The sequence below is a fragment of the Adiantum capillus-veneris genome, chromosome 27, assembly GCF_014529385.1.
Source record: "Adiantum capillus-veneris isolate H3 chromosome 27, ASM1452938v2, whole genome shotgun sequence".
Taxonomy (NCBI): domain Eukaryota; kingdom Viridiplantae; phylum Streptophyta; class Polypodiopsida; order Polypodiales; family Pteridaceae; genus Adiantum; species Adiantum capillus-veneris.
In genome coordinates, this window is record NC_140957.1 from 7198869 (window position 1) to 7270957 (window position 72089).

General features: G+C 42.2%; 2 protein-coding genes and 1 long non-coding RNA gene across 3 annotated transcripts; 1 reads left to right on the forward strand and 2 right to left on the reverse strand.

The window, feature by feature from the left end:
* Positions 1 to 6893: 6893 nt before the first annotated feature.
* On the reverse strand, positions 6894 to 11568 carry LOC147421456 (aluminum-activated malate transporter 12-like). Its single transcript, XM_086503551.1, has 6 exons — positions 11015 to 11568; positions 10792 to 10932; positions 8477 to 8749; positions 8250 to 8395; positions 7985 to 8128; positions 6894 to 7897 (listed from the first exon to the last, which is right to left on the reverse strand). Exons 1-6 carry the CDS (start codon positions 11382 to 11384, stop codon positions 7184 to 7186), a joined length of 1788 nt encoding a protein of 595 aa, XP_086359677.1. The 5' UTR covers positions 11385 to 11568; the 3' UTR covers positions 6894 to 7183.
* On the forward strand, positions 8252 to 10775 carry LOC147421457 (uncharacterized). The gene is made up of 3 exons (XR_015186841.1): positions 8252 to 8388; positions 8529 to 8670; positions 8944 to 10775. It is a non-coding gene; the product is annotated as an uncharacterized LOC147421457 (long non-coding RNA).
* A 58044-nt stretch (positions 11569 to 69612) lies between the features above and the next one.
* On the reverse strand, positions 69613 to 70893 carry LOC147421458 (uncharacterized). Its single transcript, XM_086503368.1, has one exon. The coding sequence runs from the start codon at positions 70847 to 70849 to the stop codon at positions 69746 to 69748; it is 1104 nt and encodes a 367-aa protein (XP_086359494.1). The 5' UTR covers positions 70850 to 70893; the 3' UTR covers positions 69613 to 69745.
* Positions 70894 to 72089: the final 1196 nt, after the last annotated feature.

Here is a 72089-nt window from a genome sequence, read left to right on the forward strand (position 1 = left end):
TTGCTAGCATACTCAAGGGCCTAACTATAAGGATTCAGAAAAGCCGCAGCAAAAGGGGTGTCGGATGAAGGGGATATCGAAAAACTGCAGAATACAAGAGCTAGACTTCAGCAAGAGCTCATGCAAGTCAACAAAATGATTGAGACCGGCCCTAACAACAACAAAAGAACGTGCTCCCAAACAGACCACAGTGGGCTGGTTGAAGACGGTTTGGCAAATTGGGCCTAATCTGCTTTAAGAAAGTCCTTGCCACAGCAGGTGGAGGTTGTCGAGGCTATAACTGTAGCGATTCCACCAACGCTTATCAAAAAACAGTTAGCCAGGCAAGCTCAGCTAACGCTGGTTTTTGGGTTCAGTGGAAGAATCCCTAATAGGTTTGAGATGATTCAATGGATTCAAGGCCCTCAAATTCTTGGTCATGGAGGAGTAGTTGAAAGTACTTTTTACCTAGCTAAAGGGTTTTGTTCAGTGAGATTCAAAGAGGCCTCCGATGTGGAAAAGATCCTCGACAAAGGGCCCCTAGTATTTAATAGGACTACGGTCTGTGTGGTGCCTTGGGAGCCAGTGTTCGACTCAGTTGAATCTCTACAAGGGTTCCATCCGGTCTGGGTGGAGCTTGTGGGACTGCCTAGCTGGCTGTGGGATAATCTCAAGATGCTCGCTAGTCAACTGGGCACTCCCTTATTTATACCTAGCAAGAGAGGATTTGGCAGAACCTCAAACAGGGTTTGTATAGGATGGGATGTGTCTAAAACGCCACCTAAGAGCATGGTCATCAATGTCGGAGTTGGGCTTGTTACTATTCCGCTCAACTTTGGTACAAACTTTGGAGCATGTTTTGAGTGCAACAACTTTGGACACTTCGCCAAGGATTTCCCCTTGAAATCTAAGGGTACTGCAGCTCCGACAGCACAGGCCACCAGTGAAATGGAAACCCAGATGGAAGGGCTAGAGAAGCAAGGAGGGAGTAACGAAGGAGCAAATGCAGAGAAGGATAAAGAAGGTATGATGGATGTAAAAAAATGCAGGAAAAGACTGGAGGAATCGATTCCCATACAACGAATTTCCGAAGGTGCATGCAATAATAATAAGATCATTATTCCCGCGGCTACCCTAAAATGTATGACAGTGACAACGGGGACGGCTGTTCAATTCTCTGGTATGAAAAGAACCAAAAGGGTGAAGGCAGTGGCAAGAGACTCCAAAGTACTTCAAGTCATGAGAACACTTGAGGTAAAAGGTTCTAGTCCGTCTTCCACCCCATTATAAGGAGCGGGGTTCACTGTCCCACTGCACAATCCATTTGCAGCACTACAGGGAAAGAAATCCCTAGAATTCGAACCCTCGGATTCTCTTGATACCAAGGAGGGGGGGGGGGGGGGGGGGGGGGGGGGGGGGGTGATTCGGATGTTGAAGAATTCATTCCTCTTTCTCAATAAACCCCTCATTAATGATGGAGTCTCTCACTATCCTATCTTGGAACGTAAAGGGGTTGAAAACCCGTAAGAAGAATACCCTATTCTGGGAGGAAATAAAAAAGGAGAAGGCAGTCAACTGTTGGGCCATCCAGGAACACCACTTAGATGCCCATAGCAAGAGAAAGCAAGCGCTAGGAAAGAAACTAGTATTCTATGGAGAAGGAAGTAATGGTTTCAGTGGCGTCCTCAGCATTGTGGACAGAGAATTGGAGCCGAAGCTGGTTCTAAACCACCCATCTGGCAGAACCTGGGGATTAGAATCAGATGGGAAGGGCATCCCTTCACCATTGTGAATGTGTACGGCCCTTGCAATGCAAAAGACAGAGCTAAACTATGGATGCATCTTAGACATACTCCTATTGAAGGTGAGTGGATGTTGGTTGGCAACTTCAATATGGTAGAAAAGAGCAGGGATAGAACAGAATCCTCCAATATGCTGGCTGGCTTGGAAAGGTCTAAATGGAAAAGTCTATGTGAAAAATGGGCGATGATCGATTTATGGGAAATCGGCCCATGGAACAGCACGTCTGGGTTCACCTACACAAGCCTCCAATATGCCCGCATTGCCTCCAGGCTGGACATATGATATTGCTCACACCCAAGCTGACTGGATACCGTCGTTGATGGAGATGAAGGTAGCCCCAACAAAAAGCCTTTCGGATCACATACCTCTGCACATGCATTTTAAGAAGAATACAGGGGAGGAGCAAACCCCAAGAGGTGGGAAAAAATTGTTAGTAACAGGGATACACCTATTCAAAGACCCTCTTTTCAAGAATCTAACCAAGAAAGCACTAGGTAGGCTCAAAAAAGATGTCGACGTCAACAAACACAAGGTGTGGGACCTCTTGCTCGGAGCATTCAGAAAGCAATCAAAACCTCGCACCTCCAAATCAAGAAAGTTAGGGAGGCATACCTGCAGCATCTTACTGCGGAGGTACAGTTGCTTACCTCTAGAAAAGCCAAGGGGCTTGCTACTGAGGATGAGCACAAACGATGGATCGAAGCCAAATCTAACCTAGCTGATGAGTAGTTAGAAGATATTAGAAAGGCAAGGCTTCTCTCTAGGGAGACTGCTCTTCAACCTGAAGCCTCTAATCAAGCGCATTTCTTTAGGGCTTTAAAAATCAAGAGGAGCCGAGGCCATGTCCGCTCGCTTGATGATGAGAAAGGGACAGCATTTCATAACCAGGATGAGATGGTTGGACTGATGCTGAGCTATCTTAGTCAAATCATTGGACGGCCAGAGACCCAGTCCCAAGAAGTGGAAGAAGCCAGAGGGTCCTTACTTCAGAGTGTCAAGAAGAAGATTCCCCACTCGGAAGCTAATTTCTTGGAAAGGGCATTTTCCAAGGACGAATGTTCACTAGCATTGCAAGCCCTTGGCAAGGAAAAGTCCCCTGGTTGGGATGGGATGACGGTGGAATTCTATAGAGAATTTTGGGACGATCTCAAGGTCCCAATCACAAGGTTGGCCAATAAAGCCATTGTCGAAGGGTCATTGGAGATAAGTGTAAAGAGAGGGCTTATCAAACCCATCCCCAAATAGATTTGTTGTTCTCAACTGAAACACCGACGCCCTATAACGATGATGTCGGTGGCCTACAAAATTATTGCTAAAGTTGTAGCCCTCAGACTAGCCTCTTTACTAACCAAGATCATCTCTCCCCATCAGCATGGGTTCATCAAAGGAAGGTCCATTTACGATAACATCTTGGCAGCAATGGTGGGCATCGAGTACGCAACTGTCACAAAGCAAGAGTGTGTACTGCTACAATTGAACCTGGATAAGGCTTATGACAGAATAACATACACATATATAGAAGCTGTCATGGAAGCTTTGGGCTTTGGGCCGCACTTATGTCCGACTGGTAAGTGTACTGGGAGCTGGAAGCCAGTTAGAGCTCCTATTCAACGATAGAATTGTGGGCTCTTTTGAGGTCAAAAGGTCTCTTAAGTAGGGATGTCCTCTGGCCCCCCTGCTATTCACCATAGGATCACATCCTTTAATCACGAAGCTCGAAGCTAGTGCGGAACGAGGGGAGTTGCACGGCCTAGATTTGCCAGGAAACATCCAACTCCTAACAAAACGTTTTGCAGATGATTCTCTCCTCTTCTTGAAGGTGTGCCCCCAGGTCATCAAGAAAGCTCTAGAGATTGTACAAATATTCTCAGTAGCTTCGGGTTCCCAGTGTAATACAGAGAAGTCAAGGTTGATCTCCCTATCGAAAAATGACTCATTTGACCCTTCTGACTGGTCGGGGGAGATTGTCACAAAAGAGAATATCTTCAGACATATGGGAGCCCCCTTGGGGGTGGACGTAACTCACAAGCAAAGATTTCAGTGGGTGCTAGAAAAAATCAAAACAAAAATGAGTAGGTGGGAGTATGCTCTTCTCCCATTCCCAAGTCGGATAAAAGTGATAAATTCCTTTATGCTTCCTTATATTGCCTTCACTAGCCAGCTTCTCAAGATGGCTAAGTGTCACTGGAAAGAGTTCTTAAAACCAGTGAAAATGTTTTTATGGAAAAACAACACTAAATCCTCTAGGCCATGGCAATGGGCCCGTACCTTGGCCGGGGAATCAAGGAGGCCTGGGAATTCTGAACCCTGTGGCCCATGCAGAAGCTTGCTGCGCCAAATTTGTTGTTTCCTTAGCTAAACAGGATCAAGTTTAAGCTATCATGATCAAAGATATGATAGAAGCAGCTCAACTTGGTTCGAAAGGTGAAAAGTGGAGAGGGGTGGAGGTTCATGACAAGTTGTTAGCCCCGACGTGGACTACCCTAAGACTGGGGGGCAGCTCAAAAGAATTGGTAAGAAAATGCAACAGAGCAGCAGGAGTCTTAAAGTGGGGGGGGAAAACCAAATACTTCAAGAACTCCATTTTGCATTGGTCCCCTTGGCTTTCCAAAGTTGTAGATCCGCCACAAATTCCCTATTAGATAGAGACAGCCAGGAAGCTGAATAATAAGGGTCTGAATCGACTGGGGCACTTATGGGCCAGTGACAACAAGAGTTGGAAAACCATTGATCTCCTGGTTACCCAGTTCCAACTGAATAGCTTGGAGGTCTTGCTGGTCCACAAAGTGAGGAAAGAGCTTGACAATATAGTGATGTCTATCTATGATTCGGGGTTTGACTGGAACGCCTGGAAATGGCCCGGAAGCAGTCTCCTAGTGAAACCCCATCCGAAAAACATTTACCATACAATGATGCAAAAGAAGAATTGGTCTAGCCCCCTCAACAAGATATGGAAAAAAAATGGTCGGAGGAAAGGTGGGAGCAAGTAATGGAGAACATCTGGAAGCCAAAGGTTCCGCAACACATGAAGGTATTTTTATGGAAGGTACTTTAGGGTGCTCTACCGACAGGTGTGTAGATGCAGGAAAGAGGGATTGGGTTAGATCGATGCTTGGAGTGCAGGTTGGCTAGTGAAGATCTGGCCCACCTCTTCATGGATTGCCCAACCATCAAAGGCCTCGCAGGGAAAATATGTAAATAGGTCCAAAGAACATGGAAAATTGGTTTTTACAAGACTGATCTATTCCTTGGAGGGAAGAATTCAGGTGGTCCTGCCATCCTCATCAGCACTCAAATCGTCAGGTACTTCTTACATAATGTTTGGCAGACAAGGAACCGCCGTGTGTTTGAAGGAGGTCTTGAGGTGGCAAGCTTCGCATACAAGAAAGCGAAGTGCTAATATGGACGCTCGGGCGCAAGCAACACTCGGAGGATTGGACTAGGACTACTTGTGCCTTGTTGTCAGCAGAGGGTATGCCTAGGATGGGGGAAAATCTTGGCTATCAGTAATTAAAAGATCTCAGAAGAACATGATAATGGACCTTTTGTATCAAGGATAAGGAGGCGAGTTGGTTGGGATCGATGCCGATGTAATTATGGTCCCTGGATGATGTCATGGCTCAACACGAGCATGACAAGACATTGTAATTTTTTGGGTTGATTAATATAATTCACTCACAATTGTGAGTTTTTTTTTTTTTTTGATGGGGGGGGGGGGGGTTTGGGAACATACTCCTCAACCTAAGGCAACCCCTTTCGAAAGCAAGCCCGCTCGATTATGCCAACCCCAATTACAACTCCTCTTGTCTATGTAAGGGATGGCTCACCCACAACAACAATGTCAAATGTCAACACCTAGTACCAAATCCTTGTTATGGCATCCTTCCCAGACATGTAGTAAACGAGGAAGAGAATCACAATTGCTCTGATACCATCTAAAGCTCTACCTAACCCACTCTTACACAGCCAAGTCATGGCCCCTATACTAAGAATATTATGTAGCAGGCCCGTTTGCAGTAAGAAAAACTTCGGAGGGATCAAATTGACACAAGAATGGGAGTTTTGAACGATTCGTGTTACCAATGCGAATCAAGGGCCCACACACTAAGTCGTGGTTGTTCACTACATAATGTCGTCTACATTATTGATTCGGACCCGTTGTTGATTAATGAGGGAAGGTCCGTTTATACTTAGGTAAGTTGGCTAGAGATAGATGTATAGATCTATTATATTCATGTTGATGAATCTTCATCACCAAATGAGGCCATAAGAGCTTATTGTGCAGATTCATAAAGTAAACTAGATGTGTCTATCTATAATCTAGGGAGATCCCTCATCATCAAAATGCACGACGATTGGCACTTGAGTTTTGTAAACAAGTAGCTAGCTAGCAAGGAGGAGACTTCATACTAGTACATAAAGATGCCCGATCAACTTGAGCTACATGATTTGAACATGGATATTTTGCCACCCATTGTACCTCCCTTACTGCCACATCCCTTAGGTGAGAAACTTTGACAAAATCATCCAACAAGAGATCACCTAGATAGATGTACAAGGGACTTGGTATTTTACCATTTTATATAGGTAATTTGTAGTCCAGCCTTCAAAAGATACACTATAATACTAAAAAATCATAAAATCTTGAAATTTTGAAGGGCAAGGGTACCCATCAAAGATTAACCTTGGGTGTATAGTTGGTGTGCAAAGTTACTAACTCTTTCACTAGCACTACTAAGGATGTTTTGTGTGCAGCAACCCAAGCTATTGCAAAGCAAGGACAATCGATTGGCCTTTTAAGTTCTGTCAGACTCCAATCTAGATCTTTTTGGCCTACATAAGGCCTTCTAGTAAACCAAGGAATCCTTGAGTACCATTGGACAAAGCTCAACAATTAGTGCCACATAGCAAGCTAAGGACGGCAAACCTTTCTTTACAAAGTTGTAAGAGGGGCATCAATTAAGATACCAAGTTCCGCTATGTGGAAAATCATTTAGTATGTTTAAGGCCTCAATTTGTAAAATAGTAGCAAAGCTTTTTGGATAAGTAGTTGCTCAAAATAGGAAAAGGGAGAACGTGTGCTTCATCTAAAAGTAAGGAGGAAGAGAAGGAAGAATTATCATTGGTTTCATCTCTCCTAATACAAACAAATTCAAGTATATTACTTGTTCACTAGGATTTAATAAGATGTTCCCTTCACTTTGCTAAAATAAAACAATATTGAGAAAGCGGGACATCTACTTTAACTAATTTTATAAATACCACTAATCTTGTAAACCCATAGGCTCTAACTCAGCGAAATGCTCACGTTAGAAGCTGTTGAGGGCTCACGAAGAGTTTACTTTTTGTATAGTTATAGCCTACAAAGCAATGTCGTGGATGTTGAATCCTTCCTGCATGCCTACAAGGGATGAATCTGTGCTGTCGCATGCTGCACCAGGAGCTTTTCTGTCTTATAGCGCTTGAGATTAGGTCTCCTGGCCCACGAAGGCTTTGGCGCATCGGGATCCTTAAAGAGAGCCTGCTCTTCCAGCTCCTCCACAGCTCTCAGCAGGGGCTCTAGACGGGAAACGATCTCAATCAGTAAAGTCGACACTGTGGTCACCGACAAACATTCGGTGAACTCCCTGCATCGTTGCAAGCGCTCATCATCACCGATAACACTTACTGAAGTAGCTCGATTATAGTGTAAATCTGGTAGACAATACGGCGGCTGGAGGAGGGTCGCAGAGAAAAGCCGTTTAAATTGATGGGGCTGCTGCTGCTGCTGCACACTTGAATCAGTCGCATTGCCATTGATGACCTCACTACTGTCCTCTTCATTCTCTCCGCTTGTGCTTGGTGGACTATTGGGCACTTCCACCTCACTATCCCTATGATTTTCTACTGCGGAAGATGGTGTATTGTACGTTTGGGCAACCTGATGGTTGTAAGATTCCATGGAGGCTTGCAAGTGTAAAACCGCCATATGCAAGGCACGCAGCATGCTTTGCTTCGACCTCCGTGTCTTACGACACTCCCTGAGCCCCATTGCCAAGTCTCTCAACACTCTTACCACCTCCAAACTTATCTGCATGCATGGCTGTGAGAAAACCTGTCTCAGGGGCTCCGGAGCCTGCATGAGAAGCCCTTGCCTTAGCACAAATAGCAACATCTGAGCTTTTATAAGAGAAGAATCAAGTAGATTATTTCGAAGCTAAACCTGTATTTCTGAAAGTACGCAACCATGCAAGGCACAAACGCTGTACGCACAATGGCGTAAAATTGCACCCACTTGGATGCACTGCTGCCAAGGATACATGCAACCAAAACGACCGTGCCAAGGCTCCCAGCGTGCCTGGTTGGCCTGCCATCACATTGTTCTATCAGACTAATGCTCATTTTTTCACATAAGCCAAAAAAAGGCTTTAACCATTTTACTTTCTTGCTTTCTATATTGATGGAGACAAAGAGAAGATCACACATACAAGACCCTCCTCGGTTTGCTTTGACAGAAGCACTGCTCTATAGCCTTTGTAAATTGGGTCGCTGAAAGGTTCACCTTTGAAAATTTTAGATGGCGTGCGCATCGGTGCCTCTTTCTCCTTGCAAAGGAAGTATGCTTTGGTACATCCTGTCCCTCACTAAAGCAATTTCAATTGTTAGATATTAGCTTGGCTCTGAAGTGCTACAAAAGGCAGATTTGGATTCATACCTTCAATGGCTTCTGCTAAATCATCCAAATTGTTGACAATAAGATTGTGCAGGTCATCTCCAGCCCACACTGGACAAATAAACACACTCACCACCACGCAGACTAAGCATCCAAGAAACACAGTAAGCATGCGGTCCAGTGCAAGATCCAGATTGTCAGTCCCACGGTAGCCCGACACCACCACCAAGCAGAAGGTAAGCAAAAACATGACCATGCCATAGTCATATTTGGCTTTTATTGTTGGAAAAAAGCGAGCATACGTGGTAGCCATACCTGTCTATCATTCAAGATGAGAGTCAGAAACCTGTGTCTTAATTGTATGTTTAACTTTTACAGTAAGGCAGATGCTGGGGTTCAAATATAACTTAACTAATAATATACATCATACAACCATTTACATCACCCGGAAGAGGAACAATGCATGGTCGTGAACTACTAACAAAAGCTTGTAAATTCTATGCTACCAGGGTCACAACTTCTTGCAATAGTATCCTGGAGTTCTGTATTTCATCAGACAGCAGAAAGGTAAGAATTTTTTAGTTTTGAAGAACAAAAAATCTCATAATTCAGTGAGCCAAATTGTGCACAAACCATCCAAACTGTAGGGGAACCAACAGAATTGGGGATACGAGAGGCGGCACACACAGTTGTGCATCTCAAGGTGATCAAGCAATCCTAGCAACCAAGCAGGTGGGGATATGAACTATGGACCATAATCGAGACCTGATTCCTGCATCAGATGTCCGTAAATGACCTTATCCTCCAAAACTATGCGTGTGCACTCCTCTTAGCAAGTAAAGACCTCATTCATGCATATTTGCAAGTCAAGATCTCAATCCTGCACCAAATATGAAATGAAGGTCCCCATCCTCCACTTTGGCTCTATTATGACCCCCCATGGGCACATGTGGATGGTCTCTTCCTTTGGGTCAGCCAGCATCTGTGACCCCAAATACTCCTAAAGAGCCAAACCTCCAATCAATAAGACCGACGCTGTAAATCAAAGTCTAAGCTCAATCTCGTATCAGCTATTAAATTCCCAATGGCACTGTTCTTCACAGGGTGATCAAGACCTCATCTCTGCACCTGATGCACACGAACTGATTCCATCCTCCTCTGTGGCTGCAGAAGAGTCTCCTCATGTCCAGCATGCAATTGAAACTTTGTTTAGTGCTAACGAGGTTCGGATGAATCCAGGTTGAATTTTTCAACAGGAGGCTCACGAGCATGGCCAGAAGACAGCCTACTTGCCAAGCCCAGTTTGACATGAACTCCACCAGCCACAAAGCGCTGCTAGATTTGAGTACTTCAAACCTCTGTTTCAATTTTCAGACAGTGCTCTTAACAACAAAAGTATCTCATTTGTTTTCCATTCTTGTCTGGCCGAATGCAGCAGTCCATACATTGGAACTTTCTTTGGCTTATTGCAGCCCTTCCAGAGACAAAATCACCTTGTTAGCTGTTATCAATTGACATCTCTCTCAGTGAGAGTTTGATCCAGCTAGTCACAACATAAATTGCCCTACCGAGAAAATTTATCATGAGTTGCCCAATAACAGCTCCAATGACCTCCTGAGCTATGGGGCTACAATGATGGCCCCGCATGAAGATGTTCCCGGACCCATAAGGAAACACAAGGCATGAACGAAGGGAGTGAGCTAGTTAAAGGCAAGGGAGACTAAGGTTATGGCAATTAAAGCTGTGTGACCAAAGCAGCCACAAATCCGAGCTACCACATTTCATGGCCCGAAATTATGAAGTACAGGTCTTCTGCTGCACGTTCAACACCCTCGGGGAGAAAGAATGTTATGTTTCTGTCCTGAGCCATATTGAGACGGCCAAGAACATAGACAAAACTCCTCTTCCAAGAAAGCAAGCCTCTGAAGACAATCTTAGCACGAAGCCATGGGGCATAGCATCTTTAGCAAGTTGGGTTAGGCCTTGTACAGGCACCCTCATTCAAGTCCATGTTTTAGGAAGCAAGCTAGGTCAATAGACCAAGCTACAGGTCACAGATTATAAAAAAATGTTTGGGTGCAAAGACGAGCATCTCATCTTACAAATATTAGCTCGTTTGGAACTGAACTGATAGCACATTGATACTTCTGCAAGAAAAGCATTTGCACATTTTGCTTTTACAATCATCAGCTTAAGTTAGAAGGTCCAAGTTTAGAGCTCAGGTATGCATCAGTTTTGACATTCCTAAATGGCTGAAAAAAGATGTAGCAGAGTCTTTATTTTACAACGTATCCTTCAGTTCCATGTTTTTCAGGGTGTTTCATCTTAAACGGAGAGGAAAGTTCAAAGCTACTTACCAACCACAAAAATGGAACCTCCCACAATATATGGTTCAAGATGTGGTCCACTATTGTTCGCAATGTGATCGAAAAGGAGACCGACAGATGCAGCCAGAAACGTTCCAAGTCCCCTATTCAGACCTTTACTGAAAGTAGCCCCTGTTAACCCATCCATTGCGTTCAAAAACTTGGCAGTGCAAAAATTCATGGAAATTTGCAGTGATAGATGGTAGATATGTACCTACAGTACATTCAAACACGACCACCACCGTCAGAAGTGCCCACAGGACATTCTTGCCCAGCCTTTCATAAACTGGCTGCAGGAGAACGCCACAAGACACCAAGCCTAGCGCCAGCCCTGCTTTGAAGGAGTGAATCAAGCTTCTCCAATCGATTGCAGCAAACCATTTCCTCATCTCTGCACCAGTCTTTACTAGTGCGCTCCCCTCTTCTGCTTTATGCAATGCTGCTGCATTGCTCGGCTCACCCGTGGCCTCCAAATCATTGCTACTGGTGTATTCCACCAAATCACCCTGGGTGCCCGCAGAATTTGGGTGCTTAGAATGTTCATCAACGTTGCAAGCAGCCGTGAGATGAAGGAAAAGAGGCATCCGCTTCCTAAAACGGAAAACCGGCAGAGCTCTCCTTTTCCGGAATCCGCAGTCAAAACCTTCTTGGGACAGAAGAGCGCCGCAAACTTCATCAGCATCCAAAATTCTCGCTTTTTATTGGTGTTCCAAATACGGTTACGCTGCCATACTACCATAACAAGAGACTCCTTTGTTAGAACTTAGAGCTAGGTCGCACTCTAGGACTAAGTGGCACGCATGGGGGGATTGTGGGCCGTAGATTTGGGTGTAGATACTCTAGATTATTTTTTTGTAATCTACCCACGTTCAAAGTAATCTAGGGTACCCTATTTTGCGGGCGGGGAGTTTGAACCCGTGACCTCACCATGAGAGGCACATGCCCTAACCACTTCGCCTTGAGCGCATTTCTGAAGCATGGGGGCCCTAATTTACTTAAAACATGTGTGCAAGGCGGCAACCTCCAAAAGTAATCTAGGGTACCTTAGATTACTTTTGTAATTTAGAGTGCCCTAGATTACTTTCGACGCAGTCGCCCAAATCTACGGCCCACAATCCCCCCACCGTAGATCCCACCCTCCATGCCCGTGCCACTTAGTCTCGAGGGATGGCGGGGGGAGTGTTTTGCATAAAACCACGAAGGCAAAAATCTCAAGCGTGCAAATCGAATGAGTTTTCTACTCCTACTGCCCCTAAGAAAAACGTAGGTGATAAGGTATTTTTATGGTGAGCGGCACTTCTCCTTGTTCGTAGCGAAAGGTAGCCAATAAAATCACGAGCTCAAAAGACCTTTTCTGCCTGTATTTCGATGAGATTCCACCTTCCTCAAAGTGCGGCCTGGTGTTAAGGTAACCTGCAGATAATCCCAACGTCCCTGGGGGCAACTCAGTTCTTTGAGGGTGCGTTCAAACTCCGTGGTTTGAGTTCCTTTGGACAAGGAGACAGCAAGCAAGCAAGTCTATGTGGTTGGATCAAATGGCTATTAGTATCTGAGGTTGCGTGCTCAATGCCTCCCTACGTTGCACACTACAAAGTGCATGGAGTTCTGCAGTATTCGGGGTGGTGAGGCTTGAACGTATGGCGGGTCCAAAAATACATTGGGGTTTTGTGAGCCAATCTGCTTTTGCTACATCCTCTTCATGTTCTTTTTCTTCAGGCTTAGACGTGTAGTCTGAACCCAGTCTTAGTATTCAGCAAATCAATTGGAAATCTTTGGTGTTTCAAGAACGAGGTGTCTGCAGGCAAACAATGGCACTGCTTGAAAGAGAGAGAGAGAGAGAGAGAGAGAGAGAGAGAGAGAGAGAGAGAGAGTAATGGAATTTGCCTATTCAATTTGAGAGTAGCGGAATTTAATGAGAATACTTTCAAGAAATGATTTTGTGAGCATAGCGGGTAGACATAATTGAAGATAGCAACATAATCATAGCAATTAGTTAACCTGGCATGGACAATACTTTTGCAAGAGAGAGAATTTAGAGAACATGACAACAGTTGAGGACCGGATTTATGTGGAGCCGGTCCCCCCTCCAATAGGCATTTGTATTATGATTTCTCCCATAAAGAGAGACTTGTTGCAATACATTCTTTGTGTTCCTTGTGACCTAGGTGAAGCAATGAAGATGGAAAGCTTCATGCATCACCATCATAGCATAACCTAAACTTGAAGAAAGCTTTAACTATACCAAACCTCAGTCCCAAGACCTCAAACACCTTCGAAGGTGGAGAGAGCTAGCAGGGAATGAGGGTAGGGAAGAGGAAGAAGAAACATTTCATACGAGAAAGAGCTAGTTCCTCACTTATCATAACTCTTGAGCTAGCATACATAATAGCATAGTAATGAAGAAGAAGGAGATGACAAGCTCAAGCATTGAAGCATGGCTCTTGGTTGGATTTGCACTCCATAGCCAAGAGTGTTGGTGTAGGCTCTCAACCTCTACTTGCTTGGAGAGGGAGCTCTTGCACTATGCATAGCACACAATGAGAGTGTTTGTGAGTGTGTGTGGGTGAGTATACCCCCTAAGCACCCCCCTAGCTTGCTTGGGTCTACCCCCCCTTGTAGCTCATGCTTGAAGCTCATTGGACCCCTCCAGGCCTAGCCAATCACAAGCAGGAGCCATTACAAGCAACAGGGGTAGCCTTGGGACAAGTGTCCCCCTTTCCCCTTTGAGAGAGAGGACTTGATAAATGCAAAATCAATTAACTAAATATCCTAAATTATCATTGGACCCCTTGGGTGGCCAACCAATAGGCTTCAGGCACACCATGAGGGCAACATGAGGAGGAACTTGACAAGTGTCCTTGCTGCCTCTTCAAGCTGGGGCTTCCCTTGTGTGTGTGTGTGTGTGTGTGTGTGTGTGTGTGTGTGTGTGTGTGTGTGTGTGTGTGTGTTCTCTCTCACCCCCCCCCCCCCCCCCCCCCCCCCCCTTGTAGGCTCGCACCCCTCCTTGTAGGGATCTTTTTGACTTTAGGAGCTCAAGCACCTTAGTCATCAAGCATGACAAAGCACTTGGACTAGGGGGTATTCCCACAAGCATCTCAGGCAAGCATGTCAAGGCACCTCAAGCACCTTAATCAAGCGGCAAGTCAAGCACCTCAAGCATGGAGTAAGTCAAGCACCTCAAGCACCTTAATCAAGTACCTCAAGCAGGACAAACACCTCAAGCACGACAAGCACCTCAAGCAGGTCAAGCACCTGGAGCTTGGGCCGGGTTCCCTCAGTCCTAGCTTACGTAAGGTCAAAGGACTTTTTCACACATTATTGGAGGTCTTCAATGAAGCTAACCCTAAGGTCTTATGCTCCATTGGTTAGCTTTGCTCTTGATAGACCATCTCCCATTTGGGCCCCTTTACTATTGGCCCCGTGTTGAGATAGATCTATAAGCACATATCTATATCTTAACACTTGTTCCCGTTTATTCTCCCACATTAAGTGATCAATTTAATATGAGAAAATCATTTGGGTTGGTTAGATATTAGATTTTATGACATTACCTCTCTCTTGAAATCATAGTCGTCCTCGACTATGAGGTAGAAGAGATAAAGTCTTAGTCATTAGTCAATCGTACTTAGCGGGTAGAGGATCCCTTTTTTACCCTACGACATCTTTCCAAGATGGATGACTAATCCATTTGGTGCTTGGGAGACATAGCTGCCGCAAGCATGTCTGCTCTTTAGTCCATTTCATTCTCCCAAAGTAGAGTGGTAAATTCTACTTGGTGTTTGAGAGACGTCGTCATCACAAACATGATTCTAAGCATGCATACTAGTTAAATTTGTGCACAATTAAAAAGAGGACTAGTCATATAAGACAAAAACATGAGTCATTTAAAAGAAATTTGTACATTTGCTTACTCTAATGTAGCATTGTAAGCATTGACAAGTTTCATACTATCCTTAAGTTGTACTCCTTGCCTCCATTTAGCATCTTCAAAAGGATAATATTTGAACTTAATAACATACCGTCGGATTATCTTACCATGTCGTAGTACCTTGTCTTCATGTCGAAGGACAGCTTCGGGTTGTAGCACCTCTTCTTGGTCTTCGACTTCGGGAGGGTCTTCAATAATTGGTTCAATTGGTGGCTCTCCTTTGTAGGGCTTAAGTAGGCTTACATGAAAGGCATTGTGTATAAGCCAATGGTTGGGCAACTTGAGTTGATAAGCCGTCTCATTGATAGGCTTCAAGATTGTATCTTTTTGCTAGTTTAGCATAATACTTTTGATGGCCCGTAGGATTTTTGCCCGTCGCTTGCCTTAATCGAGCCTTAGGAAACTTGAGTAAGACGCAATCATTTTCTTTGAACATTAAGGCTCTTCTGTGCTTATCAGCAGGAGCTTTTTGCCTTTGTTGAGAGATGGCTATAGCCTCCCTAATCTTTTGAAAAGATTCTTGTAGGTCACGGCTATACTCATCGGCGGCGAAGATCTTCCCATGTACTTTCAGTAGCAAGGGACTTTTAGGTCTTCCCTCTATGATCTCGAAAGGTGCTGTCATAATAATCAATATCTAATTCTCCTAAATGATTTTCTCATATTAAACTGATCATTTAATGTGGGGAAGTGCCAAGGGAGAAAAAGCTAGAATATTGGTTAAGCTAGCAGACCGGCCACAGCAGGGATCCAAAGGAGGGAAAATAGGGATCCAAAGGGGGGGCCATCTGCAAAAGAGCCATGTGCAACAATGGGCCAAAAAGACCCTAAGGTTCAGCCCATTAAGACTTCCAAAATGCTAAGGTTCCAAAATTCAAAGGTTGTGTCCAAAGGTCAACCCTAGGAAAAATTGGATGCTTTGTGTGTGCCCTAAAAGTCTTTGCACATCCCTACATGGGAGGGGGCGAGGCCCAAAGGTAGGGGATGAGAGAGAAAGCCACACACACACACACACACAGGCTCCCTTTACACAAAGGGAATGAGGGACACATGTCAGCTCCCTAGGCCAGATGCCCACAAGGTGTGCCCAATTCCTATTGGAAGACCCTTGAAGTGGACCAATGAGAATTAAGCTAGAGTAAATGTAGTTTAATTAATTTAAAAACATTTAATAAAAGAAACCAATGAGAATTAAGTCTCCTAGAAGACTATTGGGCAGTCTCCCAAAGGGTCCAATGAGCATTCAGAAGCCTCATGGCTTGCCTGATTTCTATTGGCCAGGAAACAAAGGGGTCCAATGAGAGTTTTGTTTAATTATTTAATTACCTAAAGCTCTCACAAAAGGGGAAAGGGGGACACATGTCAGAAGGCTATCACTTATGCTGCTTAATTCCTATTGGCTTGACCTGGGGAGGTCCAATGAGGCAAAAGCCAGACCTAATTAGCAGCTAGGGCTCGCCCAAGAGAGAGAGGGGGCTGATTTTTGCTTGGCATGGACACACACACACTCACACTTGACCATGTGTGAAGGAAGAATACTCTATCTCCTCCCAAGCTTTAATGGAGAGCTCATCACCTACTCCAAGCTTGTGAGATAGAAGCCTACATCAACACTCTCTTGGCATGTGGATGCAAATCCAACCAAGAGCCAAGCTTCAATGCATGCTCATCTCCTCTACCAAGCTAATTACTAAGCTAAGCTATGCTAATATGAGTGATTATGTGAGGAGATGTACATCTTTCTCGTAAGATACTCCTTCTTCCTCTCAATCTACTCTCATACCCTGCTAGCTCTCACCATCTTCGAAGGTGTGTGAGGTCTTGGGTCTGAGAACGGGGATAATTCAAGTTGTGTTTGATTAAGTGTTTTGCTTAGTGTATGAAGCTTCCATCTTCATTGCACTAGCTAGTCTTGAAGGAACACAAAGAATTGTATTGTACAATGTCTCTCTTGATGGGAGAAACTATAATACAAAGCCTTTTGGAGGGGGGACCGGCTCCATGCAAATCCGGTCCTCAACTGTTGTCAATAGCTTAATTTCTCTCTCTTTTGAAAGTATTGTCGATGCTATCTAACTAGGTGTTATGCTTTTTGTTGCTCTCTCCACCCAAGCACTCTTGTAATTCTCATTAGGAAGCTATTCTAATGAAATGCCCACTATGTTCATGCTAATTTCCGCTACACAGAAGTTATTAGGCCATTAAATGTTACATTGGTATCAGAGCTCAAGGTTTCTCTTTTCTTGCTCAAGAAGGGAGGTCCTCAAGCTAGCTACAAATGGTTGGTATTATTAATTGCCTGTGAGTAAGTAGAATAGGGATTTTTCAGCCTTGCAGTGCGCCTGCCTTTGTGCAGTTAACGGGGCATCACCGTCGAGAGCTATGGTCTTAATAGTGGAGTCCTACGGGGCTTGCCTACGGCTTAACCACTATTGAGCTATTAGAAGCTTGACAGGAGCCGGTGCTGTTTTGGTGTCGAAAGACCCTCTCTTCTATTCCTTGCAATTAATGGTATTCGAGCCGCGGGTACAGTAGCTTGAGTGCTTTTTCTAAAGGGGTAAAGAGGAGTAGCAACTAGGGCTTGAAGTGCCAAAGTACACCTAAAAAGTTTACACCTAAAAGTTGTTAGAATGGTTGACAATAGTAAAGAGAGTGAAATTAATGTTGATAACTTTGATTTTGCTCATGAGCAAGCTACTAATGATGCTTCAATGCTTGTTAACTATCTTGTTTCTAGGCTTCAACAAGCCATGGGCAATCCATCTCTCCAAAGTGAAGTGCAACGGCAGCTCCGTGCTCACGGGATTCTCCAAGCTCATCACCATGACGAGAGAACACCTAGGAAGCCTCCTTGTGAGACTACCAAAAGAGGTCTCTCTCCGATTTGGGAAGAAGAAGAGAATCCATATGAAGGGCTCAAAAATTTACTTCTTGATGATGCATCTCCTTCCCAAAGGAGAACTCAAGAGCCTCCACCAAAGGAACGAGAAAGAAGCGAGTCTCCCGCCACCTCGGCGGAGATGGCTCCACGAAGACGGCGGGCTAAACGCTCTCCATCACCACCAAAGCGGAGAAGACCATCACACTCTTCTCCACGCCATAATTCAAAGAGGGATGATAAAAAGCAAGAGAAGAAAAAGGCGAGAAAGAGGACACCCTCTTCTCCATCTTCTTCATCCTCTTCCTCTTATGAAAGCTATGGTGAAGACGACAAAGATCAAGACAAGAAAAAGGCGAGAAAGAGGTCACCCTCTTCTCCACCTTCTTCAAATTCTTCACCTTCTGAAGAAAGTGATGGTGCAACTTTTGAACCATCAAAAAGAAGAGGCCATAGGAAATCCTATGCCGCATGGAAGAGGTCGTCCAAGCTGAAGAAATTCAAAGAGGGAGGGAAGAGCATCTCTTTCCTTACCTATGATGGCACCTTTGGTGCTACAGACAAAGTTTTGGCCTTTATCCAACAATTCGATGCGGCGTTTGGAGATGAGGGCTTCACGGAGTCCTCTAAGCTACGCCATGTAGCTATGCACTTTCAAAAGTCCGCCAGACAATGGTGGTCTAGCCTACGAGCCAACGGTGAAGCTCCACGAACATGGAAGGCTTTAAGAGCTTCCATTATGAAGCAGTTTTTGGCCACCGATGCCAAAGACAAAGTACTCACCGAATGGCGAAGCTTAAAGCTCTCTCCCAATGAATCCATCCACAAATATGTAGACAAGTTTTGGGACCTACAACTCAAAGCCACTGTCTTCAAAAAGTTGGATTTTGGAGAGCAAAAGCAACAATTTTGTGCGGGCTTAACCGAAGAAATGGCGGAGTATGTCAACTCCCAAAGGCCACGTACCATATCGGCGGTAATACACCATACTATGGTGGCCTCGCGAATCAATTTCCAAACGGGGGGTAAAAGAAATAATAAGCCCCCGGAAAACAAGGGTTCCAATGAGCCTAAGGGGAAGGACAATGTCCAAAAGTCTCCTAAGGGCAATTCCAACAAAGCTAAAGAGAAGGGAGTTTACAAAGGAAAGAATAAACTCTCTCCTGAAGAGCTTGAACGTTATCGTAAGGATAACCGGTGTTTCAAGTGCGGCGAACAAGGGCATGCGTACCGCGCTTGTCCCCAAAAGAACAACCGCCAAGATCCTCCTAGAGCTTCTTTGGTTGAAATCCAAGAGGAGGAGATTCACCAAACTCACCACAAAGGATCTCCTCTATGCCATGCTTGGGGAAAGGTAAGAGAACATGATGCTTTTATTCTCTTTGACCCTGGTTCTACTCACAATTTCATATCTATGGAGTTAGCCACCAAGCTAGGCATACAATCCTACGAGATGGGAGATATCCTACCCGCAGACAGTGCCTTCAAGGGGCAAGAAGCTTCAGTCACTCCCTTAATCGGGAAATTGAGGCTTCATGTCCAAGGCTATGTGGACAAAGAGGACTTCTTTATCTCTCCTCTCAAGCATGAGGATGTAATCCTAGGGGCACCATGGTTTGACCGCCTGGCTGCCGATGTTAAATTTCCTGAAAGGAGAATCTCCTTTAAGTTCAGGGAAAAAGACATGTATATAGATGCTAAGGAGATGGGTAACACCATCCCCATTGTACATACACCAGCTTTCAACAAGTCAATAAAGAGCTCTATTTCCGTGTACATGATTTTTGTTAAAGATTCTCAAAATGAACCTAATGCTTTAGCAAAAGAAAATAAAAGCAACCAAAAGGAATTAGAGTTATCCAATTTTCTCAAGGGGTTTCAAGATGTTTTTATTGACGACATCCCTTGTGAGCTACCTCCTAAACGAGGTAATGACGACCATGCAATTGAACTTCTTCCAAGAAGTTCACCGCCTAACAAACCTCCTTATAGAGTTTCTCAAGCTCAACAAGAGGAGATTATGCGGCAAGTGCATGAGTTAGTTGAGAAGGGCATGGTTAGGCCTAGCTCATCTCCATTTTGCTCACCTGTGCTATTAGTGCAAAAGAAAGACGGCACATATCGTATGTGTGTCGACTATAGAGCACTAAATAGGATCACTATCAAGAATAGGTTTCCCGTTCCACGGGTAGAAGACCTATTTGATAAGCTACAAGGATCGACCTACTTCAGTAGGATTGACCTAAAAAGTGGCTATCATCAAATAAGGATAGTTGATCAAGACATTGTAAAGACCGCATTTCGTACTACATTTGGTCTTTACGAATACATTGTCATGCCTTTTGGCTTGACCAATGCACCAGCCACATTCAACCGCTTGATGGAGAAGCTGTTCAGGCCTCATCGAGCCTTCACTGGAGTGTTCTTTGATGATATTATCATCTACTCTAATTCATTGGAGGAACACAAGCAACACCTCCAGGTAATATTTCAAGTTTTAAGAGAGAATAAACTTTATGTTAATCGAAAGAAAAGTGATTTTTTCTTGCAAGAGATTCAATATTTAGGTCACATTATCTCTCAAGATGGAATCCAAATGGATCCATCCAAGTTAGAGGTAATAAAAGGATGGCCTAAACCAAGGAATCTTCATGAACTAAGAAGCTTTATAGGTATGTGTGCATACTATAGACGCTTCATAGAAAAGTTCTCACGAATTGCGGGACCATTACATGACCTAACAAAGAAAAGTGTTAGGTATACGTGGTCTGCTAAGGAGAACAATGCTTTCGAAAAGCTTAAAGAAAAGCTTATCTCTCAACCTGTGCTTACACTACCGGATCTCTCAAAACCATTTGAGGTCCAATGTGATGCTTGTGGTGATTGCCTTGGGGCTGTTCTGCTCCAAGAAGGGCACGCCATAGGCTATGAGAGTCGAAGGCTCGACCCTGTTGAGCAAGCTCTAGGCATATACGAAAAAGAACTCCTTGCAGTTCTACATGCCTTAGACTCATGGAAGCACTATTTATTGGGGACTCCTTTCATTCTGCGAACGGATCACCAAAGTCTTAAGTACTTCATGACGCAGACCAAGCTCTCCGACAAACAAATGAGGTGGGCAAATTTCCTTTCGCAATTTCATTTTCATATTGCTCACATTGCTGGCAAGCATAATCAAGTAGCCGATGCACTCTCAAGACGACCGAGAGTGAATGCGGTTTCCATAGCAACTCACAATGATCTATCTTCAATGATAGATGAGTATGCTATTGATCCCGATTTTAGAGATGTGATTTCAGCCCTTGCATTAGGGAAGAAAGAAGAACCATTTACTTTACAAGATGGTTATCTTCTCTATGGCAATAGACTATGCGTTACTAACTCACTACGTGAGAAAGTAATGTATGAATCTCATGCTCCCCCATATGCGGGGCATAGAGGGATTCAGTCTACCCTAAAGGGAATTGAAACATATTTCTATTGGCCTACCATGAAAGTGAACATACACGAGTATGTTTCCAAATGTGTGGTATGTCAAAAGACAAAATTTGATAGAGGGAAGCAACTTGGATTGCTTCAACCCTTGCCAATCCCTAATTCACCTTGGGAGAGCATATCCATGGATTTTATCTTTGGATTGCCTAAGTCTATCCATGGGAATACGGGAATATGGACGATAGTAGACAGGTTCAGTAAACAAGCTCATTTTATACCTGTCAAAAAGACTATCAAAGCCCATCAAATGGCAACCCTCTTCATTTCACAAATTTTCAAGTACCATGGCTTGCCAATGTCCATAGTGTCGGATAGAGATCCTAGAATGACCAGTAATTTCTGGAAGGGTCTCTTTGAGAATTTAGGAACAAGGCTAAACTTCTCTTCGGCCTATCATCCACAAACTGATGGCCAAAGTGAAATAGCTAACCTAACCATTCTCGATCTACTAAAAGCCTATGTAACGGAAGTAGATCAAAGATCCCAATGGGAGAAGTACTTACCCTTAGTAGAGTATGCTTACAATAACACTGTACATACTTCCACAGGAAAAGCACCTTTCGAGGTAATTGAGGGAAGATCAAAAAGTCCCTTGCTACTTAAGGTACATGGGAAGATCTTCGCTGCAGATGAGTATAGCCGAGACCTACAAGACTCTTTCCAAAAGATTAAGGATGCTATCTCTATCTCACAGCAAAGGCAAAAGGCTGCTGCTGACAAGCACAGAAGAGCCCAAGACTTTAAAGAAAACGATTGGGTCTTGTTAAAGTTTCCCAAGGCTCGATTAAGGCACACGACGGGCAAGAATCCTACGGGCCACCAAAAGTACTATGCTAAACTAGCAAAAAGGTACTATGGTCCCTTCCAGATTCTTAGGCCAATCAATGAGATGGCCTATCAACTTAAGTTGCCCAATCATTGGCTCATACACAATGCTTTTCATGTGAGCCTATTAAAGCCTTACAAAGGAGAGCCACCTCAAGAACCAACTATTGAAGACCCACCGGAGATCGAGGACCACGAAGAGGTGCTGCAGCCCGAGTCCATTCTCCGACATGAAGACAAGGTATTAAGAGGCGGTAAGACTATCCGACGATATCTTATTAAGTTTAAGAATTATCCTTTTGAAGATGCTAGATGGATGCAAGGCATACAATTGAAGGATAACCTAAACCTTGTCAATGCTTACAATGCTTCCCAAGAGTAAGCAAATGTACAAAATGTTAAAAATGAACAAAAATTTTGTCTTATAAGACTCTCTTTTTCTTTATTTGTGCACAAAAATAAAGTAGTATGCATGCTTAGATCAAGTTTGCGGAGACGACGTCTCCCAAACACCAAGTACAGCTTGTCACTCTACTATGGAAGACTGATAGGACTAATGTGCAGACATGCTTGCGGCAGCCTCAAGCTCTCAAGCACCAAATGGACTAGTCATCCATTATGGAATGATGTCGTAGGGTAACATAGGGATCCTCTACCCGCTAAGAAAAGGACTCATGCATATGCTTTATCTTCTCTACACCATAGTCGAGGACGACTATGATTTCAAGAGAGAGGTAATGTCATAATAATCAATATCTAATTCTCCTAAATGATTTTCTCATATTAAACTGATCATTTAATGTGGGGAAGTGCCAAGGGAGAAAAAGCTAGAATATTGGTTAAGCTAGCAGACCGGCCACAGCAGGGATCCAAAGGAGGGAAAATAGGGATCCAAAGGGGGGGCCATCTGCAAAAGAGCCATGTGCAACAATGGGCCAAAAAGACCCTAAGGTTCAGCCCATTAAGACTTCCAAAATGCTAAGGTTCCAAAATTCAAAGGTTGTGTCCAAAGGTCAACCCTAGGAAAAATTGGATGCTTTGTGTGTGCCCTAAAAGTCTTTGCACATCCCTACATGGGAGGGGGCGAGGCCCAAAGGTAGGGGATGAGAGAGAAAGCCACACACACACACACACACACACACAGGCTCCCTTTACACAAAGGGAATGAGGGACACATGTCAGCTCCCTAGGCCAGATGCCCACAAGGTGTGCCCAATTCCTATTGGAAGACCCTTGAAGTGGACCAATGAGAATTAAGCTAGAGTAAATGTAGTTTAATTAATTTAAAAACATTTAATAAAAGAAACCAATGAGAATTAAGTCTCCTAGAAGACTATTGGGCAGTCTCCCAAAGGGTCCAATGAGCATTCAGAAGCCTCATGGCTTGCCTGATTTCTATTGGCCAGGAAACAAAGGGGTCCAATGAGAGTTTTGTTTAATTATTTAATTACATAAAGCTCTCACAAAAGGGGAAAGGGGGACACATGTCAGAAGGCTATCACTTATGCTGCTTAATTCCTATTGGCTTGACCTGGGGAGGTCCAATGAGGCAAAAGCCAGACCTAATTAGCAGCTAGGGCTCGCCCAAGAGAGAGAGGGGGCTGATTTTTGCTTGGCATGGACACACACACACTCACACTTGACCATGTGTGAAGGAAGAATACTCTATCTCCTCCCAAGCTTTAATGGAGAGCTCATCACCTACTCCAAGCTTGTGAGATAGAAGCCTACATCAACACTCTCTTGGCATGTGGATGCAAATCCAACCAAGAGCCAAGCTTCAATGCATGCTCATCTCCTCTACCAAGCTAATTACTAAGCTAAGCTATGCTAATATGAGTGATTATGTGAGGAGATGTACATCTTTCTAGTAAGATACTCCTTCTTCCTCTCAATCTACTCTCATACCCTGCTAGCTCTCACCATCTTCGAAGGTGTGTGAGGTCTTGGGTCTGAGAACGGGGATAATTCAAGTTGTGTTTGATTAAGTGTTTTGCTTAGTGTATGAAGCTTCCATCTTCATTGCACTAGCTAGTCTTGAAGGAACACAAAGAATTGTATTGTACAATGTCTCTCTTGATGGGAGAAACTATAATACAAAGCCTTTTGGAGGGGGGACCGGCTCCATGCAAATCCGGTCCTCAACTGTTGTCAATAGCTTAATTTCTCTCTCTTTTGAAAGTATTGTCGATGCTATCTAACTAGGTGTTATGCTTTTTGTTGCTCTCTCCACCCAAGCACTCTTGTAATTCTCATTAGGAAGCTATTCTAATGAAATGCCCACTATGTTCATGCTAATTTCCGCTACACAGAAGTTATTAGGCCATTAAATGTTACAGGTGCTTTCCCCGTAGAAGTATGTACATTATTATTGTAGGCATACTCTACTAGCGATAAATACTTTTCCCGTTGTGAGCGTTGATCTACTTCGGTAACATAAGTTTTGAGTAGATCGAGTATCGTAAGATTGGCTATCTCACTTTGGCCATCCGTCTGTGAGTGATAGGCCGAAGAGAAATTCAATCTTGTTCCTAGATTTTCAAAGAGACCTTTCCAGAAATTACTGGTCATTCTAGGATCTCTATCTGACACGATGGATGTGGGTAATCCATGGTGCTTGAAAATCTGAGATATGAAGAGAGTTGCCATTTGATGTGCCTTAATAGTCTTTTTGACAGGAATAAAATGTGCTTGCTTGCTAAACCTGTCGACTATTGTCCATATTCCTGTATTCCCATGGATAGACTTGGGAAATCCAAAGATGAAATCCATGGATATACTCTCCCATGGTGAATTTGGAATAGGCAATGGCTGGAGTAATCCAGGTTGCTTCCCTCTATCATACTTGGTCTTTTGGCATACTACACATTTTGAAACATAGTCTTGTATGTCCACTTTCATGGTAGGCCAATAGAAATACGTCTCTACTCCTCGGAGAGTAGGTTGAATACCTCTATGCCCTGCATATGGAGGAGCATGGGATTCATACATAACCTTCTCACGAAGGGAATGGGTAACACATAGCCTATTTCCGTGGAGAAGATAACCATCCTGCAAGGTGAATGGTTCCTCTTTCTTCCCCAAAGCAAGGGCTGACATTATGTCTCTAAAGTCAGGGTCAGTAGCATACTCATCTATCATAGAGGATAGATCATTGTGAGTAGCTATAGACACCGCATTAACTTTTGGTCGTCGTGAAAGTGCATCGGCAACTTGATTGTGCTTACCAGCTATGTGAGCAATATGGAAATTAAATTGCGAAAGAAAATTTGCCCACCTCATTTGTTTGTCGGAAAGCTTGGTTTGCGTCATGAAATACTTGAGACTTTGGTGGTCGGTTCGTAGGATAAATGGAGTCCCCAATAGGTATTGCTTCCATGTGTCTAGGGCATGTAGAACAGCTAAAAGCTCTTTCTCATAAATGCCCAAGACTCGTTCATCACTATTGAGCCTTCGGCTCTCATATGCTATGGCATGCCCTTCTTGAAGCAAAACCGCTCCAAGGCAATCACCACAAGCATCACATTGGACCTCAAATGGCTTTGAGAGATCCGGAAGCACGAGGACTGGTTGGGAAGTAAGCTTCTCTTTGAGTTTTTCAAAGGCATTTTGCTCCTTAGCAGTCCATACAAACTTAACGTTCTTCTTTGTTAAGTCGTGTAGTGGTCCTGCTACTTGAGAGAATTTTGCTATGAAGCGTCTATAGTATGCACACATACCAATAAAGCTTCTTAGCTCATGTAGATTCCTTGGTTTAGGCCATGATTTTATTACCTCTAACTTTGATGGATCCATACGAATACCATCGTGAGAGATAATATGACCTAGATATTGAATCTCTTGAAGGAAGAATTCACTTTTCTTTTGGTTGAGAAAAAGTTTGTTCTCCCTCAAGGCTTGAAAAATCACTTGGAGATGTTGCTTATGTTCCTCCAAAGACTTGGAGTAGATGATGATGTCATCAAAGAACACTCCAGTGAATTTACGATATGGTCTAAAAATTTTCTCCATGAGACGATTGGAAGTAGCTGGTGCATTAGTCAAGCCAAAAGGCATGACTAGATATTCATAAAGATCAAATGTTGTGCAAAACGCGGTCTTTAGGATATCTTCATCCACTATCCTTATTTGATGATAGCCACTCTTAAGGTCAATCCTACTGAAGTAGGTAGAGCCTTGTAGCTTATCAAACAAATCTTCTACCCGAGGCACGGGAAATCTATTTTTGATAGTGATATGGTTTAGTGCCAGGGTTGCCCATAGCTTGTTGCAACCTAGTGACGAGATAATTCACAAACATGGGAGCATCATCATTAGCACCTTCATGTGCAAAATCAAAGCTATCAATGTTCATTCTACTCTCTTGATTATTGTCAGCCATGTTAACAAAATTTATGTTTATACTTAGTGTATGCTTTGGAAATACAAAACCTTAGTTACCACTCCTCTTAGCCTTTGAAAATTGGCTCTTAAGTATCTACACCCATGGCTCAAAGTGGTTAATTATAGAGAGTAGAGGAGTAGGTCTAACATAGCAGAGTTGCCAAGGGCTAGCTCCTTTCGGACTGCTTATGGCTCAATAATGGTAAAGCCGTAGGCAAGTCTAAAATGACTCCATTATTAAGTCCAAAGCTCCCGAGGTGTGCACCATCCCCCACATAGTGGGCTTAACAAAACCGATATTAGATCCGAGTTCCACTTACTCTATTATAATTAACAACATCAACCATTTATAGGCTACTTAAGGACCTCTCTTCTTAAGCAAGAAAAGAGAAACCAAATGCTCTGATACCAATGTAATGGAATTTGCCTATTCAATTTGAGAGTAGCGGAAGAATAATTTCAAGAAATGATTTTGTGAGCATAGCGGGTAGACATAATTGAAGATAGCCACATAATCATAGCAATTAGTTAACCTGGCATAGACAATACTTTTGCAAGAGAGAGAATTTAGAGAACATGACAACAGTTGAGGACCGGATTTATGTGGAGCCGGTCCCCCCTCCAATAGGCATTTGTATTATGATTTCTCCCATAAAGAGAGACTTGTTACAATACATTCTTTGTGTTCCTTGTGACCTAGGTGAAGCAATGAAGATGGAAAGCTTCATGCATCACCATCATAGCATAACCTAAACTTGAAGAAAGCTTTAACTATACCAAACCTCAGTCCCAAGACCTCAAACACCTTCGAAGGTGGAGAGAGCTAGCAGGGAATGAGGGTAGGGAAGAGGAAGAAGAAACATTTCATACGAAAAAAAGCTAGTTCCTCACTTATCATAACTCTTGAGCTAGCATACATAATAGCATAGTAATGAAGAAGAAGGAGATGACAAGCTCAAGCATTGAAGCATGGCTCTTGGTTGGATTTGCACTCCATAGCCAAGAGTGTTGGTGTAGGCTCTCAACCTCTACTTGCTTGGAGAGGGAGCTCTTGCACTTTGCATAACACACAATGAGAGTGTTTGTGAGTGTGTGTGGGTGAGTATACCCCCTAAGCACCCCCCTAGCTTGCTTGGGTCGACCCCCCCTTGTAGCTCATGCTTGAAGCTCATTGGACCCCTCCAGGCCTAGCCAATCACAAGCAGGAGCCATTACAAGCAACAGGGGTAGCCTTGGGACAAGTGTCCCCCTTTCCCCTTTGAGAGAGAGGACTTGATAAATGCAAAATCAATTAATTAAATATCCTAAATTATCATTGGACCCCTTGGGTGGCCAACCAATAGGCTTCAGGCACACCATGAGGGCAACATGAGGAGGAACTTGACAAGTGTCCTTGCTGCCTCTTCAAGCTGGGGCTTCCCTTGTGTGTGTGTTCTCTCTCATCCCCCCCCCCCCCCCCCCCCCCCCCTTGTAGGCTCGCCCCCCTCCTTGTAGGGATCTTTTTGACTTTAGGATCTCAAGCACCTTAGTCATCAAGCATGACAAAGCACTTGGACTAGGGGGTATTCCCACAAGCATCTCAGGCAAGCATGTCAAGGCACCTCAAGCACCTTAATCAAGCGGCAAGTCAAGCACCTCAAGCATGGAGTGAGTCAAGCACCTCAAGCACCTTAATCAAGCACCTCAAGCAGGACAAACACCTCAAGCACGACAAGCACCTCAAGCAGGTCAAGCACCTCGAGCTTGGGCCGTGTTCCCACCTCAAGCTCAGTCCTAGCTTACCTAAGGTCAAAGGACTTTTTCACACATTATTGGAGGTCTTCAATGAAGCTAACCCTAAGGTCTTATGATCCATTGGTTAGCCTTGCTCTTGATAGACCATCTCCCATTTGGGCCCCTTTACTATTGGCCCCGTGTTGAGATAGATCTATAAGCACATATCTATATCTTAACACTTGTTCCCGTTTATTCTCCCACATTAAGTGATCAATTTAATATGAGAAAATCATTTGGGTTGGTAGATATTAGATTTTATGACACACACACACACACACACAGAGGCACATGCATGCCTATTTTTAATTCCACTATGTGCAAGCTCAAAAGCCCTTCTATACACAAGCTCAAAAAACCTCCGTTGTCGAGTCCTACATTTCTCTCAAACGTCCTAGATTTCCCTCAAAAGGCAGTGCCAATAAACACATGAATCACAATACATGCAATACGGATGTGCATCCTACATTAGGACACCGAAAGAGATGAAGAAGCAAGAAGGGAGCTTCATTGTTATACTTTGTATCTAGCAAAGAGCACCAAAGTAGTGGTCAAAGAATAGCAAACCTCCAATCCTTCAATTGCCAAAGACATTGAACTAAAACAAAAGTAAAGATAGAGAGAGAGGAAGATGGTGAAGCAGAATGCTCCTACAGGAGAGAGATTAGTAGCCCTAAACCATCAATGTTAGTATATATAACCACTATTGTTAACATATGTAACCATATTTGTTGGTTAGAGAGACAAAGAGACAAAGACAAATAGGGGAGAGAGGGACACAAAAATTTAGCACAGGGAGAGAATGAGAGAGAAGGGAAGAAAAGAGAAGTTAACATTGTACAAGCCATCCCAAGAGACCCTAAATATCTAGAGAGAGAGAGAGAGAGAGGCGTTTGATTCCTCCTCACCAAGGCTTGTTATCTTGCCTTTAACCTAATGATTTGTTGTGATTGTGATATTTGTTGCTCTCTTGCACTTACGATGTTGGTTCTTTGATGTATGCCATTGTTGTGAGATCGGGACATTTGTTGTGATTGTGATATTCGTTGCTATCTTGCACTTACGATGTTGGTTCTTTGATGTATGCCATTGTTGTGAGACCGGGAGAACGAATGCTTAATCTATCCAACACACACACACCCGTCAACCTCTCACCATCTCTGCCATAACCCAAGTATAGATGATTAGACAAGGACACCATACACACAAGAGAACAAACATGATAGTGATAGCTTGTAAGAGAAGGAGATGTAGACACAACTTATGCACACAACTTGGCATAAGAGTTGAGAGAGAAGAATCTTGCACAAGAATGACCTAAAATTGTAGCCCCCAAACTCCAATGCACCTCTTCTTGTGGAGTTGAGTATTTAATTTATAATTAACTGCTTTTAGGTGCTAGGTATTTGAGGTCCCTTTTTACACTTTAGTCCATGAATGGTGGCTATCACTTATTGCATGACTCTTTAAAGGGTGAATTCTCACTAGATAATATACAATGAGACCATATTTGCTTCTTGGCAAAACTTATTTACACTATGTGAATGTAAATAGCTGCGAGATATTATTTGGCACCTTCTCCTCAGTTCTCTCAGAGTTCCAATCTACACAGTATCAACTCACTACTAGTAAAAATAAAAGACAGCATTGTACCATTACACGCTAGCTATCCTACTTGTAGTGCTAATTACATATAACAGTAGGGTGCCCAATCTCGTAACATCCCTCCCACCAAGGATAGCAATTGTCCTCAGGTTCTCAATAGAGAATCAAATTGCCCCGTGAGTGATGAAAAGTGTGAAGGAGATCTGGAAAGTTTCGGGAAAAAATTTCAGGTATCCATTTAGCATCTTCTCTAGGGTGGCCTTTAAAAGTTAAAAGATAATGGTTATTAAGCATGCCAATGCATGTGGTGGTGGTCTCACGATTAAGTGATTGGTCAAGGATGAGTTGCTCTTCTTGATCTACAAGTGAAGGTGGATCCTCATAAACATGATGTATCGATAGGGGTCCTTGAAAGGGTCATAAGAGACTAATATAAAATGCATTCTAAATGTGCCAGTGTGAAGGTAATTCTAAACTAAATGGAACATCATTTATTATAGCATAAATCTTGAATGGACCATAAAAACCGGGAGCAAGCTTTATAAAATATTTGTGTCAACACTTTTAATTCTTCGCTTTTCAATTCAAAGCATAACAAAATCACCTTCTTTAAACTCATGTGCTTTTTGGTGCTTATTAGCATGCTTAGTGTAAAGTTTTTTGTGAATGCTATGCTTATTAGCATAGCAGGCACAAGATTAGAAAGGCATAAAAGATGAGTAGGAAGAGAGTGACCATACACAGTCTCAAATGGAGATTTACATGTAGCAGAGTGAGTTGTATTGTTATAATAAATTGTAAAATTTGTAGGTAATCATCCCATTTCTTTGTTCGAGAAGATATATAAGCTTTCAATAAATCAATAATGATACAATTAGCTGCTTTCTGTTGACCATTAGACTCTAGATGGATAGCATCAAGGTTTTCAATAGATTATAGTCCAAAAAGTACTACAAAATTTGGAATCTCGATAAGATATTATTATGTTAGGAAAACCATGATGTAAAAAAATAGCTGTAAGAAAAACAAGTGCAACTTGATGTGCTTTGAGAGTTTTCTTGCTTGGAATGAAGTATGCTTGTTTAGAAAAATGATCAATGATGGTTCAGATCATATCATACTTGTGAACAGTGAGTGGGAAACCATTATTAAAGTCCATAGAAATGTGTTCCCATCCACTTTTTCAAGAATGGGAGAGGGTGGTATAAAATGCCAAATTTTCTTACTGTTGTTGATTTAATCTTTTGACAAATCAAACAAGATGAGAATTATTGTTTAACATCACTTTTCATATGTTACCATTTACATGTGGTAGTGATGTGTGTGAACACACTAGGACCATTGGGGCATTTTTTCCCTCTTTAGGAGGTTTTTCTCCCCGTGCATTGTATATACGCCCATCACCCTAAGGCTATCTATCTTTCAATTGCACACAAAGTAATACACTCTCAGTTGTGTGCCTTGAGCTTCCTTCGTCTTCTCCAAGCTGTGTTCGTTTCTCTACAACCCTAATTCCAACAATTGGTATCAGAGCAGGTTGCGTCCTCCCGGGCTTAGTCGCCAGTAGCTCCAGCACATGCCTGCTCACTTTCTCCTCATTTCGGGAAGTTTTTACATCAGGTGCATGCATTTTCCATGGTTGACAACAACACAGATGTGTTCAAGATGTTTGTTGTTGATGACAGATTGGATGGGGACAATTATCCTATGTGGGCTTACATGATGCAACATGTTCTTGTGTCAAAGGGCGTTTAGAATATTGTGCAGGGCATTGATGTACGTCCTAGTTTTGAGGATGTAGGCGATGTTGAGGATGTTGCAGGTCTTGCTACAAGGATTGCTGCTATTAGAGTTGTTTTGCCTACAACAGAACAAGCTCGTTGGGATGTAAAGGATGCGCAGGCTCATGTGTTGATTGTGTTGTTTGTGAAGTGCACCATTACTCCTCACATTCGTTCAACAAAATCTGCAAAACAGGCTTGGGATATTCTAGCAGGTCTTTGTGCAAGCCGGAATGAGGCTAAAATTGCTTTGCTGCATAAAGAGCTAGAATCGAAGATTATGTATGAGGAAGATGATATGGACACTTTCCTTGTTGGTGTCAAGGATATCAATGAGCAACTTATTTCTGCAGGTGAAGTCATTTTAGACAGTTCCCTTGTGCAGATTGTTCCTGATGCCTTACCAGATTTTACCAGACGTTTGATAGTACTTGGAGACTTATGACCCAAGGAAATCCTGAAGTAGTCAAGTTTGATGCATTATGCACATTGATGTTGCAAGAGTCACTTTCCAAAAAAAACAGGATTAGGCAGGGTGCAGTTGAACATGCTTTTATTGCTTCCAAAGAAAGGGTGGTAACAGCAATGCAGCCACTTCTTATGGTTTTGCTGCGAGTGGCAAAACTTCTGTTCCTAATGCTTTTGCTGGCAGCAATTTGTCTGGAAATTATGGTGATAAGGGCAAAAAGAAGATGCATTGCCATTATTGTAAAGCTAATGATCACTTGATCAAGCAGTGTCCTAAGTTGAAGGCCAAAGAGGCTAAGAAGAAAGAGGGTGGTTCCACTGCAAATTCTGGTTCCACTACAAATGCAGCCATTGTTGAGTCTTGTGTGAAAGGAGACTGTGATGTTGATGTTGATGCAGAATGGACTTTTAGTGCAGAGTGCGCTTACAATCTTGTTGTCCACGATGCATGCATGTCAGTTGCTACAGATTCACATGTGTGGTATTTTGACAGTGGTGCTACAAAGCACATTACCTCACATCGTGAATTGTTCACCTCTCTCGAGTCTGTCCCTCATGGGAATTTCGTCACTTGTGCCAACAATGCCTCTTATCCGGTTTAGGGGGTTGGAAAGATTGTGTTTACTGCTGCATATGGTAGTTCTTTCACACTTGTTGATGCACTTTATGTACCTAGGATCAAGAAGAATCTTTTGTCTTTATTTGCACTTGCTAGACTTGGACTTGTAGTCAAATTTGTGGATGACAGATGTACAATTCATGATCTCAATTTTGGTCATGAATTATTGCATTTGTCCTTTTGTGTCGTGGGCTGTATAAGCTCACTTTGTATGACAAGTGTGGACAAAATTTTACAAATGCAGTTGCAAATTCAAGGGTTGTTTCAGATGCAAAACTGTGGCATGCATGTTTTGAGCATCTGAATTTTGCCAGTTTGCTGTGTTTGCAGAAATCTGATATGGTTGCTTCTTTGCCACCTCTTGAAGCACCTGTCAAACATGTTTGTGAAGGCTATTTTTTGGGTAAGATACAGTGTTTGAAGTTTCCAAAGGATGGTTCAGTTAGGGCCATATGCAGGTTGCAGCTTGTGCATAGTGATGTTTGTGGACCCATGCAAACTCCGTCCTTGGGCAATTACCTTTACTTCGTGACTTTCATTGATGATTACTCAAGGCATGCATGGGTATTTCCTCTTAAAGCGAAGTCCAAAGTTTTTATGTGCTCAAACAATTTCTGGCTATGGCTGAAAATGTATCGAAATGTACTATGGACACCCTCCGTTCTGATCGAGGGGGGGAGTATATGTCTCATGAATTTAATGCATTTCTGGCTAGTTGTGGGTAAAACACCAATGTACAATGACTTATACACCTCAGCAATACGGAAATGGCATGATGTATGGTCAAAATTCAAGCTTTGCCGCATTCTTTTTGGCTTGAGGCCATCATGTGTGCCACTTATGCACTTAACAGGTGTCCTACAAAAGCTTTGTAGTCTATTACTCCATATAAAGCATGGCATGATAGAAAGCCTTCTATTGAGCACATGCGTGTTTTTGGCTGTTTGGCATATGCTTTGGTGCCACAAACACAGGGCAGAAAATTGGATGATAAGGCTGTCAAATGTATTTTGTTGGTTATAGTGCTGAAAGCGAAGGTTACAGGTTGAATCATCCACAAAAAAAGACTATTTTGGTCTAATGGGATGTAGTGTTTGTGGAAGATTTTGTTCAGCCCTTGCTGTCATGTACTAGAGACAATAATGTAAGCTCACAAGACATTTATGACACTTTGTTGCCTCTTTTCAGTGGTGGAAGTTCGAATGTAAATTCCAATGAGGCAAATGTATAGCCTATGGGGGTTTTTGAAAATGTTACAAATCAGCCTATTACTGATGCAGATGTACATGATGTACTTGATGAGGAAAGGGTTGAAAATGAGCAGGCTAGAGGTATGCCAAAATGGTTGGTGCATACATTGCATGATGGTAAATTGGATGCACCTTTGTCTAGTTGTACTCGTTTAGGCTTTGGCCATGTATCTTATGCATCAAATTGTTATGCTTTCGCTGTGTCTAGCTTACATGATGTTGAGAAACCTCTATCTTTTAATGAAGCACAGAATTCAAATAATTGGATGGCTGCTATGCAATCAGAATATGATGCACTTATAGAAAATGACACATGGACTTTATGTGATTTGACTCTTGGCAAAAAGGCCATTGGTACAAAGTGGGTTTACAAGTTGAAATGCCAGCCAATGGTGAGATCGATCGCCATAAGGCTCGAATCGTTGCAAAGGGTTATGCACAACAAAAAGGCATAGACTATGAAGAAACTTTTTCTCCCACTTGTCGTATGACTAGTGTGAATTTTCTATGTGCATTGGCAGCTCACTTTGGTTGGGATGTACATCAATCAGACATTGTTACTGCTTTCTTGAATGGTCATATTTGAGGAAGTTAATGTAACGCAACCTCGTGGTTTTGTCAAGAAAGGACAAGATGACAAAGTGTGAAAATGTAAGAAGTCTTTGTATGGGTTGAAGTAATCTCCTCGTGCTTGGTATGAGAAGGCTGACACTCATTTGGTCAAACGAGGCTTTTGTAACAATCCAACAAAAAGAAAATTCTATGTAAAGCGTGAGGGTGATGTACTTCTCGTTGTGGTTCTTTATCTAGATGATCTGCTGATCACTGGACCAAATGAGAGACATATTGTTGAATTTAAGGTTGACTTGAATGCTACTTTCAAGATGAAAGATTTGGGGATGTTGCATCATTACTTGGGCATACGGTTTAAGCAGTGTGATGGTGGTATTGCCTTGTGTCAGAAAAGTTACATAGAGACATTGCTATGTAAGTTTGGACTTGAGGATTGCAAACCTATTGCCACTCCCATGGAAACAGGTTTAAAATTGAGTCTTCACGATGATGGTGATCCTGTAGATGTCACCCTTTACCAAATTTCTATTGGATGCCTCATTTATGTATGCAACACGAGGCCAGATATTCAGTTTGCAATCTTACAGGTCGTCAAATTTATGCATAGCCCAGGGTCTAAGCATTGGTAGGCTGTCAAGAGGATTTTATGCTACCTTAGTGGCACTTTACATCTTGGCTTGTTTTATCCCAAGGGGGGATCATTGCCGCCAGACTTACATGCTTTTTTGGACTCAGATTAGGCTGGTTGTTTTGACACGCGAGTGTCCACAAGTGGTTTTTGTTTCAAGCTTGGCAGTTCATGTATATCATGGTTGAGCAAGAATCAACCTACTGTGGCCACTTCTAGTTGTGAGGCTAAGTACAGGGTAGTCTTCACAGTTACGGTTGAGTGTGTATGGCTCAGACGCCTTATGGCTGATTTGGATGTTGGACATGACACTGCCAACATTATCTACACTGATTGTCAGAGCCCATTCGCAGTTGCGAGGAACCCAGTTTTTCATGCTCGCACATAGCACATTGAGGTGCATTACCACTATGTCAGGGAGAGGCTCTCAGCAGGAGAGATCAACTTGGCTTATGTGCCAACACAGGACAACCTTGCAGATCTTTTCACAAAGGCATTGTCTCCTGAGAAGCTCAAAGCTTTCCGCAAAGCTTTGGGCTTACTCCCCTTTGTGGGCTGATCATGTCCTTAGGGCATGGCACTTCCCTTTACTCATGTGCCAGCTCTCGTCCACCGCATCACTCCAGGGGGATTTGTTACCATATACATGTGGTAGTGATGTGTGTGAACACACTAGGACCGCTGGGGCATTTTTTCTTTCTTTAGGAGGTTTTTCCCCCCGTGCATTGTATATACGCCCATCACTCTAGGGCTATCTATCTTTCCATTGCACATTAAATAATACACTCTCAATTGTGTGTCTTGAGCTTCCTTTGTCTTCTCCAAGCTGTGTGCATTTCTCTGCAGCCCTAATTCCAACATCATAGTAGGCCAGTAAAAGTCGTGACATAAGTTCTAAAACATAGCAACAAATACTCTATGGCAAGTATAGTGTTGTTTGTGTAACCCTCTAATGAGTAAAAGAGGAAATGGTTTTGTGACACACAATTTTTGTTTAAAATAAAGAAAATTTTCTTGTATAGTGTATTCCAAAAATGAGTATACATAATTGTCAAGCATATGCAGCTATGTTGTTTTGAAATCATCATTTTGTGCTTAAGTGACATGCATAGAATCAAATGAAGTACCCATAATGCTTGATAGATTAGTAAGAGACGATCTTTGACTCAAAGCATCAGCTACAACATTTTCCTTACTAGGATGGTATTGAATATTGGACTCAAAACTTTAAATAAAGGCATTCTATTTAAGTGTCTATAATATATTAGGGGTTGAGATAGTAAATACTTGATACTTTGTTGGTTATTTTGATTATCAAATCTAACATCCATTAAATAATGTTTCCAAATTATTAAAGCATGTACTATAGCAATCAATTTTGAAGGTTTAAATTTGCGACTCTTAAATACAAGTGGATGTTTATCTTGTATAAGAAATGCACCAATACCTTTTTCACTAGCATTAGTAACAACAACAAATCTAGTAAAATTAGGCAATTGTAACACATGTGCTGAGTTAAAGCATTATTAAGTGTAGTGAATGAGCTTTCTTGTAACTCAATCCGTAAATAAGGAGTGTTTAGAAAAAATCAAGAGTTAAATAATGAGATTTATAGGCAAAATTACGAACAAACTTCCTGTAATAATTGCAAAGACAAATGGACGAACGAAGCCATCTAGTATAGATCATGACTAGATGGCTTCAATTTTTGTTGGGTCTACTTGAATTCCCTTTCCCAATACAATGTGTCTCAAATATTCAATTTCAATTTGGAAAAATGAACTTTCTTTGGGATCCAGATATAAGTGGTTTTGTGAAGGAAGATCAAACACATGTGTTAAATGTTCTTTACGTTCCAATAACAATCTAACATATACACCAATGAATCCTTTCAAATTACAAAATACACTAGAAACTATGTCAATGAAAAGGTGGTATAATTCCCATTCATAGTACAAAACAATCTTTATACACAAGTGTTGAAATCAAGAGCCAGAAGATATAATAGTCCGCCATCTTCAAGCCAAGGAACTTTGAAAACTATAGTTGAGAAGGTAACCCTCACCTGCACCCATGGAAACAACACAACATATAGCTAGCATTAGCACCGTATGCAGGTGATGCATGGGTATCCCACATGTTATAGATGTCACCCAACTAGATTGCTTTCAAAGACAAATAGTAAAAAACCGTAACATATATTCATAGATGGTTTCATTTACAAGGGGTTGCAGGGAAACCAAATGGAGCCCTTTTTGCTTTGCAAGTTCTCATGAGATAAGGTCAAAGAGGAGGTTTATGAGGTTTTTTAGCCCCGAAGTGGGCCACATATACATGTGTCTTAACTTTAGAAAATTTGGCATTAATTGCCACTTTTTTTTTTGATTCAGTAATAGTGCTCATACGTGCAGTCAAACTATACTTTGGAGTCACCTGTAACACAAAGAAATGTTAGTAATCATGTTCCAGAGTCCCTTAGTTTTTCCATAAGCCAAGGGAGTGTATCATCAATGCCCATTACATAATAAGCCACCATATTCGGCCATATGAGCAGCCATAAGGTACCATGTACAACCATACTTGGCAACCATATTCACACACACTTGGCCATATGAGCATCCATATCCAGATGTAGCAACCATATTGGGCCACATGGGCAGCTTGAAGGTACCATGCACAACCATATTCGGCCACATTTCACACCCTTCACCACCATAATCATAACCATATTCGGAGAATTAGGCTAGAATAAATCTAGTTTAATTCATTTAAAAAACACTTGACAAAAGAAACAATAAGAATTAAGCTCTCTAGAAGACTATTGGACAGTCTCCCAAGGGGTCCAATGAGCATTCAACAACCCAATGGCTTGCCTGATTCCTATTGGTCAGAAGACAAAGGGGTCCAATGAGAGTTTAGTTGTATTATTTAATTACCCAAAGCTCTCACAAAAGGGGAAAGGGGGACACATGTAACAAGGCTATCACTTATGCTTCTCAATTTTCATCAGCTAAGCTTTGCAAGGTCCAATGGGGTGCCAACATGAGTATTTTGCAAGAGGAGTCGACCAAGAGAGAGAGCGGACTGATTTTAGCAAGGCATTATCACACACACACTCACACAATCTCATGTGTGAAGCAAGAAGACTCTCTCTCTCCTTCTCAAGCTTTAATGGAAAGCTCATCATGTACTCCAAGCTTGTGACAAGGGAAGCCTACACCAACAGCTCCTCGCTTTGTGACGCAAATCCAACCAAGAGCCAAGATTCAATGCATGCTCATCTCCTCTACCATGCTAATTACTACGCTATGCTAAGCTTTTATGAGTGATTATGTGAGGAGATATACTTCTTTCTCGTAAGACTACTCCTTCCTCTCAATCTACTCTCATACCCCGCTAGCTCTCACCATCTTTGAAGGTGTGTGAGGTCTTGGGCTTGAGACCGTGAGGGAATTGATATTGTGTTTTGAAAGTGTGTGCATGGTTCTTGAAGCTTCCATCTTCATTGCACCATCAAGTTATTGAAGGAACACAAAGTTTTGTATTGTGAAATGTCTCCCTTGATGGGGGAAACCTATAATACAAAGCCTTTTGGAGGGGGGACCGGCTCCATGTAAATCCGGTCCTCAACTGTTGTCAATAGCTTAATTTCTCTCTCTTTTGAAGTATTGTTCATGCCTAACTAGGTGTTATGCTTTTTGTTGCTCTCTCCATCCAAGCACTCTTGCTATGCTCATTAGGAATCTTTTCTAATGAAATGCTCACTATGTCTATGCTATTTTCCTCTACACACAAGTTACTAGGCCATTAAATGTTACAACAGAAGATCGTCGAAAGGAGTGTCATAGAAAGAAAGAGCGTATCTTTTGGTACCACACTCAAGGAGCTTGCTCCAGGCAATAGAGAGCCTTTAGCAACCTACAAACCATGTCTCTAAAATTTGGATCCTTGAAACTTGGAGCTTGATCCACATACACCACCTCCTCTAAATCACCATTGAGAAAAGCCAAAACTACATCCATCTGAAAAATCAGCCACCCAAAAGCCAACAAGGACAAAAATTGTTTGAATGGTCACCATCCTTGCATTTGGTGCAAAGGTCTTGTCAAGGTACACACCCTGTCTCTGAGAAAAGCCCTTGGCAATGAGTCATGCCTTGTGCTTGTCCAAAAATCCATCAAATTTGTACTTGGTCTTGTAGATCCATTTGACACCAATCACCTTCTACTTGGTTGGCCATGAAACTAGCTCCCAAGGGTTGTGCTTCTTGATGAAATCAAGTTCTCTCTTTAGCCAACTTCTACTTTGGTTGTGAAAGCATCTCCTCAGTTGTCAGAGGGTCTTTGTCCTTGATCACTATCGACATCAAAGCATAGTTCACCCATAATAAAGTCCCATCTACCTTTGCAAATCAAAATCACTGAGATTGTTGTGTAGTAGTGGCTTCACGCCAATTGCATTGGAAAATCTGAATTCATTGCATCTTGCAAAGTCTCCAATAGCCACTTTAATAACTTTTCTAACTTGCTCCTCAAGGGAGGAGCTATTGGTATATTTGGCTCTAACTCTACACTAGGATGAGAACCATTTTCATCCGCATCATGTGAAATGGGTGCATCCTTCTTTGTAGCATGAGGGACAAGGGTTGGAGAAGAGGATTTGTCAAGAGGCAATGCATAATTTGGGTCTCCAAGTATAATTAAATCAGGGGTTGTTGTAGCAGACTTGGGAGCGGTAGCCCCCTTTGAAGGTAAACACTTGGCGAAGTCAACATCATAGCTTAGTACAACATCCTTCTTCTCTGGATCATAAGTTGATATCCGTCTCGGAAAGAGAGTTGTAGCCAATAAAAAACAAGCTCATGGACTTAGGGTCAAACTTCCCCCTTTTCTCCCTTGGTACATGGACATATGCATCGCTCCCCAATATCCAAGAAGTCTCAATGCTCAAGCATGGTCCGTGCCATTTCAACCATTGTCCTATTCTTTTGTTCCACAACTCCATTCTCAACCAAAAAAACCTCAAACCACAAGCTTTGCACAAGCTACAATTACATCTTCAGCTCAAAATTCACGCACCCAGCTTTTAGCACTTGCAGTGCTTCCAAAAAGTGTATCAAACTTGCACACTATGCGAAAACAAAAACCTAAAATTTTTGTATACACTCTGTCGTTGAATATGAGCAAAACAATGAGGAATTTCCAGAAAGTTTCTTCTGCAAGGTTGTAGACCACATTGAAATGGAGGTGCCTAGTGGGCATAATACTTAGATATGCATTCTACAAGCAAAAAAACAAATTTGAAAATAGTGCTACTGCGAACACAGTTTTAAGGGCAGTACCTTCACTTACACACAATCTTCCACACTCTTTTTTGATCTCCCACAAGAGTACACATCACTTTCAGCTGAGCTCACAAGATCACATTGCATTATCAAAAAGCTTCTAAGTTTTCTTTATCTCTCCACCACCAAGAGAAAGCGAGCTATCACCTCAAAGCTCTCAAAGCAGTCATGTTCCCCGCCATCTCCAAGCCGTAGCTCTGATACCAATTGTGAGTGCGCGACTGCGATGCATGTGCGGAGAGAGAGAGAGAGAGAGAGAGAGAGAGAGAGAGAGAGAGAGAGAGAGAGAGAGAGAGAGAGAGAGAGAGAGAGAGAGAGAGAACACAAGATTTGTGTGGATCAACTCAATACTATATGTGTGAGAGAGCCCCTTATTCTTCTATCTAGTAAAAAAATAAGGTGTGTACAAGTAATGGGCGATCAAACAACATGTTCGACCGGGGTAAGAGGCAGATCACCTTTACCACAATAGATGTAACCTCCGATGTCCTTGGAGAGTCCCCAGGGGGTAGAATCTCCAAATGAACAAAGGTTGGTGACCATACCACTATCGTGAAAGAAGTCAAAGCATCTCCAACTCGCACTGGGTACTTCTGTCAATAATGGCCCTTTTCCCCACAATTATTGCAATGTCATTCCACCTTCAAGGCTTCCCTTTTAGCATCACTCTTCTTTTCTTTGTTGTTGTTGTTGCTTTTATTCTTACCCTTCTGCTTGTTGTTGTTGTTATTGTTGTGGGAATAACCGGTCAATGCTTGAGAGCGTGACTTCTTCACCATATTGAATCGCTCCTCTTGGTTTGACACCATTGGAGCAATATCATCCCAAGAAATAGTATTCACTCAACACTCATAATCCATAAAGAATAGAAATTGGTATACTAAGGATGTAACTGGCCGGATGAGTTTTTGTATCCAAGGTCCTGCACTGCACCTCAAGGGCTATTTTCTTCATTGGAGAAACTCAATCACAAAGTAAAGAAAGTCGATCCCAAATCAACTTCGCATCTTTCATCAATCAGATGTGACTGATGACTGATGGTGTACAATTGAGGATAATGAGAGACCAAATTCTAGCATTGATACGCTCCATAATTTCTCTCCCACATGGTCCTTTGGCTTTTAAAAATTGCTTGGAACAAAGCCTCCAAGCTCTTAGAGTCAAAGACTGCCACCATGGTCGCTTTCAAAATGGCATAGTCCTCACCATTCAATTTCTGATTTGAAGAAAACGTAGGGAGGGTAGGTATCTTGATTGGTTGATCACCTATGCCGGCGTAGAACTGGGACCAATCTCCCCACTCCTTATTGATGGTTGATTTGCCACCATCATCGATCGCACCCTCATGTTGTACCTCTTCAGCACGGACCAAATTCATGTCAAAACCATCACGTCTCTCCATTATGTTGGAGAACTTGGGCATGTGATGAGGCTAGGTCAAAGTAGAAGAGAGGAAAACTTCAAATCTGGCCATAATCGCTACAATCAGCCCCAAATGAGTGAAAAATGCACAAAAAAAAAAGCAAACCGTCTCTTTTTGTCACAAAAATTTAGCACCAAAACCTCCCACAAATCATCGATCAAATTTGAGAGCACATCATGACTCTGATACTGTGTCAAAGTTGTAGTGGAAAAGGGTGAAGTGGGTGGCGATCTTGTGTGCGGCCACGAGCAAAAATCCTCTCAAGATAGGGCATCCAATGAATCTCCAATCTATTGCGATACAAATCTCCTCTTAGTCAAACTCCTGTCGTGTAAAACCCACCAAACGAGCACGGGCAACCAAGCATGCATGAAACCACACGTGTAGGGGCTCAAAATGGAGGGGAAAGGAAGTGCTATAGAGAGAGAAGTAGCAATCACAAGCAAAAATGGAGAGAGAGAGAGAGAGAGAGAGAGAGAGAGAGAGAGAGAGGAGAGAGAGAGAGAGAGGAGAGAGAGAGAGAGAGAGAGAGAGAGAGAGAGAGAGAGAGAGAGAGAGAGAGTTGGTGCAAGAAACGCGATAGATAGAGACCACACATACAATTCTAGAGAGAGAGAGAGAGAGAATATGTGTATGCCCAAATGCTGGCTATCTATAATGATCACAACATGCCACTAATACCGGGGGGGGGGGGGGGGGGGCGGGGAAGCTATATAGGGAAATACGCAAATTTCCCTACCTAGCCTCATGCCCCAATGTCAGAATAAAAGGCTAAAAATGCTAATAGATGTGTCAATTCATTTAAAGTAACCTAGGACCCATATTTAGTAGCAAAACTGCAAAACACTAGACTCTGACCCCAAGAAACCCTAGAAATAGGGGTCTTGCAAGTCTCATGCTAGCCTACCGGGTGCATAACATTGTGGAGTGCATCGCCAGGAAAAGGTACATCTACCTCAGATATAGCTGGACATAGCCACCACAAAACAACCCTCACTCCCTAATTTGCTCCTAGGAGATACTGGAGCCACCATGAAGGAGTACGAGTGGAAGTGCAACGCGAGAGAGAGTGCGAGAAGAAGAGCACGACGATATGGTGAACTCGCTCTACTGTAATGTGTAGAGCATAGTGAGTTCTTATTAGGTTTTTACAAAAGAATATGTGTACATACTTGGCGGCCCGCCCACTTACCTGGGCGACCACATTGGGCTTTATACCCCAAAAACCTCCCACTTAAAGTCCAATGTGGTACTTTAAGTGTGAGAGCAGCTACTATACAAGCTAATATACAAGAGATGTAGAGAAGTGATGTACTACCCTACACCTAACTGCTTGCGAAAATGCGCAAAGCTCTCTGAGGGAAGTCCTTTTGTAAGTAGATCAGCAGGATTTTTTGTGGTGTGAACTTTGACAAGCTAAAGTTGCTTATCCTCGAGCATTTCCCTGATGAAATGATACTTCACATCCACATGCTTTGTCTTTGAGTGATAAACTGGATTGCGAGCCAATTGTATAGCACTTTGACTATCACAATATAACACAGGAATCTCTTCTTTGATTCCCAAATCTGTTACTAGTCGATTAAGCCAAATTGATTCTTTGCATGCCTCTGATGCTTCAACATATTCAGCCTCTGTAGTAGACTGAGTAACACAATCTTGTAATCTAGAATGCCATGATACTGCTCCACCAGCCAATGTAAAGACATACCCTGACGTAGACCTTCGGTTGTCTAAGTCACCTGCATAATCTGAGTCTGTAAAACCCTTTACACTTAGCTCCTGACTCCCATAGCATATACTCAATATTCCTTTCACTGCCTCCCAATGTTTCTTGCCTGGGTTTGACATGTATCGACTTACTACTCCCACTGCAAATGCAATGTCTGGGCGAGTAGCAATCATTGCATACATCAAACTACCCACTGCAGACGCATATGGAATCTTATCCATTTCAGCCTGTTCTTCCTTAGACACAGGAAAATCTTGTTTGCTAAGTTTCACATATGGTGGCAATGGAACACTCAATGCCTTTCCCTTCTCCATATTGAAACATTGCAAAACCTTGTCAATATACTCTGTTTGAGATAACCAAATCAACTTCTTTGATATGTCTCTCTCAATGCGCATACCAAGTATATGACTTGCGTCACCCATGTCTTTCATGTCAAACGATTTTGCCATCTTTGACTTCAAAGCTGAAATTTCTTCCAAGTGCTTGCCAGCAATCAACATGTCATCCACATACAAAATAAGGATCAGCCAACTGCCATCCTTAGCCTTCTTTGTATATAGACAGTGATCGAACTCACTACGTTTGTAGCCTTGAGAAAGCATAAACTTGTGGAATTTATGGTACCATGCCCTCGGTGATTGTTTTAAGCCATAAAGACTCTTTAACAACTGGCATACCCAATCTTCCTTGCCTTTCTCAACAAACCCTTCTGGCTGCTGCATGTAAATTTCCACATCTAAATCACCATGCAAGAACGCTGTCTTGACATTCATTTGGTGCAACACCAAATCTAATATGGCAACCAATGCAAGAAAGCATCTCAATGTAGTCATCTTGACCACCGGAGAGAAGACTTCATCAAAGTCAATGCCTTGTTCTTGCTTAAAGCCCTTGGCAACAAGCCTTGCTTTGTACTTTGGCTGACTATCATGAGCGGTGATCTTATACTTGTAAACCCATTTACAAGGTAGAGCCTTTTTGCCCCGTGGTAATTTAACTAGATTCCATGTCTGGTTTTTATGCAGAGCTGTCATCTCTGACTGCATGGCCAATTGCCAATTCCCGGAGTCCTTCATTTGCACTGCTTCCTTGTAACATGAAGGCTCATTGCAATCAGTCAACATGACATAATTCATAGATGGAACAAACCTATCAGGAGGTCGTGTGACACGTCCAGATCTAGGCACAATAGGTGGCTCAGGCTCAGCCACAACCTGTGGTTCCACTCTATCCTGTCCTTGCTCCTCTTGAGCTCTGACATTTTGTCTTGCACGTGCAGGTCCATCTTCTTGGAAGACAACTCTTCTAATCTCCTCAACCCTCTCTGGTTTAGAATGATATTTGGATTCATTAAAGTGAACATCATTGCTGCGGACAACCTTTCTGGATTCGGGATCCCAAAGTCTGTACCCCATCTCACCAAAATTACCATAGCCTAGAAAGATGCACTTTCTACTCTTTGGCTCAAGTTTGTTCCTAAATTCCTTTGGAACGTGAGTATATGCCTCACAGCCAAAGACTCTGAGATGCTTGTATGAGGGCATTTTGCCTGACCATACCATCTCTGACACTGAATCCTTCTGCAAAACCTTGCTAGGTGATCTATTTACAAGATGAACAGCTGTTGATACAGCTTCAGCCCAAAACCCATTTGGCAGCTGTGCATTAGACAACATACTTCTGACCTTCTCTTGTATGGTCCTATTCATCCTCTCAGCAACACCATTTTGAGGAGGATTGTAAGGAGCAGTAAGTTCACGTTTTATACCTTTTGACTCACAAAAGTCCTGAAAGGCCTTTGAAACATACTCTCCACCATTGCCAGTGCGTAAGCATTTAAGCTTCTTGCCACTCTGATTCTCCACAAGTGTCACACACGTTGCAACACCATTTTGAGGAGGATTGTAAGGAGCAGTAAGTTCACGTTTTATACCTTTTGACTCACAAAGTCCTGAAAGGCCTTTGAAACATACTCTCCACCATTGCCAGTGCGTAAGCATTTAAGCTTCTTGCCACTCTGATTCTCCACAAGTGTCACAAACGTTTTGAAAACACTAAACGCTTCATCCTTGTGCTTGAGAAAGTAAACCCATACTTTCCTCGAGTAATCATCTATAAATGTCATAAAGTAAGAAGCTCCCCTACAGATAGGTTAGGCATAGGTCCACACAAATCACTATGAACACAGATTTCAAAATCATTAAATGAAAAGCCAGGCAAATAACCAGAACGAGACAAGATTTCCATTCCCTCTTGGACATATGTCCTAACCGGATATGCCACAAAGAAACGTTCGGCTGCTCGGTTACATTGATTACATTTTAGAGACATTTGATACATAAATCATGTAAAGTCCTCCAGACTTTACTCCATGTGCTACTGTCATAGAACCTTGGATATCTTCCACATGTTCTGTCGAAAAGTGGTGACGTAGCCAGCATCATCAAGTAAACCTGTGCTGATCAAGATCTTTGTAATTGCGGGAACATGTCTCACATTCTTCAGCGTGAAAGAAGAGCCATTCTGAAACTTCAATTGAACATCTCCAACACCTAAGATCTCACATGTCTGCCCATTGCCTAGCCGAACATGATCTTTAGTGGTCACATAAGAGGTAAACCACTCCTTGTTTGGAGACACATGAAGTGATGCCCCTGAGTCTATAATCCAGTCACTCAGTGCATTTCCATCAGATGCTGTAAGAGAGCTGAGTCCATTGTATTCTTCAAGAAGTAGATGTCTCCTGACACTAGACTGTCATCCTCTGCAACAGTGTTTGTCACATTTATTTCTTGAATCTTCACTGAGGACTTGTTCTTCTCACCATGGTCTTCAGCTTTCTCTTTGCCTTTTTCTGCTTTCCATTCTCTGCAGTCTCTTTTCATGTGACCCTTCTTGCCACAATGGTAGCATTCTATGTCACTCTTGCCTTTAGCACTGCGGGACTTGCTACGAGACTAATTCCTCTTTCCACCTTTGTACTTTTCTTTGGTCCTTCCCCTGACAACTAAGGTTGTTCCTTTGCCTTTGTCCATTGTCTTTCTATTGGTTTCTTTAGTAAGCAGACTTCCTTCTACACCTGCTATGTTCAAACCATCTGGAGGTGCAGAATTACTCAAAGCTGTGCGAAAAGTGTCCCAACTTTCCGGCAATGTGATCAACAGGAACATAGCTCTAACAGGTTCATCAAACTTGACACCTTGAGCTGACAACTGAATAGATTGTGTTGAATTCATTCAGATGATTGCATAAAGATCACTCAGCTTTAACCATGCTTGATAAGCCGACATCTCGTCTGCTACATTGAAGTAAACGCTTTCTGCCAAAGTCAGCATAATGGTAGAAAGTGCCAATTCATCCATTTCGCTCCATTCATCTTCGTCCATATCTTCTGGTTTTATCCCCTTGAGCTTTATAGGTTTTATCTGCTTCTTTTGTACCAACACGTGCCAAATCTGCTGCTTACACAATGGGAAATTGGTTCCATCCAGCTTCTTGATATTGTAAAGAGTAGTGTCCTGTGATCCAGCCATAGCTACGCTTCACAGTAGTTTACTTTTCTGGGAAAAATTCGGCAGAGTTTTCCCTGTAAATTGACCTCTGAACCAATATCAACCTGTCAAATGAACCAAGAAAGCTTCAGATTCTACAGAAATTTTGGCAGAGTCTCCTTTGTAAAATGGCTCTGGTGTACTAAAAACAGACCAAAAAACAGCTCAAAAAACATTGTCTCTCTGACACTGTAAGCTGCGGGTAAACCTGTCCTGCACCTGTACTGTCTCTCATTGTCCTGTCACTGTCCTATAAGCATAGACTGCGACAATGCCTCAACGGCAGTAAAGCAAAGATGCAATCCCAACTGTCTAACTCACAGTCAATACATCCTAGCTGCCTATCTAAGGGTGCTCAAGGGATCGCTCCAAGACCTATATCACCGAAAGGATCTCAACATTCGAGAGTCCCCCAGCTCAATAAAACCTCACTCAACCCTCAACAAAGGCTGCAGTAAATCTGATAGTACATAGACTTCCCACAAAGTCATACATCCACAAATTTCCCACTGTATGTTGTAACCACTGCGGCGATTGTTTTTTGCTGCGTGACTCACAGCCAGCAAACCCTCAACAGACATACATCATCTCTGACAATACATCCCATGTGGAGGTACCTGCAATGTCAGGATGAAATCTGGAATATCAAGCAGCAAACACAAGCTACCTGATGAACTAGTGGATGTCGCCTACAGTCTGTGTGTAGATGCGCCCGTGTCGTATGTGACACGTCTCCAAGAACTGTGAGCCGTCCTTCGATGTGTAGACAACCACAAATCAACACTCTGGGAGTGTCGATATCCTCAGCACCTGCAGTCATAGGCCGAAAACCCCAAATATGCAGAGTCGGATCTGCACCCGCTGAGACCACGTAGTCGAAAATGGCCTACGCAGAACTTTGTCGAAGCCAAACGGTAACCGAGATTTGGGGCCGTGTCTTCGCCTGTCGAATTTCACTCCAATCTGAGTTGGTGACTCTAGCCTCCTGCAGTGCTGCCCCGAGCCTCGATATGAGCTCTGATACCAGTTGAAGGAGTACGAGCGAAAGTGCGATGCGAGAGAGAGTGCGAGAAGAAGAGCACGACGATATGGTGAACTCGCTCTACTGTAATTTGTAGAGCATAGTGAGTTCTTATTAGGTTTTTACAAAAGAATATGTGTACATACCTGGCGGCCCGCCCACTTACCTGGGCGACCACATTGGGCTTTATGCCCCAACACACCACCGACGGACAAGAATCTAAACTCTAACAAAAAATTGGTATTCATTGTGTTGATGTTTAAATCCCTTAGAGTTATATCATCTATGATGAAAAGAAACCATTCAAATTCAAACATTCCTAGTCTTCCAACTTATTTATGCTTTTTGTTGGAATTTTGATAGTCTACTCTTCACAAGAATCTGGTCTTTAGTGTCTTTTTCATCGGGCTAAAGTTGCCAAATCTGAGCTAGATTCCAAGCTTGCCTTGAATAATACCATCAAAATTTCATATGTTTTATCATATAGAAACGAGAAAATTTTGACCTTAAAATCGAGAGAGTTTTATATCCTTTTCTCTCTCATTAGAAAAAACTAGTAAAATCATATTAGGTCTTGAGTTCAATACATTTTTAATGTCTCTTTGAAAATGTTCCTACCATGTAAAAATTCTCTTCTTCCTCGTTGGTCTCTCTTGATTATCAATTCCTATGTTCGACTAAGACTCTCTCTCTCTCTCTCTCTCTCTCTCTCTCTCTCTCTCTCTCTCTCTCTCTCTCTCTCTCGCCCCAAATTATCAGGTCATGTTCTCATTGAATAGATCTAGGTCTCTAAATTTGTTTTCGACAGATCTTTGATATTTCTTAGAATTTTTTCTATGATGTCAAAATTATTATTCTTCTTCTTCTTCTTCTGCATCTTCTCTCTCTCTCTCTCTCTCTCACACACACACACACACACACACACACACACAACTACCATGCATATTGCTAGTAGTTTCTCTCACTTGGAGATAGATTCTCTCTCTCTCTCTCTATATCTATATATATATATATATATATATATCTAAATATATATATATATATATATATATATATAAGATATATATATTTTAGGAGATGGATGCAACTGTCTCTATGTTTGTGGGAGCATTGCATAACTAATTGAGTCAAGCCTTTGCATAAAGGAGGGCTTGTAAAGAATGCAAAAAGCTATCGGACTATAATGATTGGGGATCTCTTATAGCAAAGTTGTTTAGGTGGATAATGGAGATAAAATTTAGTGATTGGGCTCAAAGAATAGCAAGCATGCAAAAGGACAAGCTGGCTTTTGTCAGCACCATTGATCATCTTGTCACTCTTCTTGTTCTCATTGGGGAAAATCATTTGACAGGCATGCTATTGTACTGTTTCTTTGTGGACTTTAAGAAAGCCTTTGATATTATTCCCCGTAATAATTTGTGGAGAAGGTTGAAAGAACTTCAAGTGCCAAGTGAATTTATGTTCGCCATGTCACCCAACTCACTCACAATCAAATCAACGCTCAATGGCATCAACAATCCCTGTCGTACCCTCTCATCAAAGTGGAACTATTACAGGTGAAAGAAAAGCTGTACAAAGATACGCAAGAAGATGGCACAGATAAAGACCACCCAAAGTGGAGGTTAAGCTGGCTGAACAAGAATCCAAGATACCTGATTCTCTTCACAAGAGCACCTGCAGCCCTTTAAGGAGATCCAGCCTTCTGTCATGTACCCAGAGTAAGGACATGGCAAGCGCATGAAGCATTGCAAAAGAAGAGGCCAACTTGGCTTAACTTCCCCAGGCTGCCAACTCCAGAGAGAGGACAAGCATCAGAGGAATACATGGTGAAAATCCTAACGGGTGCCATGTCTTTCTTCAAGAGTCTACTAGATCTCTCCTGTGCCATGTTATGTAAGATTTACAAAATGTTTCTAACATGTATACAAGTTTTTAATGAGCCTGAGCAAACAGGAGCCCCATGGCTATCATTTTTGGAAGGAAACAAAGGCTTATGCTATGATCTGAGTGGGAAACCTTCAGAAGAAGTCCTGTATGGATTCTATGCCAGATGTATGTTCTTGCCATTGAATAATATGCTGGCCTTTGAGGAAGCTTTATACACTGGATTCTTCACCTGACAAACAAAGATATTTGCATCGGTGATCATCAACCTAACATCCAGGTTTGTAGGCTACTCAGTGGTGGAGTTGAAGAATAAAGTAACAATGCAATATCTGCAAGTGTCCGACAAAGAACGAAAAATATAATATCAGAAGGCACTAGACGTGCTTAAAGACCGCCTCGCTAGCCGTCAATCTGAAGACTATTTCAGCCCATAAAGCTGTGTCAAGGGATGACACAGGCTAGGAGGGGGAATGTTATCAGCAAGCTAACACGGACACCATTTTTCGAAGTTCTCTTTGTAAAACATTTATTATTTTGATAAATAGGGAATATTGTAACTCCTACTTTCTCGAATAAACTCTGTAATTAATGAGCCGGGGCTACAAGCTTCCAGATTATATCAGCCAGTCATTTCCCAGCTTTGGTAGAACTCCATATTATTAGTTTTGACCACCCAAAAACCTTGTCTAAGGTATAAAAAGCCAATTTTGGTAAGTTTTTTTATAAGTTTTGGATAAGAAATACACAGCGTGAGCTAACGGTGCTCACTTCTCTCCTTCTTGTGCTTCCTACTCCTTCTCCGGTTGTCACATTGCAATTGCGTTTGTTGCATTGCAACCACAGGTAAGAGCTCTACGCATTGACGTAAGCCATTCACAGTATTTCGTAGATTTTGGCATCGTCGACCCCTGACCTAATTTCATCATAACTAGGAATTTACACTTTTAAATTGAAAACTAAGCATAGGCGGGGTATTGGAGCATCATTGCTAACCATTTAGATGCATTTTGGGTCGAAAACGACTAGGTCAAACTGTTGTTAATAATTGCGATTTTGGAACTTGACCTAAAGTGGGGTTTAAGACCATAAGCATGTGTGCTTAGGTCTTATAAACTTGTCCTAGAAGTTTCATTACGTTTGGATGTCATTTGATGTTGTAACGGATGTGATTTGCTTGCCGATGAGCGATTGGCTTTTGGTGATTTCAATCACTTGAGTGTAGCTTGAGTTAGATGCGAGTTGTTAGTTGCTTTCCAAGAGATTGACAACTTCTTGTAGCCTCTATGTACTAGTCGAGTCAGCTTCGTCCCATGGTTTGACAAATTAATCGTGGTTCTCGCTAATACTGCAATAAGATAGGATGGTCAGGTTAGACATGCGTCCCACAAAGACATGTTTCTACATCGTCCCTTGACTAGTAACCTTATCTCACCCTTGTCGAGGCCATGTGCAATGATACCAACCTTTAAAGCACATGCATAGGCTAGCAAATGGAGAAAGACCTTCCATTAGCATTGCTGAAAACAGGTTGTACAAAATGTCACTTTGATTACAGAATTTGATTGATGTGTTTTTGCATCAACTCTTGACTAGCAATTTGATCAACATTTTGGGCACATTAGACATAAATATCAATCAAAGCACAAGATGCAAGACATGTTTTGGCATCAACCCCTATCTAGAAACTTGATCATGAGTTCTTAGATCCATGTTGAGGCCTTGTCCATGTGATTGATATTCATGCTTCATTCAACATACATGTCAACCAAAACACTGCAAGAAAGACATGTTTTCACATCTTCCCCTAACTAGCAATCTAACCTCTCAACCATGTCAAGGTCTTATGCAATGCCACAAGATTTCAAGCATATGCATAGGTGATGGGATCCCAACATAGGCCTTCCCTAAGTATTGCTGAGAATCTGCCATGCATTGGGCATGTTTGGAAATCCATGTGCTCGAGATGTTAGGAAATAAGACGTAGATAAATAGATAATTGAGTAGATTACTTAATGGAGAGAGACAGATTTATATACACGAGATTATAGAGTAGAGAGAGAGAGAGTACACACGATATACGTGGTTCACCCAATGTGGGCTACGTCCACGGGAAAGCAGCCACTCAATGGCTTTAGTACTTCAAAACAAAAAGTAGTTTACAAAGGGATTATACCCTTAATGGAGCTCACGCCTTGCTTCACTCTCACCACCTCACACTCACCTTGTTGCATCAACTTCACACTATGAAATATGTGTAGAAATGGCCTCCTTTTATAGGCCAAAAGGGCTGCCCTCTCTTATGAGAGACAGCCATGTGTAGCCGCCCTTGTGCGAATAAGTCCAAATCGGACCCTCCAATCCACCCATGTGTGGCCGCCCTTGAGAAGACAAGTCCGCTTTTGAATTCGGCCACCGGCCACCGGCCATTGACTTTCGACCACCGGCCATCGGCCATTGACTACCGGCCACCGGCCAACCGACCGGTTGTTTTCTGACCACTTTCCGGCCGCCGTCCGGCCATAATATTCCGGTGAAAAAAAAAGTTTCGGGGGCCTCTGCCCCCGAGGCCTTTAAAGTTGCCCCTAAATTCTTGTCCGTGAAAATTTTGGTTTCCGGTGAGTGATTTTCCTTCACACGCGATGGCTTCTCCTCATAATGGGGGCATTACAAATGTGCGCTTTTACCACAGAAAATTACAAGGGTAAATCAGGCTCTAAACTTAACAATCTCCCACTTGGAGACTGATCTCCAAACCAAACCTGTGACTGCTTTCCATTCTGGCTTCTTATCCTTGAATGCCGATTGAAGATGAGCAAAAGCTCAACTTCTCCTTGTTGACCACCTTTGTAAACATGTCTGCAGGATTTTCACTTGTATGCACCTTTCCTAGCTTTAATTGTCCCTCTTCCAAAAGAGTGCGTATGAAGTGATATCTCACCTCAATGTGCTTTGTCCTTGAATGAAAGGTTGAGTTCTTCGCAAGATGGATAGCGCTTTGGCTATCACTGTACAAGACACAATTGTCTTGTTTGAATCCAAGCTCTTCTAAGAATTTGTGAAGCCACAGAATTTCTTTGCTTGCCTCCGTCATTGCTACATACTCTGCTTCCGTGGTAGAAAGTGAAACCACTTTCTGCAGCTTTGAAGCCTAGCTTACTGCTGTGCCTCCAACCGTGAACACATAGCCAGTAGTGGTCCTTCGAGTATCTTTGTCACCTGCCATATCTGCATTAGCATACCCTTCTAGAAAAATATCAGTTCCTCCAAAATACAAAGTATTTGTTGTTGTCCCTTTTAGATACCTAAGTATCCACTTCACAGCTTGCCAATGCTCTTTACTTGGGTTGTCCATGAACCTACTCACAACTCCCACTACATGTGCAATGTCTGGCCTTGTCCAGACCATAGCATACATTAGAGAACCTACCACTACAGCATATGGAACTTTAGACATACAGGCTATCTCCTCTTGTGTCTTTGGACACATATCCTTCGTTAGTTTAAAATGACCAGCCAAAGGTGTAGAAACTGGTTTTGCATTTTGCATTGCAAACCTTTCTAGTACCTTCTTGATGTAATATTCTTGAGATAGCTTTATTGTATTCTTCGTCCTATCCCTTGATATTTTCATACCAAGTATCCTCTTTGCAGTACCTAAATCTTTCATTGAAAAAGATTTGGACAGCTCCTCTTTTAGGTCTTTGATGTCCTGCATGTTAGCACTTGCAATCAACATGTCATCACCATACAACATTAGGATGATGAATTTCCCATCTCCCAAATTCTCCATGTAGACGCAGTGATCCGAGTTGCATCTTGTGAATCCATGATCCAACATCCATCAATCAAACTTCAAGTACCATTGTCTTTATGCTTGCTTTAAACCATACAAGCTCTTCTTTAATCTGCAAACCATTTTCTCCTTACCTTTTACTTCATACCCCTTTGGTTGAAGCATGTAGATTTCCTCCTCTAAGTCACCGTGAGGGAATGCCGTATTTACATCCATTTGCTCGAGATTTAGATCATGAGCAGCCACAAGGCTTAAGACAAGCCTAATTGAGTTCATTTTTACAATAGGAGAAAATATTTCATTGAAGTCAATACCTTTCTTTTGAGAAAAACCTTTTACCACAAGCCTAGAATTATACCTTTTCTTCCCACCTTCTTCTTCCTTTAGCTTGTACACCCATTTGTTTTGAAGTGCCCGCTTACCTTTAGGCAACTCAACCAACTCCCATGTTTGGTTGCGATGTAGTGAGTCCATCTCCACTTGCATGCTCTTCGTCCATTCTTCTTTGGATTCATGTTGCATAGCTTCTTCATATGATTCCGGCTCTCCAAAATCTGAGATCAAGAGATGGTTGAAGGAAGGAACAAATCTTTCTGAAGGTCTACTTGCTCTTGTAGATCTTCGGGGAATAGGTTGAGGCTCCTCATTTGGTTGACGTTGTTGCACATTGTCACCGTTTGCAGTCCTTGAGTCTTCACCATCCTCAAGCTCCATGTACTCATCACCTGTTTCTTTTGTTTGTTTTCTTTCCAAGTAATCTTTGTACATATTTTGTTCGTTAAAAATTACATCCCTACTCCTTAAGATTTTACCATCTTCAGGATTCCATAGGCGATACCCAAAGTCTCCTTCTCCATAGCCAATGAAGAAACACTTTTTGGACTTTGCATCTAACTTTGTCCTTAGGCTTCTATCTATGTGCATGAAAGCCTCACACACAAACACTTTGAGAAATGCATAATTCACCGGTTTAACTGTCCATGCCTCTTCTGGAACTCCCCCATACAATGCCGTTGAGGGTGACCGATTGATTAAGTACACAGACGTACTTACAACTTCCGCCCAAAGCTCAAGCAGTAGACCTGCATGTAGCCGCATGCCTGCTCGTTCCATGAAATCCCATTTTGTTGAGGTGTCCTTGGGGTTGTCCTTTGCCTCCGAATGCCATTGCTAGCACAAATGCTTTCAAAAGCTTGGATGCAATATTCGCCTCCATTGTCGGATCTGAGGCATTTAACCTTGGTACCTGTTTCATTTTCCACAAAGGCTTTCCACCTTTGAAATATGGAAAATACATCGGATTTATTCTTCATGACATAAACCCATGTTTTTCTAGTCGCTTCGTCTATGAATGTTACATAGTACAATGACCCACCAAGTGATGGTGTAGTTGCAGGACCCCAAACATCAGAATGAACCAACTCAAGTTTTTTATTTTTTCTTTCATTTCCTGATTTTTGAAATTTTACCCTCTTTTGTTTACCATAAACACAATCTTCACATAACTCTAAGTCCACTTCTTTCAAACCTGGTAGAAGCTTCTTTGTTTGAAGGATTTGCATTCCTTTCGCACTCATATGCCCAAGTCAGTAGTGCCACACCGCACTGTCAACTTCTGTAGTTGCTGCACAAGCTGAAGGTTGCGTCCTAACAGTACACAAGTAAAGTGTACCGACTTTTTTACCCTTGGCAACCACCAAAGATCCCTTTGAGATCTTCCACCGTTTGTTTCCAAATGCAATGTTGTGACCTTCATCGTCCAATTGTCCTGTAGAGATCAAATTTTTGCGAAGAGAAGGAACATCCCTAACATCTTTAAGCTTCCATTCATTTCCGTTAGCAGTTTTGATAGAAACTGTACCTTTGCCAACAATCTCACAAGCTTCATCATCTCCCAAGTATACATACCCAAAATTACCTTTGGTGTAGTCTTGGAAATGTTGCTTGTGCGGTGTCGCATGGAATGAAGCCCCGGAATCTACTATCTAGGAATTAGACACATTGTCTAATGAGAGAATTAGAGCATCTTGCTCTACTTTACCTGCCACATTGGCCTTCGATGTTGGCTTGTTGTCTTGAGACTCTGTCTCCTTCTTCTTCTTGGACCAGCAATCCTTCTTGACGTGGCCCTTCTTGCTGCAGTTCCAACATTCAAGAACTGACTTTGTGCGTGACTTGCTCCGCCTTGAGCGATCACGACCCTTTTGGTTTTTGAACCTCTCCTTAATCCTTCCTCTTGTTTCCACTGATAGTGCAGCACTTGATAATTCTCCTGTGCTTCTCCTTCGCATTTCCTCGCTTAGGAGAACACCCACAACATCATCAAACTTAAGAGTATTTGTGCCAGAGATAGAATTACTTACAGCCATCACAAGGCTGTCCCAACTATCCGGTAGAGATGATAGTATAAGGAGAGCTCGTACTTCGTCATCGAAATTGATTTTCACTGATCAAAGTTGACTTATGTTTGTGTTAAAGTCATTTAGGTATTCTGCAACTGAACCATTCTCTGCCATCTTTAGATTGAACAAGCGCTTCATAAGAAATACCTTATTGGATGCCGATGGTTTCTCGTAGAAGTCGTCAAGTGACTTCATCAAGTCCTCCGTGGTCTTCATCTCCGAAACATTGAAGTCCACCGTTGACGCCAAGCTTAACCGGATTTTTCCCAGTGCCTTTCGATCAAGGACAATCCATGCTTCATATGCCATTGTTGCGGGCTTCTTCGCAAGACTGCCTAGTGGCAAATAGTCCTTCTGGTAGAGATAGTCTTCAATCTGCATCTTCCCATGTTGGTAGTTTTATCCGTTGAACTTCTCAATCTTGAGCTTCCCTTCCTCCGTCATAACTCCCACTCAATTCAAGGAATCCTTTCCTTGAGATAATTTAGCTACGACCAAACCTTGCTTTGATACCAGTTGTTAGGAAATAAGACGTAGCTAAATAGATAATTGAGTAGATTACTTAATGGAGAGAGACAGATTTATATACATGAGATTATAGAGTAGAGAGAGAGAGAGTACACACGATATACGTGGTTCACCCAATGTGGGCTACGTCCACGGGAAAGCAGCCACTCAATGGCTTTAGTACTTCAAAACAAGAAGTAGTTTACAAAGGGATTATACCCTTAATGGAGCTCCCTCCTTGCTTCACTCTCACCACCTCACACTCACCTTGTTGCATCAACTTCACACTATGAAATGTGTGTAGAAATGGCCTCCTTTTATAGGCCAAAAGGGCTGCCCTCTCTTATGAGAGACAGCCATGTGTAGCCGCCCTTGTGCGAATAAGTCCAAATCGGACCCTCCAATCCACCCATGTGTGGCCGCCCTTGAGAAGACAAGTCCGCTTTTGAATTCGGCCACCGGCCACCGGCCATTGACTTCCGACCACCGGCCATCGGCCATTGACTACCAGCCACCGGCCAACCGACCGGTTGTTTTCTGACCACTTTTCGACCGCCGTCCGGCCATAATATTCCGGCGAAAAAGAATATTCCGGCGAAAAAAAATTCTCGGGGGGCATCTGCCCCCGAGGCCTTTAAAGTTGCCCTTGATTCTTGTTCGTGAAAATTTTGGTTTCCGGTGAGTGATTTTCCTTCATGCACGATGGCTTCTCCTCATAATGGGGGCCTTACAAATGTGCGCTTTTACCACATAAAATTACAAGGGTAAATCAGGCTCCATACTTAACATGAGAGACATTATTATGGGGCCACATTTGGCATACATGGTGACTAAGGCACCACAAGCAAGACTTGATTTTGAAACAGTCAAAGCCTCAAGGTGCATAAATAGGTGATTGTATATGGAGGAAATTCTTTGCTTGGCATCTACTAAAACTAGAACAAAGCTTCCTTGTCTTATTCCATGCCCATCGCAAGTGCGCGCTTTGTCTCTCTCTCTCTTCCCTTCACAGCACCCAACTCCCTCCCTCCCTCCCTCCCTCTCTCTCTCTCTCTCTCTCTCTCTCTCTCTCTCTCTCTCTTCCTGTGCTACTTACAAGCCTTTGCATCCCATCGCGAGCTCCCCCCCCCCCCCCCCCCCCCTCTCTCTCTCTCTCTCTCTCTCTCTCTCTCTCTCTCTCTCTCTCTCTCTCTCTCTCTCTCTCTCTCTCTCTCTCTCTCTCTCTCTCTCGTGCTGCTCAGTAGCCTTGCCTGCAAAGTCCAGACGAGCCACTCACCTCACTGTCATTGTTGGCTCTCCCACTCTACCAGCCCTTCCCTAGTCCGCAGACGAACACAAACATACCCTGGCGCACCCCATTGGCTTCACCATGCCTTGCAGCTCTCGCAGGGCATGGCAGTTCCCATCTGCAAACAACAGTGCAAGTAGCACTTCCTCACGCCCCACTCTTGACGAAGATGACTACCATGCACCTACATTGAAGGGGTTGCCAGTGCTTGTGAATCTAACACAACAAGTCCAAGAGCAACAGTGTGACTCAAGACGAGCGCACACTCTAGTATTGACTCACACCTGTAACCCCCCCTTTGATGGACTCTATCTCCGTATGTGCAGGCAAGGGGGGGAGAGAGAGAGAGAGAGAGAGAGAGAGAGAGAGAGAGAGAGAGAGAGAGTAAAATAGACTGACATGTCCCTCCCACTTTACCTCTGCACATTCATGCTCTCGTGTCCACCTCCCATTTCTCTTTCTATGACCTTGTCTCTCTCCTCCAAGCACGTCAACGACGGCAATGCTCCCACAAGGCATCATGAGTGCTACAAACATCATATCCCTGTGATGTCTCTTGCAAAGCCTACCCCGTGTGCATCAGGGATTTAATATTTACATAATTACGATAAATTTTGTGTGATCACAAGGTCTTATTGACACATTTACATGATTACACTAAACACGATCACAAAGAATCCGGTTAAGGGCAACCTGGAAACCCACTAAAATCCCGCTAGGCTTTTTAGTATTCCCGGCAGGCCCGCCGGGAATACTGAAAAGCTCGGCGGGTCCGCAAAATTATATATATACGGGCCCAATCGGGTCCGCTGGGTGTTATTTCATTGCTTCATCTTCACACACACACACACACACACACAGAGAGAGAGAGAGAGAGAGAGAGAGACACTTTGCAGGTACGTCAAGAGGAGAGAGGAGAGAAAGAGAGAGGGGGTCGTGTGGGAGCGTGCTCTGCGTCGCATTGCACGACAGTAGTGGAGTACCTGACCACACGATCCGTGTATGTGTTATGTGTGTGTATGCGTTGTGTGGTAGCGTGCCTTTTGTCGTATTGCACGACATTCATAAGATACCTTACCACACAATGGGAGTGTGTGCGTAAGCTGTCCTACTGAACAGTGCTTACCACGGGGGCATCACCTCGATGACGCGGGGAAGATGGTGTCCTTGTGGTAAGTATTGGCTTATTGTCTGGGCACTATGTCGGTAACGCGGCGAATCTAGAATCCTTATGGTAAGTCAACTTCCCTTCCCCTTTTCCCAAAAAACATATGGGCATCGATCGGTAACGCGGCCATATGATGTTCATATGCAAGCTATTAGTTCTCCTTAGATTCATGCGACACTCGATCCGTAACGCACCTAATAGAGTGTCGTTTGTTAGAAGCATCTTTTTTAACATAAATGTGGCATTCAGGTCATTAACCCGATCATATGAACTTCATATAATTTGTAGGTGCATGTGCAGTTAATTTTTTAAGTATTAAGTATATGAAATACTTGGTCGGTAACGCGGCTGTGAAGAGTATTTCATATACAAATGTTTGAATTGTTTGATTTTTTTGTTTTTAATTGTCCATATGAAATTATATACCAGCTAATCATATTCAAAAGAATGCTTTATTTATCAATCATCGCTATGTTAAATTCTCCATTTATATAAATTATATGCACAAAAGTATTTGCACACAATTTGCATGTTAAATATTATTTTTAATCTTTTTAAAGGACCTCAAGCATCATCGCTATTTTTAATGCTTCATTTACATAAATTCTTTGTAAAAAAGAATTTGCACACAATTTGCATGTTAAATATTCTTTTGTATCTTTTTAAAGAGCATCAATTATCATCGCTATTTTGAATGCTACATTTACATAAATTCTATGTAAAAAAGTGTGTGAACACAATTTACATGTTAAATATTTATTTCTATCTTTTTAAAGAGCAAAACATTCTTTGCAATTTTCTAGTCCGATTTGTACACTTCCAATGTTTTAAATGTTTTTGAAGTCTTTAAGTCAGTGTGTGCTTTGTTTGAACTAGTATGTGCGCACAGAGAAAAATATAAGTTAAAAATTCAATATGTGTTGAAATGTGCCAGACTGTTATTATGTATTGTTTGATTTGAATTAGGTTCTTATAAACCACTTGTTTGATCTGCATTTTATACATGTAACAGATTGCGATTTTAAGTGAATATTATTTTTAAAATTTTATCAATATTTCCTTGCACATTTCTTAAAGTCTACAAGTCGTGGTTAAGGGTTTGCCTGAAATAGTGTGAGAGTGATAGTGTCATTAGCAACCATGAATGACTATTTGATATGTTGTTTTTTATTGTCCAGTGCAAATATGACGCCAGATCAAAAGAAAAGTATTATGCGTGCCATTCAGAAAGAATGCATTTTGGCAATCTCATCATGTGCAGATGGTCACATACAACGGATTACTGAAAGCGATGTCTTCATCAAAGACCTCACTAGCGCTATATGGGAGAACACAGAGCGCAGGCTGCAAGGTGAAGGCCAATACAAGTTGTTGATTCCAGCAGGGATTCAAGAATTTGACCCCCACCACAAGGTTAAGACAGTGTTGGGCAATATGAAAGTATGTTGCAGAGACTTAAAGGAAGATATCCCACCTGCCTGCGACATGTCAAAATTAGAGCTCTGGGATAAATTGTGGGAAGAACAGAAGGTAAAGATGAAGCATGTGAAAGCGCAGGACCAAGCAGCCTTACCCAAGCAATTGAAGATGGCCCAAGATGCGCAAGCAGCTTTGGGAGGTCGATCCGATGCTAGCGGCACTGGCACAATCATGCGCACGACTTTGAATGCCAAGTGCACTCATCTTGTTGGCATCCCTCACGAAGCCTTAGTAGAAGGTATGTTGGTGTGTGCACATTGTACACCATCAAAGGCATCTCTTTTTTTTCCAGACCACATTACATATGTAGGAAAATGTTACAAGGGAGGGAGTAAGGCAAAATTTGACAGCTTTCAGACAGAGCAAGGAATGCAAACGCTTCACCCCTCCATTGTAAGGTGCATTGGCTTTACTACCGAAGCCCCTTGGATCACAATATTCCCATACTACAATGGGGGTACCGTGGGGGACGTGATGTGTCGCTTACCATTTGCTCACAGATTGTTCAGACGACACATGCACAGGCTACAACACGGCTATAGGTCATTGCCTGCAGCAAATCTTCATGTACAAGAGATAGACGCAGCATGGATCAAAGCAGTGATCGAGTAGATGCCAGCCATCTGTCACACCTTAATCGATGGCGTTGCGGCCGCCCACTCGACCGGGATAGTGCACAATGACCTCCATCCGTTCAACATAATGTTGGACTTTACTCACGCCAATAAACCCTGCGTCTGCATCATTGATTGGGGGATGATGCTTAGAATGCCAGCTAAGCGTGCAACAATTAATTATTTGCATCCAAGCGCACAGTCGGACTCTACAATTTTGGAGGCATAGAGAGCAGGGGATGTTGAGATGGCTAAGCGACCGTGGATTGCTCCAGAACTATATGATCCACGACGCACAGATGCATACACAAAAGCGAGCGACATTTATGCATTGGGCTATATATTCGACATGCTGGCAGATTTTTGGATTGCAGCCAAAAAAGTTTATTTTCCAAAAGAAGTTTTTCCTCACCCGGACGAAGATGTTATAAGGGCTATATCGGATTAAAGTAGATTGTTGGATGAAGTTAAAAGAACAAGAGCAAAGAAGAAATGCTTCTAACGTGTTCATATTTTTCAAAAAACAATTAAAGACATTCCCTAACCTTGTCCAACGTCCCCTTATTGAACTTGCACCATCATTTTATCCGATCTAAACATTTTTATGAGCTACATGTCTTGTCCAGGGTATTCTATTTTTTATTGAAGTGTATTATCTAGTTTGAAGTGCTTCACCTAATTGAGTTAATTATTTTTAGTCATTTCAAATTTTTCATGTTGAGTGTTGGTATTTCAAATTTGCCTTGTGGTTCAATTAGTCGCATTAGTTGTGGTTTGATTTAGTGGATTCTGATGTCTAATGTAGTGGACGAGAAGTTGTTATCTTGTGCATCCGTGAGACTGTTCAATCGTGAAATATATATTTGCCAATGATATTGAATATTTGAATATTTGTCTATATGTTGATTGCAGCTCCAAGAGAAAATGACCGATGAAGAACAATATATTGGCACATCATCAGTGCCCGATGATCAACAACGACCGGCTGTTAATGCATTTCAGCGCATGAAATCTCTAGCACACGGTATGTCACCACAACAAGCAATGTGCACTGCTCGACGACTCTCAAAAGGGGCAAATCCAAACAGAGATCAATAAAGAAGTGACAAAGGACATGATCAAGACAATATGGCCATGTGAGGACACAGAGACCATGAAAGGAAGGTGGAAGGTTTCAAAGTGCAACCATGATGCGATAAAAGAAAACGCTAAGAGGATTTACTTGGAAGTTTATGGCCATTCCTTGCACAATGCAGATTGTGCGCTATATTTTGCAAAAATGTTATATGTTCACTTTGTGCAACAACGACCAGTAGACTTTTTGTCAAAGGAGACAACTGTTGCCACTCATGATATAAGGGAGAGTTGTGTCACTTTCACCCGAGATGAGTTATTGATAGTGGAGGCGCCGACCTATAGTTAAAGAGAGAGAAGGATATTTACATGACACAGTTGGCAGAGAAAGATGAAAAAATAGCACGGCTTTCTATAGCCACCTAGACACCCCAACCGTCACAAGTCCAGATGGAGAAAAGCATTCACCACTTAAGCCAAAACGTTCAAAATCTGACACAGCGAGTAAATCCAACACCTGTACAAGGGACACACATCAATCACCTTGTCTTGCATCTAGATATGGTCCCCTCGTCTACTTCAGATGCATTCTCTTCTTCCCAATGTCCAGTTTGCTACAAGAATTTTGACGGATGGAGTGGATATTATACATTGACATACAGTCATTATTATCACTACGTTTGTCTTGTTCATTTAATGCAAAATAGTAGCCGATGTGCAATCTATTCACAAGCTATTTCACAAGGAATATATATTATGTTTGGCATGGCAAATGAGTATAAATTAAAGCAAGCCCGCCAAGATACCCCTAGCACAATTAGAAATCTATTTACTGAACAAGATGCTACTTTAGAGCAACACAATTGAGATCGACAAACTATGTATAATCGCGAAATATGAAGCATTGTATATGATCAAAACACATTTGAATGCAAGGTCTTTTACATTGGTTTTTGACACGATCTTCATTCTACTCTCAAGCTATATTGAATCTGTAAAGTTGTTATCTGGTTCTAAGTCTGAGTGTTGTGGTTCTCCTTGTATTTCAACCTCCACATCTAGTATCAAATTCTCTTCTATTTCGTCTATAGTGCATTGGGATACACCAACATTGAACTCTTCTTCGTCTTCATTTTGACAATCATACAACTAGGTTGGCATTTCTTCCTGGTAGCCAGCACTTTCGATGTGATTCAATATCTTTTCATTGCAAAACATATACACTAATTTTTCCGCTTTGTCTACTAATAGTGTTGTGAACATACTTGTATATACTCCAGTTTCTCTCTGAACTTGACTTTATTACACATTGTGCCAGTACTTTCATTGCAAGGGGACGAAGTTAGAGTAATGCTCTCCACTACTCATCATCCACCACTTCCATGCAGGTTGCTCTTTTGCCATTATCTGTACAAAATCATTCGCAAAAGGATCTTCTTTTAATCTAAATGCACTCATTTCTTTGATGCAATCAATTCGGTCTTGAACGTTGGAGTAGAACGTGTTGACCACATGATAGGAATCGCTTACCACCTCTGTTTTGGACATCAGATCTAAATTCAATACTCTAGATCGAGCATGTAAGCAACACTATGGAGTGGACTGTGAGCACTCTTCCACCTTGCATGAAAATACTTGGCTAAAAAAATTTGTTGTTTGCCAGAGAATGGTAGTCGCCACTCCTTCTCTACTATAGACTCTTTCAGCTCTTTAGGATTTTCAAGACTCTGTTGGATTGACCACCATCTCATCCACACTTTGCCCAAGTTTGGCACCCTTTTATCAAGATTGTGGATTGTTCGCACTTTGCCCAAGTTTGGTACTCTTTGATCAAGATACGGATTGCGAACATAACGGACATCATTAGATGGTATGCATCCCTTACACTCCTCCACCAAGCAAATTTGTTTACATTTCCACGTAGACATGTAATTTTATCTTTCACTTTTTCTTTCTGCTCAAGCTACCATTCATCAAAGGCCGTGTAATTGAATGTGTCAATCACAACGCATTTATTACGGAGAAGTGATTCCAAGGTATAAAAGTGTGTGCAAAACCGAGTTTCAGCAGGAAGCTTCAACATCACTGACATGCACATCCTATACAAATCGAGCACTCTTTGTCGTTTCAAGATAAATTTCACAACCTGACGCGATGTATCAATTATTTTGGCGAACCATGTGGTTTCATCGCTAGTGTACCAATCTTTTGGCACCAAGTTTAAACTGTGCATATTACAACCATTGACAAAAATGTGTGGAAAGCACTTCTTTATTAATTTATAGGCGTTTTTATAATTCTTTGCGTTGTCCATGACTACTTGAGCGACATATTCAACACCAATTTCTTTAATTAGATTAATCAAGACCTTAGAAATATATTTGCCACTTTTAATTGCACCAGAACTATCAATTGCCTTTATAAACGTTTGTCCCCTTGGACAAATTAGCATTACATTGATCAGTGGTCTTCTTTGAACATTTGACCAGCCATCACTCACAATCGTACATCCTGAAAGCGAAATATTTCCAAGTATTATTTTGCCAACACGTTCTTTGAATTCGATGTAACATTTGTCCAAGAAAACATTTCGTATCGTGTGATAAAGGAGCTAAAAGTCCTGGGCCAAATCACCGATTTTCTTCCAAGTAGCCTTCCAATGATTGCTATCTACCAAGACCAAAGCACTTCCAGTAAAGAATATTGCTTTGGCGAGTGCAGTTTGTGCTTCTTCTAGAGAATGCACTCGAAAGCTTTGATGTAATGATTTTTTACGCATTTGACTAAGTCCACCTTCATTGTGACGCTTAAAAGGAACATTGCTTGGAATTTCTTCTCTCTACGTAGGTTGTTCTCCAAGGTTAGTTGGCGTCACTAAAGGATCTGCGGAGTTAATATTTGGCTCTGATAACTCCTGACTCGAAGTCTCAGAGCTATATATCTGTTGTCTCTTGCCACCCTTTTTAGCGAGCTCTTCTCTCAAATGCTTTGCAAGTGCACGTGCCTGAGGATGTTCATATTTCTTACAACTCTTTTTAACGCTACCCAAAAAATGATCCCCAATACGTGGTGCACCACCTGATTTTGTTGTGTGACAAAATGTACATTGCCACTCCATATATCGGCCGCATATGTTGTGAGCAAAATCGCACTCTTTGCCATGAGCTTTTTTATTCTTTGGCTTCTTTGTACCACTTGTGCCCACATTTTGCTCCATTGCTTTTAAATTAAAAGTGAAGACAAAAGAATCAGATGTTCAATTTTTGAAAGATTTTTCTTATTTTCAATATATAATAAAATTTAAAACCATTCAATATGAAAGTAACTATGATGCACAATATGAGATTTTCAATGCACGCTAATCAATCCACATATCGATCACCTATATTGTGAGCAAACATACATATTGCAATACAGTCTATGCACGCCATGATAAGTACAACAATGCTATGAATCTCTCAATGCAATTATTGTTATAATGCTTATTTATATGCCCACTTTGATTTGCAAACAATAAGACACATCTAATTTCAATTGCTACAAAAAACAAACGAAAGCAATAAAATATATGATTGGTCATTTCATGCACTAATAATCTATCATATACATAATGCATCTCTATATAAACTAATACATGAACTAACACAAATAAATCTTCAATATAATCACTCAATTGAGGACTCTTGTACCTAGTGAAGGATTGTAACTCCCCCATGCAACCAATTCAATATATAAAAGCTATTTTAACCCAATTAAGGATTATAGCTCTTATATTGTGGAGTGACAAGTGTAAATCAACTCAAATCTATGATGGTGCAAAATACAAAACTTCAAGGATCTTTATATGCCCAGTACACTAGTACAGGATATCCGACCCTTAACTATGGACTCGTTTTATATATGCTCATCTTCTAAAACCAATTACAGCCATCATTTAGACCAATGGCTTCTTCGCAATGAGCATGACTATCCAAGTTTTCAGTTGTTTTGGTTTCGTACCTTTATGTCGGTAAACGAATTAAACAATTTTAAAAGTGGTTACCGAATTAAGAATCACGTTCAGCCCAAAAAAAGGACCTGTGACTCTGTAACCTTAGGTCAATTCACAAGAGATGACTATACCCGACATTCGGATACACTCCCCAAGGATTTGCATAGCTAAAAGACCGCGGTTAGCACACTGTTTACTATATATAATTACTCTCGCCGGACTTTTTCATTTTCCCGATGGTTCCGTCATTGTGCATGCATGTATTCCATCCAGAAGACCTGCAACGTGCGCAACCTGAGGGAACCGCCCAGTTGGAGAAGACCCATGTAAAGGAAGGAAGGAGAGAGAGAGAGAGAGAGAGAGAGAGAGAGAGAGAGAGAGAGAGAGATAGGGCACCTCCGTTTTTCTCCTCAAAGGCTTGAGAGGATCTTGCTAGATTCCCTCTAGAAAGAAATGAAAAAATCACAATTTTGACCACCTACTTGATGTACATATGGAATGTTTATTTTTTCGTTTGTACTAAGAGTATAGAGACACCAAAGGGGTGAACTAAAACAATTGAGTTTTTTTCTAGAAGGTTGGTGAATTTTTTGAAATTATATGGGTCTCTATGTGGGGGTTAAAATCCTATAAATGTTTCTATTTTGTGGTCATGGCCACCTCAAGAAGGTGGGAGGTAAGGGGGTAGTTATTGTCAAAATAATCAGAGTATTCTGAAATAACATAGTCGTGCTTTTGTAAAAGAGAATTTTTTTTGTGTTCAACTTGTGTGATGAATATCATATATACTTTATCATCTTTTTGAAGGAAATTTTGATTTTGTGTGTGAGATAAAAGAGAACAGTGTAAGAGATGCATCACCAGAAAGAAAAATATTTTGATCTTTAAATGTGAAATTCATTTGTGTGTATAGATTGTAAAGTTGCAATTAAAAAATCAACCTTTATAAGCGACATTTCATTTTTTGGTACTTAATTTTACGTGTACCACATTTTATTTTATATACATATGGTGTACTTTATAGATTGATTTTATTAACAAGTTTTTCAAAAATAAAATTGTGCGAACTATTGTCATTGTGTACTATAGACACAGTAGAATTAAGAATTGTGCTTTTCTAGTGATGGAGAAAATCATGAATTGAAATCGGTTTACTTAGATCTTGTTGTGATTGTTAGTATGCCCAATCCTTAATAAAGTCGCCAAAAGATTTAGGTTCCTCTGCAATGTTTTGTGGACGAGCTATGGATGTTTGGTTGTTGGCTACTAGCAAATCAGGTAATTGGCTTATATATGGCTATATGGTGGCACTTATGGTACATACTCCGTTTTGGTATGTCGGGGAAGTGGACTTGGAGTTTTTGTTTGGGTTGCAAAGTGTAGAGTATATGGAAGGGATTCTTGAATTATGTGGCGATGGAATATTGGCGTTGTTTCTTTGTCAAAAAAAAAAAGGACATGATTGTGCATAATTGTTTGTGTAAGATGTAGGAGTATACTTGTTAAAATTGTTCTCATTGTGATTGCCTCAATGAAAGCGTTGTTGAAAGTGATGGTGATTGTTGCATTGTGGTTGGGTGGTACGTACCTCTTGAACAATAGAGTTTATCTCCTTTCTCGTATCGTGCGGAAAGAAAATTAGCCACATACATTGAAGTAAGTTTCAATGAGCTAAGCGTGGATTGTACTATGTTGTGTAGGCTATCTTCATACTTATGCCGAAGAGAATCTATTGAGGTTTCTTCTACCATGCAAAGGAGTAGAAGGTGTTCCCAAAAGCGGTCAATGTAGCAAGATATGTTGTCTCCTTGCTTTTATGGAAATTTTTCCAAAGCGCGATGAGCATCGAAATTAATTTGAGGGGGCAGAAACAATCTTTTCACCCATTACTAGAAATTTTTCCAAGTTGTTGATTGTTGTACACTTTTGTCGAGAGTGATGCTTGGTCAAAAAAAATGATTAGTAGCACATTTAGTTTTTTTTTCGGTGAATGATTCTTGATCTGAGAAAATAATCATCAAATTGCACCAATCTGTTAACTTTTGCAACTATCAAATTTGAAGAATGTGTGAGATTTTGATTGATTTTGTGATCTTTGCACTTCGAAGCTTCATAATTTGGTTAATTAAATCGTCTTTCAAAGTGTCATTGTGCTTCATTTGAATTTTGAGCTACAGTAGGTAAATCTGTTGCTCTACGGCTGGGAAGCCCTCTCTCTCTCTCTCTCTCTCTCTCTCTCGCGCCAGATGCAATTGCACGTCCTTTGTCCTTATGCGAGGCATTGACATGCGTACGTGAGCTCATATATAGTTCATGCTAGAAAGATGTTGTTCATGGACTGCCCTTGCGTTATGTCGAGATGTCGCGTCGTCTCCTGGAACGTGTTAACACGATTGTAGGATTCGCCCATTGTAACAAGGAGAAAGCACATCTCGCCCATTGCGAGCAGAGAGAGAGAGAGAGAGAGAGAGAGAGAGAGAGAGAGAGAGAGAAGTTGCAGAAGAGAATTTTTAACGCAAAGAAACAATCCCAAGAGACCTGAAAGATCTATCTGATGAGTCTTGGAACGAGAATCTACCACACTTTATAGAGAGAGAGAGAGAGAGAGAGAGAGAGAGAGAGCGCAGAAGAAAAAGAGAGAAGAAGTTTGAAAGTTGTAGCAGGAACAATCTGGACAGAGACCTCGAAATCACTATATATTAGGCTAATATACACTTTTGAGCAAACTCATACAAGCAAATGTCACCCCATAACAATTCCTGACTCTCTCTCTCTCTCTCTCTCTCTCTCTCTCTCTCTCTCTCGGAGGTAAAGCCATCATCCAGGAGTTTCGAACTTCCAAGCCGGCTCCCTCCTCACTTTCCCCTTTTTAGTTTTGTTTATTTTAACTTTTCTTTTGACACCTCTTTGGACCCTCAGTCCTTAACCGCGGATCACTACTCCAATTGGAGGAAACCTTGATATTGTAACTTCCCTTCCACAATAATATAGACAAAGAACACAACACACATCACTCTGAACTATGTCACACAACCATTTTTCAGATACACCATGCCAATTTTAAGGGGTAGGGAAAGGACGTCCAATGTCCATCCCTCGGGAAACAGCGGCCGTGCTATGGCGACCGGCGAAGGTCGGAGCCATGCAGGGCAGCTCTTTTTCAAGGAAAGGACGACGTCCTTTCCCTGTCGTCAACAATCGTGGGAAGGGGGGCTAGAACACCCACGAAATGCAGGAGTACTACAGTGTATAGTATTTACCATGACTGACATGTCGCGGTCTGCTTCAATGGACGTGGACAGAATTTTGGAGGCTGAGTTGTCCACTTCATATGACTTTTCGACACCGACGTGTCAATCAATAAGGACACTGCTTGCTGCTAGCTTTCCGAGCGATGAGGGCCGACCCACGACGACGTTGACGGAGAGCAAAAATGTTGCAACCTAGTTGTTTCTCCTAAACCTAAATGGGTGGATTGTATGCACATAGAGCCCATTGGGTTGAGCTTGGGAAGCTTTTGACCTCTTGGAAGGTTTGGATGGACGGCCATGGTTGGTCGGGAACATGGTATGTCCACATCTCCCCAGTGGAGAGTTGGAAGAGGATGAGGTTACCGAGGCCAATGGCTCTTTTGAATCCCTGCAAGGGTGGCAAAGAGTTGGCCACAGCAGGGTCGTACACATACGATATCCTCTGCTTCTCTTCTCTCCAAGGACCCTCCACATAAATTCTATAGAGGTAGTACACCTCCTCATATGCATGTATGCAATAAAGGTTACCTTGGCATGACACAATGGCTATCAATAGTTGGGACACATTGGGTTGCTTCTCTTGTGCAAGCTTGTAATTTGTCTCTGGTAAACTTAACAAGCTCCATTCAACGGGAATGGAAGCATCATCTTTGGGCGTGCAGTCGCACTTGACGCGGAAGACATACCCTTGCTTCTTGTTGTCTATGCAGGCTGCGTACAGCGAGCCGCCACAACAAGTCATGACGTCTGAGTACACGGTAGTTTGCACATTATTGCAAAACCTGTAGAGGAAGTTCCATTGCTTATTCATGTAGTATTCAACAATCACAGAGTTGGAGTTGTTTCTCTCAAGGCCGATGGCAACGACAACGCCGTTGCAGAAGCCAGTAGAGCAGAGGTCAGGGGCGTCGATGGCAAGGCAAGGAGGGATGGCCTGGACAGTAGAGGTTTGTAAGCTAAAGAAGCATATGGACTGGCCATGGTAGGGTTTGGAGAGCTTGAGCAGAAGCTTGCCCTCAGTGGCAGGGCAAGCTGCGAGGACCTCCGCACCGGAGACTGCTTCGCGTGGCTTGCTGGTCCATTTGAGCGACCTCAAATCGTACGTGTGTATGGAATCAGGGACTACAAGCATGATGTTGGGGTAAATTATCCCCTGTGTCAGGATCTCTCTGCTCTTGTCTAAGGGGTATTTCATGCTCTTGGTTCCCTTCCTTTTGTCGGAATGATCGAGTATGAAATGCCCAAACTCGGGGTCCATGGTCCCATTGCAGGGCAGGGCCGCGTTCGGCTGCTTCTTGCAGTACATCATCGCCATGGCTGCTTCAGTAGCACGTGCGCGCCCTAGGACAGGGGACACCATACGCGGCTATATATTGGACGTGGAGGTCTTCGGAATCGACATAACCTTTCACTGTTCACAAACAAATGAAGTGGTAAAGTGCGTGCGCATGCCTTTTGGGGCATGGACGCATGGGGTGAAACTTGTAAATTCGTGGTGGGCATTGCTATAGAACATCAGTAGAACCTGTGTGTGTGTGTGTGTGTGTGAGAGAGAGAGAGAGAGAGAGAGAGAGAGTGTTATGTGTTGTCAAAGTCGGAGAGGGAGCAAGGAGTATTAGTTGTCGATGAGGAGGGCTATCCTCGTGCTACAAAACGCTTATGCAGAGTAGAACGTAGATGCATTGCTAAACAAAGACCTACGTAGATTCACATCAACCACCTAGGAATAAAGTAAACATGTACATAATGCATTGAGTACTACAATACATAAGTTCAATTGTAGGACGGCGAGAAAAAAAGTGCGTGTCTATTATATATAGATATGATGATCGAGATTGAGGATGCACTAGTGAGGGAAACATGTAGCTAAACTGAACTTAAAGAAGTATTGGCAAACTCAAAAAATTACAGAAAGCATCAATAAACTATAAAATTTAAACTGCACCATTGACTTGGTAATTGTGTATGGTGTCATCCAATTGTGCAAGTTGGAGGACAATGTTTGAGTCAAGCTACATAAAAGCAATGTGAATTGTTAAACATTTTGTCTTGCAATGAAGCATCACAGTGTGAAAATGCTAAGTATACAGTGCACGTCATGTATAAGTGCCATATAAAAGTATGGTGGAGAGTTGGCACTAAATGGTCTCTCCAAAAATTATAAGAAATGGAAGATGTGCCCTACCCCGTATGATTTATGTGTAGACCAAGCAAATGCATAGGCATGGGGAATTGGATGCAGATAACAGACCTTGTAGTGTTGTCGAGTTGGAGTCGTCAAAAAGGTGAGCAGTGTACCCATGGTTAAGCATGTTTGCAGGTAGGAGTGGGACTAAAGCCTGCTACTGGCTCGTTCATTGTTTATTCAATTACTTGCACGATTCTTCCCACCTTGGCAAGATTCCTCCTACCTACCTTGGTAGTCCTACCTTCAAAATTAGAACGCAAGAATTGAACTCACCTCCGTAGGTGTCGTTAACTCCCATGGACATTTCCTAACCAGTGGATCACGCTTGCGATGCTGTTAGCGATTGCACAGGTTAATTAAGAGTAAA

What these genes read in the sequence shown, in the direction of transcription:
- LOC147421456 (XM_086503551.1), bottom strand. Translation starts at nt 11,384, where the DNA reads ATGCCTCTTTTCCTTCATCTCACGGCTGCTTGCAACGTTGATGAACAT. An exon ending in AGGTTCCATTTTTGTGGTTG is followed by an intron (nt 8,750 to 10,791) that starts GTAAGTAGCTTT and finishes AATGATAGACAG; the next exon opens with GTATGGCTACCACGTATGCT. An exon ending in TTTAGCAGAAGCCATTGAAG is followed by an intron (nt 8,396 to 8,476) that starts GTATGAATCCAA and finishes AGTGAGGGACAG; the next exon opens with GATGTACCAAAGCATACTTC.
- LOC147421458 (XM_086503368.1), bottom strand. Translation starts at nt 70,849, where the DNA reads ATGGCGATGATGTACTGCAAGAAGCAGCCGAACGCGGCCCTGCCCTGC.